The sequence below is a fragment of the Malus domestica genome, chromosome 10, assembly GCF_042453785.1.
Source record: "Malus domestica chromosome 10, GDT2T_hap1".
NCBI lineage: Eukaryota > Viridiplantae > Streptophyta > Magnoliopsida > Rosales > Rosaceae > Malus > Malus domestica.
In genome coordinates this window covers 40,342,105-40,410,884 of record NC_091670.1, presented here as the reverse complement: position 1 = coordinate 40,410,884, position 68,780 = coordinate 40,342,105, and the positions used below count along the sequence as shown (strand labels likewise).

The window sequence follows — 68,780 nt, the reverse complement described above, 5'->3', positions numbered from 1 at the left end:
TCAGAGTAGCAGTTATCGTACTTCAAATAATCGACACCCTACATCAAAGGTAGAAAACAAGACAAACTACTTATCTTAACAAACTATATATATTAATGTAGAACAGTAGAATAGTATCGGACACAAACCCATTCAGCGAAGGTTCTTGCATCTTGCTCTTCATGCCCAAGTGAGCCTGGCATTGTCTTGCTGCAAGTATAATAACTAAAAATACAGAAAGATGAGAAGTAACGATGATATGCCGGGTGCTATTTCAGATAACAAAGAATTTGAACATATATTTACCCAGCATCAGAGTATACGCCAAGTTTTAAACCTCTTGCGTGAACATAATCAGCAAGGGCCTTGATTCCAGAAGGAAAATTTGATGATTTTGCTCTTAGATTACCCCTCTTGTCTCTGTTTCTTTCAGCCCAACAATCATCTCTTTTTTTTTTGGTCCACACAATAACAAGCAAAAAGCTCACTCAAAACCACCCTAATAAAGGAACTGAGGTGAGGATACTGACCTAGATTGACATATTTGTATCCAAGTGCTGCCAAGCCAGTCGAAACAAGAGCATCAAAATCACAATGATAATGCCGCAATATTCTTTGTAAGAGATAGCTAGCAAACAGTAGATCATGCATGTGCTTATATCAACGTAACATAATACAAAATGTTGCGTCATGAATTAGTAAGAAGCGTTGAAGGAAATATGGAAGTCTGGCATAAGTACATAAAAAATTTTAACCTCTTCAACTATTGTCAATTGGTTACGGGCTGGATGCTCGTATTAAAACGAGCATAATTATTGATATATATTACAAAAGCAAGTACTGCAACTGTACGATATATACTATTGTGATATTACAAAAGCAGAACAAAGAGTGAGCTCGTGCCTTACCAACCCATTGTGGCAGAAATTGAGAGTGTGATGAATATTTGTATGAGATCTGATCCAAGAGCTTTAAAGAGGCTAAGAAATTAGTGCGGGAAGAGTAAGACTGAGGAAGGATTTTTGAGTGTGACAGAAGTTTAAATGTGAAAATCGGCAAATACAAACAGATAACTCCATATTTATACAATTGCATACGGGGGTGGATGTATCGACACAACCTACTTAGAGTCTTAGATTCTTTTAGTAAGAAATAACATTATATAATAAGGACGCCCCACAAATATTCTTTAGGTCACAAATATTTTTTCTTACAGGAAACTACACAAAACTACATCAACTATGAGTTGAACTACAATTTCATAACTCATGTTTTAAACATTGCAATGTCATACTTCAAGTTATGAATCTATTGCAATATCAAATTTCTGTTAAAATTTTTATCAATTTGTCTGTTAAATGATGACGTGGCACCAGCAGGATCCACTCTTTTCCCAACTGAAATAAAAAATTAATTTTAATTAAATAATTAAAAACTCTCTTCCTTACCCCCACTCCCTGCTATCGCTTCTTCCTCCGTCCCCATTCTTCCTCCCCTCACTCCTTCCTCCGTCCCCCTTCTCCCTTTCTCTCCTTAAACACAGCCGAATTTCCTGCGCTGTTCCCCAGTGACATCTCCCTCGACCTCAACGCTCTCTTCGCCGCCCACGGGCTCCCACTCCGACCGCCTCGTCGAGTTCCTCCATACCGGTTGATACACCGCCGTTGATGGTGAGGAGGGAACCTTAGAAAACTCCAGTTGGTGTTGCGAGAAATGCCTCAAATTCGGTCCGGGCCGGGTCGGGTCATTTGATGTGCCCTTGCAGCTCTGCACCGGACACCCGCATAGACCCGGATTTTGGGCGAAAGCGGTTATGGCGAAAATCGAAAAGGACTTGGGTATTTCGCCAGTTAAACGGTTCCCAGAAACCACCCACCTCCATCGCCGCCTTGTGATTCCACGGGCTGGCACGCCATCTTTTCTCTCTTTTCCTCATCTATCAGTTCGTTAGAAATGGAGAGAGAGACGTGAGAGAAGGGGATAAACAATGAAAATGAAAGATAAATGGGAGAGAGGGAGACCTGAGAGAAAGGGAGGGATAGGTGGGTGGACGCTACTGGTATTAGGGAGGGGAGTCGGCAAGGGGAGGAGAAGGGTGGTGGAGGCAACTTGGAGAATTTTTAATTAATTTAATTACTAAATAAAAATTAATAATTTATCTTAATTAATTTTTTTTTTAATTTTAATTGGGAAAAGGATGGACCCCGCTCCTGTCATGTCATCATTTAAACAAAAATTTTAAAGGAAGTTTGACATTGCAACGAATCCATAAGTTAAGGTATGACATTGCAATGCTTAAAACATAAGATATGAGATTATGGTTCGACCTATAGTTGAGGTAGTTTTGTGTAATTTACTATTTTTCTTAAGGAAACGTTAGCTTTATTTGAATAAAACTCAATTACACAAGAGAGTGTTGGATGATGACGTTGTGTATATAATATTGGGAGGATCTCAAACTAGATCATTTACCTACTCATATAATTTTGTTTTGAGTAAGACTTGTTAATCAAGACAGTGTGCCAATCACTTTAAATCGATATCGTATAATTTTTTTTATAATTTAAACATATTGATCATAGCATGACCAAAGGTCCAAAGAGTTGCAGAACTATTAAACCTATTGATCATAGCATGACCAAAGTTTTAAAAAACGTTAGGCATTAGTAAGGCAGCAGGCTGGAGCTTAGTGCCTAGGTGACTAGGCATGGCCTAGGTTGATTTAAGTATATTGACAATATATCGTAGAAATAAGTATACATTTGGGTTAATAAACTACAAAGCAGAATGATATATAGATTATAAAGTATTAGAACAAAATGAAAACATGAGGAACAAGCATATAATGTGTATTCATCTATGTATTCAACAAATCTCTTACAATTTATTAAAAAAGTAAAATGCAAAACAAAAATTATTTATTTTCTGTTTAATCAAGAGTCACGACTTAGGTGGGCTAAGCAGGCACCTAAGTAAGTCTAAGCGCCCTTTCGTATTTTTCGAATGCTTAAGAATTAATCGGAACGATGACCAACCGCCTAGCGGCTAGACCCATCTACACGAATCTGAGCGAGAATTTTAGAACGGTGAGCATGACATAAGTGAGAAAAAGTGATAAAACCCAAGTGACCATAGCATCACACACATCCTCATCAATTCATATAGCGCGTGTAAAATAACTAGACACGTATTGAGGCTTGGAGCTACGCAAAGTAAGGCATGCAGTCAAACAAGTAGCGTGATGAGAATCTATAAGGGCTTAAAGAAATAATGGCTTGAATAAAATACAAATTCAAAAATCAAATGGTCGAAAAAGAATTTGGCTTCACATGAGGTTAAAGGATGTGCATAGCAGGACTGAATCATGAAATTCTTTTAATTTTTCGATTACTTTGTTTCTTCCTTTAATTGTTTGGAGTTGTTTTAACAAGTTTTCAAATAAAACAACAACTCAGCCTTAAGTGAGATCAGGTATAGAATCTCCTCCTCTACTTTTTTTGTCATAAATTTCCGTCTTATAGTCGCATATTCGAAATATCTGTAGGTTACTAATTAGAATAGAATGTTATTATTTGAACTCTATTTAGAAAAAGTAATCAGGTATGGGATTAGTAAATTGAGCCCAACAATATTATTCAGTTCCTAGAAAAAGCATAAATGTGAAAAGAGAGCAGATCTCGTCCTTGTGCATACTTTTTTTCCCTTGTTTAGGCTGGAGACCCTTAGCACCTTACGTACTTTAGATATTAATTACTCTTACTTTAAAACAAAAAGAAATTTCCACTTAAATAGAATACTACATGTGCTTAAAAAAAGAATTTGTAGATGTCCTATACATTTAAAAACCATAATTTGGCCAGACAAAGAATTGTTGAGAAGCTTCTTTTGGTTGGAAATGGATGGTGACCGAATGGTGGTTAGAGTTGAAGAGGGTGAAATTCTCAGTGCTGTCAATTCAATTCAAGGTCAATTTTCCCACACAATTGTACATTTATCTTAATTTCTCTAGGGTGCGTTTGTTGCACCGAATTATTTCGGATTGGACTAGCTTCAGGGACTAAGTTGGACTGGCTTAGATTAGATTAAACTGGACTAACTTATTGAAACGTTTGATGCAATGTCGGACTACGAAGTAGGATTGCAATATTAAAATATTTTATATTAATTTAATATATATTAATTAATATTTTATTATTACTTTATCTTTTTTCTTTTTTTTTTCTTCTAGAATCATCTCTCTAATCCCTATCTGATCCCTGTAACCTTCATCCTTTCCTTTTTCTCATTTTTGTCCCTCCCATCCACTGGCCCTTTCTCTCCCTTCCACCGTCTCTCTCTAACCCAAACAAGCGATGCAACCAAAGTGATAGCAGAGAGTCTCTCAATTTGCCTCACCAACAATGCAACTAAAATCCCCAATCTTCCTCACCTCCTCTTCCCACAAACCCATCTCATCCCCCACCCAAAAAATTCACTCAAAATCCCCAACCTCTCTATCTCCACTTAGGTCATAGTTGAACCTATATACGACTTGGTTCTCGAATTAAGCGTGACGAGGTGTTGGGAGTGGGTAGAGAACTGTGGATTCAGTTATTTTCTTCCTTCTTGATTTCTCTGCTGATTGCGCAAGAAGTGAATTTTTTCCCCTTTTTTCCGTTCTTGGTTTTTGCTCTGTTTTTAGAGATATAAAGGTCAGTCTTCAATGGAATATCTTCTGTGACTTCTGATTTCTGTTTTAGAGAGATGAAGGTGAGTTTTCTAGCAAACACGGTGATGAAAAGGTGCGGGGGAGGGTTCGCACAACGCTGCTTGCAGAAGAGAGAGACGGGACTAGCAATCCCGTAGTTTTGGGGGGGGGGGCTCAGTAAGACCTCTTAGTGAAGCCTTTAGTGTAGGCGAGTCTGGGCTAGTCTCATTAAGACTAGTCCCGCATGATAACAAACACCGGACTGGACTAATAGTTAGTCCAGTCTAGTCCAGTGACAGTTAGTGAGGGCAAACAAACGCCCCCTAGTAGTACTATCTATATAAACAGGTGGATGGCCATGCTGGGTTTCTTTTGCGGAGTTGGATTATCTTCCCTCATATTCTCATCCCTTTCACTCCCCTCCTCTTACACATTGTTTTTTGTTTTATTGTCTTTATAAAAAAATCAATATAAGATGTTGACGTGATTTAACCATGACCGTTCAAATAAAAGGAGATGGGAGGGGAGAGAGATTAGGAGAGGAGAGAATCCTCCTCCTTCTTTTGCATTGCTGGGTGTACTGCTCCGTTGGCCACTTATAGCTGCTTCTTGGTAATCACAATGGAAATTCTATGTGTATCTTAGTTTGGAGAGGTTTTTCAATGAGCCGCAAACATAGCCTGATATCAAATATCATAATACAAACGGTTGGATATTTGAAGAAAAAAAAATTCAATGACTTATATTATGATAGTTGATATACCGGACCATATTCACAACACTGAAAGATTTCTCCTTAATTTGGATGTAATGCTACAATGTTATTGCTATACCACTAAAATATATACATTGTGACTTTGTCCAATAAGTTTAACTTGGTGATGACTAAAAGCAATCCTAATATATACATTTATGTATATAATTATTTGATTAGTGCCGCTTCCGTTAATAGTCCTTAATGTTAGTGAGAAACATTTTAACAAACGGCAGTCCTTAATGTTAGTAAGAAGCATTTTAATAATCAAACTATACAAAAAAATTAAAACTGGACTTGGAAATTTGAGTCATTTGACTTTCCTAGTGTTTTCTTGCCGTTTTCATAGAATTTTCTGACCTTTTTCGTTGGGTATTACTGAAATAAATTGTTATTGAAAAAGACTAAAGATGGAGATGGTCGAATATTTATTGTATATGAAATTAAATGGGAGGCGCATGATGGCTAATTTTTAAATAACAGTCCCGTAACCAAACTATCATGTAAAATAAGTCATTTTCACGAGAATGCATCTCATTCTCTGATGCAGCACTTCTAACGTTTCAAAGTTTGCATTCACAACATGCAGTCTGATCTTGGTCCTTTTTATGTCAGCTCCCATCAAGATTTCTTCTGAATGAAGCCGTTTGCTATGCTGAACATAACCAATTTTACTATATATTTGAGACCAATTTGTTTGAGCACATTGTCTAGGAAACTCCCGTTTCTATTAATCGATTTACGACGTTATTACTAAATTTTGTTTATTTATCTCATTTGGGTAATGCTCATTTTGGTCTCCCTTGCATTATTCATCTTATTTTCCTCTCTTAAACACACACAAAAGAGAGGATTGAATCAATGTAGCAAGAAAAAGAAATTAACAATGAGGAGAGAACTAATTCCTACTAGTATCATTGTTCTTTAGTACAGGATGAAGAAGAACCAAGATATAAGATACAATGAATTGAACTTCACGTTATTTATTAAGGAAGCATGAATTTGTTACAATTACAATACATCTTTGATTACAATATTTGGAAAAAGAAGATGTTTACAATTTATTGTATCATAATCAAACGAAGGACAAATCTACAGTATTAGAAACTTAGAAGATATTCTTTATTAATTTATCTCCTAAACAAAAGAATCAATTAATTTGTAATAAAAAACAAATAAATAAATGTGTGTATTTTAGAAATTGTAAAGTAATTGTTTTTATTTTTCTTGTGAAATTGTGAAGCAATCAAGTGATTGTGTGAGTCATATTAACATGGATGCTGCACATGGTATCTACGTTCAGTATGCTCCTTCTTCTACCTCAACCAAGTTCTGCAGCACTGCATGAGAAGCCTCTTTTAGGAACTCCGACCAGTTCCTAAAATACCCAAAACATCACGAAATTAGCAAAAATCAATAGTAGTGTTCGATCAAATAAACCTAGTGCATATTCCGATAACAATTATATGTGCGAATAGATTCTATTTTAGAAGTTTGGTCTTATGCCTCCTCTTTTTTTATAATGTTTTTTTGGGCTTCAAGAAGGCTTAGGTTTATGTCCTTCACTTCTTTTATATATTTTTTTCTTGCATTCTGAGGGTAATATTGATGTTCCCTAACTAAGTGTAACTATTTTTCATATCAATATAACTTTCTCTACTTCCAAGTTTTCTTACAAAAGAAAAGGTATAGATCTATAGACAAAGAAAAACACATATGAAACCCATGCATTCACTTACTTAGGATTGATATATTTTACAACTTTATTATAAGAAATTAATAAAGAATGACAATCTAATAATTCCTTATGATATAACGATATATACTTACCCTTTACAGGAGTCGAAAGGGAGTCCAACCGTGTACTTAGCTTCTTCAAGTGCCCAACTGAACCTTTTTAGCTCATCTGGGGAGCAAGTTCCATTGTCCCTGACCTTAAGTTGAGACGGCTTTACATTACAGAAAACTGGTATCACCCTCTTCTTAGACTCCATGAGCAGAGCCAACTCATGGAGGCAAAAGTAAGATTCGCAATAATGAGGCGAAAACACGGCAACCCCCACCTTACATTTGTGGATCGCCGCATCAATTTTGTCGAACAACTTGTCCCCAGGTTTCATGTTCTTGCTGTCCAAGAAAGGATGCAAGTTGAGCCTTGAGAAATGGTAAAAGAGCAATCCGGCCACGGTTCTCTTGGTGTCGATCCCCCGGTGGTTAATGAACACGTCGCATGGCGGGTGTGATTTAACGGTTAGGATTTGGTTGCTTCCCTGGCGGAGGAAATTGCGAACCAAAGCTGGTGAACGCTGCATGGCTCCTTGAAGAAGCTAACAAAAAAATGATGAGATATGAGATATGGTTTTTATGTACTTTCCGTTTCGGTTGAGGGTTTGTGTTTTTCGTTTGTACTTCCTAAGGGTTACGATTTTGGTTGTGGGTGAGAGAGCTATAAATAGGTTCGGAGAGGGTTTGATTTTTATTTTTGGGGTCCAAATTCAAGGCAAATATTCCAAGTTTTAAGATTGGACTTGAGAAAATGCCTGGTAGTTATTTTGATAAGACATAGAAAATAGGAGTATAAGCACCAGCGCGAGCCTTGAAAATTTTGACTGTATAGTCTTAATAGAACTTAGAACAGTATACACCTTCAAACACGTCATTAAATATTTCATTTACGGCTTACTTGGTCACTCCACGATATATTTGCATGGTTTCAAGGCTTGTAAAAAATTTAAAATTTGCCAATACATATAAAACCGCATTGAAGATTTTGTTTTTTGTTTTTAGGGTTACAATTTTGCCCAGCGTGTGTTTTATTTTTTAATTTTCTAAGATAATCTCTTTCTACTCTCACACACCGACCCCTTACAAACTTTTTTTTTTGTAACTCTTAAGAATTTCGGAAACTCAATATTTAATGGAAATAATATTAGAGATAAATTAACAACACCTTGTTACCTATTAGTACATATTAGTTGAAAATATGAATCTCACGTTAAGGAAAAGATGGACACTATATGTGTTCACACGTTAAGGATAAAATTGACACTACATGTGTTTATAAAGTGTTAAACTACTCTTCATATATTATCAAATGATTTTATGGTGAAACTTCAATTTTTTCCATGATAGAATTGTTAGAAGAGCGGTTAGAATTTAAAATATGTTTGTAAAAAGAGTTAATTAGTTAAGAGCCTTGTGAGCTGTCGATTTCTGCCTGGGGAGGGAACTTGGATGCGCTGAAGCCGTTTTTGCGCTGGGGGAAGGGGGACTGGATTTCACAGCCAATCCCCAAAGGGATTGGATCACGGTGGAAGTGCTCTTGGGGATTAGAGAGCTGTCTCTATTATGGAAAAATATTATTAAATTTGATATGCAACATAAATATAATATAACAAAGGGGATGGGAAACGTGCTCTTTGACTTGACTATTTGAAATTCAAAGCATGTGGTGTGTGTCTTGTACTCATTGTGAAAACAATAGGAACACAACGGTCTTAATTCATGCATAGCTAGCACCACATTACTGTTTCCTTTTGGACGACAAATTTGAGCTGAGCACTTCGTTCTTGTCGAGCAGCTTGTTGGCAGTTCATGAAAATTAAAAGTTCACAAATCGAACTTGCATACCCAGCCGCATCCAATGTGAATACATAACTTGCTTCTCCATTGCAACGAAATTTTGAGATGTTTATGTGTAATTAAAATCAACTCTAATGGTTTGAGTTTCCATGTATGCAATAAAAATCACAAATTAAAATTAATTTGAAGCAAATGAAGTTCCACATAAATTGTCGTATCGGAAAATGCATACAAGTACGAAGAAAAATATTTATGTATATGTCGGTTGGAATGAGATGAACATTTATTCGAGCGTATTTTTGTTCGCTACCCTTAAGTAGTGACAGTGATGTTCAACCACTCTATTTATCAAGAAAATCTTATGTGAGGCTAGACTTACCACTAGACAATGATGAGTGGCACTACACTACCATTTACTCAAAACATGCCTAGTAAGCATTATGTACAATATGTGTAATAATTTATATTTAAAATTTTCATAATACGATTTTCTACTAAATAATTACACCATTAAAATTATCTAATGTCCCATTTTTTTTCCTCAGTTCCTCCTCTCCTTTGCCTTGTCAGATTTTCTTCCCAGCCGCATATTTTCTTCTCTTCCCCCTCCTCTTGTTTTGTTGCTTTTCGTTGAAAACAAAAACAAAAAAAAACAAAAACAAAAATTGAGACCCCCACCTTCTCTAACTTTTCATATTCTAGAAACTAGAAAGTAACTGATTTTGTCCTTTTTATTTCAATTCAGTAGCTGATTTTATCATATGAACTTTGACTTGATTAACCTACGAATCTCTAATATTCAACAAAAATGATACAAATTGAATCTACCATTTTCAAACGAAAATTTTCTCATAATTTACCGTACAGAAATTCAAACCCCATAAGAAGATAACAAAATGTACAAATAAAGATACTTCTATGATTCTATTGGCTCAACATGTATGTAGGCGAGGATTTTATAGGTACGTGGTTGATTTTCAACACGATTGATAGTTTCTTTGGTTCTGAAGTGAATTCTTTTTTTCTCTCTATTGCTGCATATATTTTTGAAGAAATGCAAGAAAAGGAATGAGACAAGCTGAGAAGAAAAGGAGACAGAGAAAGAAAGGACAATTATAAAATATTAGATGAATTAGAATATTAATTAGGAATAATATTTATTACAAACACTTTAACTATGAAATTATGGTAAAATTATATTTAAAGGTTGCCACATGACAAGTTTCGAGTGGATGCTAGTGCCACTCAGCATCGTTCAGTGGCAAGTTAAGCCTCACACAAGTTTTTCGCCTATTTATCATTGTTGGATGAGTTTAAATTTTAAAATTTCTGTCTATTCACTACATACATTTCAAAATTTAAACTTATCTAACGGTAATAAATAAGGTGACACTAGGAGACCCAATTTTGTAAACCAAATGATGTAGATGTTGATGATTGGATTATTACTAAGTGTTGATTAATGTGCTTATTTTTTTATAAATTCCATTTAAAGGTTTGGTTCTTTTTATTAAGGAGAATTCTATTGTAAAAGATAAAACTTAGTTCACATTGTTTGGCTTTGTATTTTTCAGTTTATTATTCTGTTTGATTTGGTAGTTATAGGACTGCAGGTTGTTAGGATAATTTGGCATTATCTTGTGTGTAAAGCCACTGTATAAATACCGGTTGTAATCTTATGATTGATCATCAATGAAAGTAAACCTTCCTATTACTTTTTAGGCTTAAATGTCAATATGGTCCCTATGTTTTACTCTATCGGTTAAATTAGTTCCTGTGTTTTCAATTTGGCCAAATTGGTTCCTGTGTTTATATCTGTTAGTCAATTCAAGACAATTCGTTAAAAGATTGTTAAAATTGACATGTGCTAGGCACGTGAGAGAACAAAAACGTAATTTTATTGCAGCAACCTAACCATGGCTTCTCCACCGTCTTCCCCGCTGCTTCTCCGGCGTCGTCACAAAATAGAGCTTCTACCCTTTCTCTTTCTCCCGTAGCCGCTCCTCTCTTATACCCATTCTCTCCTGTAGCCTCCACCGCCTCCCTTCCCTCTCCTTAATATCCAGATCCTCTGCCTCATCGACTTCCTCTTCACGGCTCAGGACACTTCGACGTCATCGCTGTTGTGGGCGGTGACTCTGCTCGACTCACACCCGGAGGTCCTAGGGAAGGTCCGGTGGTGCGCCAGGTGATGAGGTACAGCCTCATCGACTCTCTCTCTCTCTCTCTCATATTCTAGCTGATACAATTGTCTCTGATTTTTGTGATATATTTTGCGAATTGATGGACTACCCAAATCTTAATTTCATAAAAGACGACGACTTTTAGCTGAACCACTCACAGTGAGCTCCAGATTAATCCGACCTAGAGAGGTTTCCACATATATATTTATATATTTTGGTGTTTTTTGTTTTTTCTGTGAATTTGTATAAGTTTATTAGAGTTGATGGGTTATGCTGGTTGGTGTTTTAGGCTGCCCTTGCTCGGCTTGAAGCTTTGGAAAATGATAATGCTGGTTTGGAGACGGTAGAAGTTAACGACGATGATGAAGCTTCTCTTGACGATGATGATTTATGGAACTTCTCTTCTGCTCGGGTCGTTGCCAGAATATACACAATGATACTCGATGTTTGAAGTTTGTTGCCTGATTGGTGAGTGGTTTTAACTGACACATGCAGCTTTAGTGAACTGGATGCTGATTCATGTTGATAATCCATATTATATGTATGGGAAAGAAATAGATTCAAAGGTCTTCCATGTTTATTTTTTATTTTTTATTTTTATTTTTTGTATTTAGTGGGTTTACAATAAAATTACATTTTTGTCCTCTCACGTGCCTAGCACATGTCAATTTTAACAGTTCTTTAACGGATTGTCTTGAATTAGCTAACGAATATAAACACAGGGACAAATTTGACCGAATTAAAAACACAATGACTAAATTGGCCGATAGAGTAAAACACAAAGACCATGTTAACATTTAAGCCTACTTTTTATTATCATTATTTTTCCAAACAGCTTAATCTGATCTTTGAATGCAGCACCAGCCTTGAGAAATCAAAGATGCATTTTATAATGTTGGGTTGGACTATCCCAGCAGGTAAATTCTAAATTTTACACAATTCAACCAACCAACAGGGATGAGAATTTAAACTTGAGTATAAACGGAGAAATGCTCTAGTCAATTTGGCTAAACACAAATATATATTATGCACATCCTAAATGCTTTACTTTCCGTTCTTTTATTTACTTTTTCATTCAAAGCCAGTTTAAGAGAGGTTGAGACCAAACTCAGAGCTTTTTGGTATTCTGTCATGTGCTTAAAAACTGCAAATACGGCAATTGGTTGAGTGGTCTAATTCCTTCATTACCAGTAACTTTCCTTCTTAAATAATATTTGATTGAGCCATTAGTCTTGTTCAGTACCTGTGGACGAAAAAGAATGGGGGGAAGGAAAATAAATACTTTTCTAATTAAGTAATTTCTTAATTTCCTTTCACATATATATTAATTCTCTTGAATCTCTTCCACTGTCTACACGATCAATTCCTGGAAACCCAACAAAGACATTTAACCTTAGCAATGCATGATGCCTGGCTTATAGCATTTTCTTTAATAGTCACTGAAAAAATAGTGTGAAACCTCAAGAATGGTATGTCAGCCAATAATTCACGATTTTTAACCGGTTTTACTAAGTTCTATAAAACATTATAAAACTTGCTTAAGCTTCCAATAGGACATTTCGAAGATGTTATGACAAACATAGATAACCCCATTCTGACTACGTTGACGGCCATGTTAGTATTTTTATAGGTTCTTCATTGTTCTGCTTAAATCATTTTCCTTAGTGGGAGGACCTCTTCCATATGGGTCCCGGAGTGATGGTTAGGCCAAGGCCAAGTCCAAGAGAACCCTTCTGACTCATATCATTTTCCTTACTTTGGCACAGAATAGAGATAGCGAAAGCTCAAAAATTGAACATTTTACAAAATTTGTAAGTAACTCTTGTTCTTCTTCCGTGTCACGCTCCAATCCCGAAGTACGTTCAGGATCGACACTTGACGTAACCAAGTACCCGTATATCTAACATACCCCGCCTCCGGGATATGGACAAAGCACAACACAAGATTCAGATTATGTAGTAATTTTTCGTATACTTTATGGCTGCATTTAACCTCTTTGTTAGACTACCTACGTACCCTCCGACAGGATCAAGCCATTCGTAGTTCACCATTTGTGAAACTTTGAACTGTTCGTAAAACACTTCCTAGTAGACAACATAGAGTACCACACTACACATCAACCATAAGCCAAACAAGAGTTGTCATCATGCCATTCACACACACACATGTGTTTTCCAACACCATTCTACAATCACATCAATCAATAACACATACAATACACCAAAATGCAGGGCTAGAGTAACACAGTTCGGCCGAAGCCTACATCTCTGAAGCTTTCCCAATTTAGACCGAATCCAACGAATTAGCAAAGTCAAGGATGTGAATTCGGAGCACTCAACGAAATCCAACAACATCGGGTTCCGAACCACTCAACGGAACCAAAGTACCAAACGAGATTTTGGACCACTCCACGGAATCCAAACCAAGATACTATTCCGAACCACTCAACGAAATCGTGAAGTAGAAGGGATTCCAGACCTCTCAATGGAATCCGAGTGGATACAATTCCGGACGACTCAACGGAATCGCGGAGTACAATGGATATTGGACCACTCAATAAAATCCAAAGCATGATACGATTTCGGACCACTCAACAGAATCGCAGAGCACGAGGGATTCCGGACCACTCAATGGAATCCAGATGAAGTAGGGAACCTAACCACTCAATATAACCCAATTTCGGACCATTTAACGGAATCGAGTGGAAGTCCAAGAAACATAACAACGGCTCGTAGAAACAAGACATGAATCAAGTTACTCAATTCACAAAAGCTCAACGAAATGAAACAAGCACAAGTACTTAATTTAGAACGGATTAACATAGCAATAAATGAAATGATAACGAAGCAACAAATCCCCATGACAATGGGTTAACGATCCATTGCTAGCCCTCACATTTAACAAACAATCCAACATGCATTTCAAATTACATTTCACAAATATCTTCAATACACAAGTCAAATCACATTTAATAAACATAGATCAATGGGTAAATATATATAAAATAAAATTAAAAAAATCACATTAATCACATTTATAAAATCAAGTGATATCCATAAAGGATACAAAATACGAAATCAGGATAATAACCATATCACATACACTAAAGTCACTCATTAACCAATGTAGACCCACCAGACTTCACTTAGTCTCTAATAGTACTAATTTTCATTTTACTATCGTTCAATGCCGTGCTTCTTTGACTTTTTAAATCAAAAGATCATGTTATCTACTAATTTTTATCAGGAGTGCTTGTACACCAACTCACCAAGTAAGGTCATTAAATCTATTTGTGTGGGGCTTAAGCCCCGATCTTTATGCCATTTAGAGCAAGTCCACCCTTGTGGATTGCTCGGGGGACAGGCACCAGGAAAGGGAAAGGGCCCGAGACCTGGTGGACAACCCTCCAGCCTTGGAGAGCCCGAGTGAGGGTGGGAGCCCGAGCACAAGGGGGTGGGGAATTGACAGGCTTGCAGCCCGAGGGCCATGCATTTTTTTATTTTTTTTGTGTCAAGGGCCTGTAGCCCCATTTCCATGTTTTATTTTATTTTATATTATTTAAACAAACAAAAAAACTAATATTTTATTACCTATTGCCAGGGGGAGGGCTCCAAGGGTGGAGATGCAAAAGGTAATTAATGTTCATTAATGACAGTTATTATTCATTAAAGACAGTTATTGTTCAATATAGTGGATTCAATAGTGGATTGCTAGAGGGGAGGGCTCCAAGGATGGAGTTGCTCTTAGGGACAACGACGAAGCAACAACCAATAGCCAATAATCACTTAACGGCCAATAACGGATAGGGATGAACAACTATTTCCTTATGTTCTTACTACACACGCAAAAAATCTTGTAAAAGTCAACAGTCATATTTTCTTGCGAAAACGTGACTCTCATTTTTAATCCTTTAACCAAAGATTTTTCTCCTTTTGATATTGAAAGTGGTCATAGGTTCTAGAGTTTTTTTTTTTTTTTTCCTACTCCATTGAAACAGGTTGTCAATATTAGAATAACTTATATGGAATGAATTTATTGTCGTAATAACGTCTTATTCAATAATGCATTATATGCGTAAGCTTCTTCATATGACAATGTATTACGCGATGTTTAGTCATGTTTTTGGATTCTAATGGATTTTGATATCAAGCTGTACCACGTGACAAAAATCTAAAAATAGTTTTTATGATTCTATAATCCGGCCCGCCTTTATGATTGGCATGTGCCAAGCTTCATCACTTTCTAGCTGTCTCTGAACTGTTTGCTCTTTCTCCGTCTCTTCCACTTCAACTTGGAACTACTGTGGGAATGTGACGTGCACGTTCCAGGAATATGACGTTCCACAGTTTGCAATATACACACTGAAACTATGCACTCGCAGTTGTAGTCTCTCTTTTCTTCCATTTTCCACCATGGAAGCTCCCCTCGACCATGCTTTGTTTCAGCTCACTCCAACTCGAACCAGGTAACTATATTTGCACTAGGCAAATGATTTCCGCACAACCCTTTTATCCTACAGTATGCTCTTGTTTATTTACGTAGTCCAATTCTCTATTTATTCAATCCAATAACCAGATTGTGCATGGAGAGGAAAATTGTGTACAGAAATCACTTCCATTTGCACTCTTTCCACTTTCTCGCCCACTATGCCTAATTTGTATTTCACTCTGCTTAGTGTTAATATTGAATTTCTTTCTAATTTTGTGTCTAAATTAAATGAGTGCAGATGTGACTTGGTGATCTTCTATGGAGCCAAATCTGAGAAACTGGCATCTGGGTTGTTCCAACCCTTTGTTTCTCACCTCAAATCTGTAAAAGATGAGATTTCCAGAGGTGGGTATTCCATTACTCTTCGCCCGCCTACCCAAATGGCACCCTGGTTCACCAAATCCACATTTCAAAGGTACGGTAGTTCCCAAATTTGTGTCATTTCTCACTGATACAAATGATAATTTCTAATTTGGATAAAAAAATTTATTTTGGTTCTCTTTAATTATGTACTGTGGGGCAGATTTGTGAGGTTTGTTAGCACCCCAGCTGTTCTGGAGAGGTTTGTCAGTATTGAAAAGGAGATTTTGCAGATTGAGAGTTCAGTCCAACCGGAGGAAGGTATCTCATCAAAATCTTTGAATTTTTCATTTTTAATTTATGGGTTTTATGATTTAAGATCAAGCTTTCTGGTGCTGTATTGGGTAAGTTCTGTTCTTTGTGTTGAATGTATTGTTTCTGTTCTAGTGATCTTAGGGCAAATCCAACTCTGGGCATTAATCATATTGCTCGTTTTCCGGCATTAAAAACCGTTGTTTTTCTCTTTTTGATAATTGGCTTTGGAGGCTAGGTTAAGGCATTTGATTTATCAGATAATGTTCTTACATTATGGAAAGAATGTTCTTCGATTTGGATTGAATGAGGACTTGAACTTTGCAATTTGATCCCTAATTAATCTTGGTTTATCAGGAATTGTATCTGCTAATCAGAGTACAAGGAAATCAGCTGGTTCTTTGGAGGTATTTTATTTATAGATTACATAACAAGTGAGGTATTCTCAAAGAATGATCTCATTACTTAAGCTACTATATTTTTCTTTTCAGAAAAGAGGTGAACTTGAAGAAGCAGGGGATGTTGTAAAAAACGAAAACTCCAAGTAACTATTTCTTTTGGATGGCTACAATTATGAATGAATTAGTCTCACTTGCAGTGTCATTCAGTATTTTTGTCATTGATTCATTCAGTTTTAATGTAATATGGCAGGGTTTGCCTTCGACGCCTTCTTGAAACTCGAGTGGCATTGCTTCGGAAACAGCAAGCCATGGCTTATGCCCGTGGCCTTGTTGCTGGTTTTGAAATCTACAATATGGATGATCTCATTTCTTTTTCGGATGCATTTGGTGCTTCACGCTTAAGGTATGAACTTGTAACCAGTAAAGTTGATTGTTTGAATTATGTTTTGTTTCATTAGTCTGTTTTTTTTTTTTTTTTTTTAATCTACACTAGGGTGATATATATCAGTCACCAGATGGACCTCGGATTCTTTGTTTTGCAAATTAATATCCGTTGTTTATTCTAATCGCATTTTCATGGTCTACTTTTCACGTCATTTTGGAGAAATTAGATATAGTTCATTTTATTTTGCTGTAATGTTGAGCCTGCTGGAGTTTCTTAAGATCAGGTGTTGGTTATTTGTAGGGAAGCATGCATTAACTTCAAGGAATTATACAAGCAAAAGCAGACAGATGGTTTATGGATAAAAGAAGTAGCAGCAGTAGTGGCCTGTTCTTCATCAGATCTGCAATTCACGGGAGCGTCTGAAATTACACTTACAAATGAAGCAGAGGTCACTAATCAAAATGTTATGTTAAATCTTCCCTCTAGCGGTATCCTAAGTAGTGAAAAAGTTCAAGCGCCAATGCCATTTCCGCATCAGAATTCTCAGTACTTTTATGGTTCACTAGGCCATACAAACCAGTTGCCTCCATATCATGGATATCCTTTCCCTACTATGCAGTATTTCCCTCCTCATTATCCAAGGAACATGCAATGGCCTCCCAACATGGATGAAGCAAGCTATGGTCGGGAACCGAATTATCATAGGACTCAGAAGCCATCTTCAAGAAGAAAGAAGAAGAATAAAACACGACCTGAATACTCAGGGGAAGGCAACCAGACTGAGTCCAGGGACTCCACTTCTGAGACTAATTCAGATTCAGAGACACATCAAGAGAGAAAGCATTCTGATATGGAGAATTCATCCAGAAAGAAGTTTAAGAAGAAATCCTCGCGGAAAGTGGTCATTCAAAACATCAACTACATCACACCCAAGAGGAGGGATGGTAATAAAGGAGGAGTTTCTGATGAATCTTTTTCAGATGAGGTGACTGAGAAAGCAGAAGTATTGGAGGTATCCCATGAGTCACACTCGCAAGAAAGAGATGTGGAGAAGAGTCACTCTATGTTTAATGGATCAAGTAATGAGGATTTGACAGTTCGTGCTGTAGTCCCCATTGATGTTCAAGATGCACATTTTATAGTGAAGTCTGAAGATGGTAATTCATTAGCAGAGAGGCCTACTTTGGGGCTCAATCTCGAGAGAACTCCAAAGAAACTAACAGTTTCAGCGGCAGCTGATCCTTTGGTTGCGATGGAGAGGAATGGAACAAATGACTATGAGGTTAAGTTGGAAGATTTTCAGAATGAAGAAAATTTCAGTTCAGCTATGGAGAGAAAAGATTGTGCAGATGAGGACATATTACTTTTGCCGAGATCAGCAAAATCAGAAACTGAAATTAGGTCTGCGTTTTCTGCTTCCGCTGCTGAGTCTACTGTAACCAGGACTGTAAGGGGAGAAGATTGGTTTGTCTTGAATCATTCAAGAAGTACAGAAGACCAGAAGGTACCAATGAAGCAAACAGTTTTTGATGGTGATTGCATCATCACGTCGGAGACAAAAAGCAATATATTGGTAGATGATTCTTTCTTTATACAGTCTCGGTCAGCAGTTGATGATATGTATGAATCACCATGGAAAACAGAAATAAGCATGGATAATAATCTGAGTTTAGCTGCCCAGAAGGAAAATGGAGTTATAGATACTCCACAGACTCGAACATCTGAGCCAGATGACCTTTGCATGATTCTTGAAAGGGATTCCAACTTTGAGTCTGCGGAAATTTCTTGGACTATAGACTATGGAGCAGATATTTCATTTACCGAGGCAAATAGAAAACGTTCTGGTGTTGAGACAACTGATGGTGTGGATAACAAGCCTGCTTCGAACGGTATGGCAACCAATGTGAAGAGCAATAAAGTTCCTGGACCAAAAGAACGCTGTAAAGAAGCAAAGTCTAACATCGTACGGAGATCCCTAGTTAACAACACACCTGATATCAAAAGCAAAAAAATATTTCCTACAAGAGGGCCTATAATACAAAAGAGCAAATTCGAGAAGGTAAATAATGAGCGTGCAGTTGCTTATTATGTAGTATTTATTTAGATACCTCTCATTGTCTATTTTATTCGTACTTTTGATTTTCTTTTTATGGAATCTGATGAGAATGTGCTTGTATACAGGAAGAAGAAATTCGGCAAAAGATGGAGGAACTGCGGATAGAACGCCAAAAGCGAATTGCTGAGAAAACTGCAGCGGGTGGCTTTTCTCCGGTAGCACCCAGAAGAGCTTCATTAGAAGGCAAAACAGCAAAGGGCTCTCCCAAGAGTAAACTACAACCTACCAAGAGAACTCTAAATCTGTAAATGGATACAAAGCAGTTGAGTCCATGAGTTCTTCAAACTGCAATATATATTTGTTCATACTTATGATTTGTTTGTATAATATCCCCAGCTATATATTTTTATAGACATATAACTTTGGCATGATGCCTCTACTTTTTGCTTCTTTATTTATTCATGGGATGCTGAGTTTGGCAGTTTGGAATAATAAAAAAGTGATTCTTCTCCATTTACTTAAATTCAAGTATATCTCATTTATCACGTGACTCAAAGAAGATATATTCCTGATTAGACATTAGAACCTCCCTTGTCCATGCCGGCCACAGTCGCGCTTGGAATTTTCACCAAATGGCTTGAAGTGTTTATATCTACATGGTATACAAACTACACGAACAATTGTCCCTCTTATGGTGAAATTACAATATCATGCATCTTCCTTTGCAAAGGCTACCACGGACTCAGGACTCTCAGTTTGACCAAGGAAAACGACCTAATATATGAAGGCTTCACTGCCCAATTTGGTGAAAAGAAGAGGATAGAAATGTTCCGGGTTCCAACTTTCTAATCGCCATATGGGGTGCTTGCTGTCAAGTCAAATAAAAAATGGAAAACAAATGAGATGTGGACATTGACTAATAACACCACGTTTTTTGGGGTAATCAAGACCTTAGCTACTATTTATTTGACGTGTAGGTATTTTTATTTTGACCTAGTCGATGTAGGATATTTCGTATAAAATTTTATTAAAAACTTTGTTGAAAAAGTTTAACTAAAATTTATATTTTGTAGAAATAAATAGACACGTGTATATGTTAGAACATAAGCACCTAGTTATCACTCCGATAAATTTCTCAAATTGATAACAAAACTTTTGATAAGAATGCATTTTGTTAATTATAGTATCAATTTTGTTTAAATGGATAATTGATACAGAAAATAAAATTTGGAAATTTCAATTTTTTCTGGTACAACGATAATACAACCACCACCTCATCTTACACAGTGAGAAGCTGTATCGTTCTGTAATAGCTGCCAGCCATCAAAATCTAGCACCAGTTCCTGCAATCAAGGAAAGCACGATTTAGATAACTAAACAGGTAATTAATTAATTAATTAGTTAAAAAACCTAATTAAAAATAAAATAGAAAAAAACAAAAGAGAGGAAAGTTTAGGTCTGAGACGGCTACAGCCTACTAGATGATCTTCCTTAATAAAAGGGACTTTGTCCTTCTGTCTTTCCTTGGCTTCTCTTTTCAGAGAAAGTTCCAAGGCTGAAAGAAAGAAATGGTTTTTCCAGTTTCTTGTACATACTAATTAACCCAAGGATTAAGTGCCTCGCACGTAATTGTGTTTTTATCTCATTTTCTTTTTCAAAGAAATTGTGTTTCCATCTTGTTGAACGCATTACAATTTTATATTTTGGAGTTGTTTTTTTTCCTCGTTAAGCTTTAAAGGTGTGCTGACCAGTAATCGTTGAAAACCCAGTTGTATGATCATTTAACAATATTATCATCATCATCATCATCATCATCTTTGTCGTCGTTGTTTTCTTCGTCATTCAATCATCATCATCACCATCACCCTTGCCCGGTGTAAGTCTTTATTACAAGTCTCAGCGTAGGTTCGAGCCATGGCTATCGGAAGCTGTTTCGGTCCATTGTTTCGTCGCAAGCCTTCTGGAATTAAGGTACTTTTTGTGCTTCCATGTTTAATTTCCTTAAGCATGTGTTATATATATGTGACACATCGTGTTTAAATCTAGTTTCTAACAAAAACTGACCATCTACATCTAGGCATGCTAGTATTCTTTAGGGAAACATGGCGGCCTTGTTTCTTGCCCAGATTAAGTTTGTTGCATGTAGCCATAAATCTTTGATTAAGGTTCATAAAAGAAAATAATCTTTTATTAGGTATGGATTAGCAATAAGGTCTAGACTAGAAAATAGTTAACATGAAAAGAGTTGCTCTTGCAGGCAATGAAAGACTCTAGGGAGCCCAAGGGTCTTCCCGTGAAGCAGAAGAATGCTTCTAGGAGAGGCATGCCAAAAGATAGGTCTTCCGAAGATTCAGGCAACCGGGTTCGGATGACTGAGCTCCGGAAGAAGATCATCTTCTTCAGGGACATCATTGACCTACCAGCTGGTGATGCTTCTGCTGCCACAAATGAGGTATGTATCCCTTTTTTTTCCTTTTTTCCAAAGAGCTCTTATAGTAACTCTAAAAATGTCATCGTACACTTCCCTAAAAGAAGATGTTTTTCCGTTGAAATCTTGTTTAATTTTCTGGATTAAAAGACAATTTGTTTAATGTTCCTATTATTTTCTGCATGCAGATGGTAATGAGGTTGATGAGAGATCTACAGAAACTTTACCCTGAAATTGTGCTGCATAAACAGTTGTCAGAAATAAAGGGAGCATCTATAGAAAAGGTAATTAAGAATTTAAGATCCATAAGAAATGGCTTAAAACGCATATGTAATTATATTCGAGACCATTAAGCTTATGTACAAATTAAACATCTGCATTCAGGTCCTGGCCTCCTTCTGCAAGGCATTGAAATCTATTGGAGAGTCTTGGATGACAAGTTATGACAGGTTGGACAAACCGAGATATGAATTCCCATCACTCAAGGAGAATGTCAATTCTGAGCAACTCGGTAGGTTCAAATTTTTCTCTAGGACTAGATGAGGCCTCTCCATTTGGCAAAGGAAGCAACAATCTAACAGTTTCTTCCTTTTGTGAAATTTCAAGTTAAGGCTGATTGCAACTCTACGATTTTGTAGTTGAGACGGTGTTGGGAACACTTGATTGCTTGATGAAGATGGCATGGGACAAGTTCGATATGATGGATCAGGATGACCAGAAAGGAGAAGATTACAGCCCTCGGAATAGCTCATTCGGGAAGTTCTTGAGCGATTCAGAAAGCTGCACCTCAGGCTCCACCTGCCCTTCTCCGGTCACTCCATCTTCTGTCCTTCCCGAGATTGATGGTTCTTCTAGAGCACGAAAGAAGGCCAACATTGGCTCCAAATCACCATTGCTTTGGACTTTGAGAGTGCAAGCAGTTGGGAAGCTGAATCTAATTGATGTTAAGAACTTGTCTCTTCACTTGTCGAAACAAGGAGCTCATGGCACTAGCAATGGTATGGAAAAGATTGAAAATTTGGTTGAGGAACCATCAATTGGGACAGAATTAGAGAGCAACCCTCAAAAGAAAATTGCAGCAACAGATGAGGAAGTAGTAGCCCCAAATCTAAGTTTGAATGAGAACTCTAGTGGAAAGGGAATAGACAACACAAGTGATGATGTTGAAACTCCAACCACAACCCCTGAAACATTGGAAGCAGACACCACAGAAGTGTCATTGCCTCCCTTCCCAACACCACCACAACAAAAATCAGCGCCTCCGCCTCCGCCTCCACCTCCACCAGCGCAACAACTTTCACTGCCTAATACACAAGCAGCAACAAGAATACCAACACCCCCTCCACCACCGTCATTACCCACATTGAAGCCAAATTTTGCAACACCGCCGCCACCACCATCAATACCCACCTTGCAGCCACAAGTTGCAGCACCTCCTCCGCCACCACCAACATTAACACCACAAAATGTAGCAGCAGTTGGGGGGCCACCACCCTCACCACCTCCACCAATGGCACCAGGATCAGTGTCAGTAACTCCACCAACCCCACCACCAACACCAATGATACCAGGGTCAACAATAGTGGCTCCACCCCCACCTCCACCAGGATCGTCAAATGGAGCTCCACCACCACCTCCTCCACCAGGATCGTCAATTGGCGGCCCTCCACCCCCACCACCTCCACCAGGATCATCAAATGGAGGTCCTCCACCCCCACCACCCATGTTAAATGGCCCATCAAATGGAGCTGCTCCACCCCCACCTCCTGCACTCGGCGCAGGAAGATCCTTGCACCCCAAGAAAGACACCAAACTGAAGAGATCATCCCAAATGGGGAGTCTCTATCGCCTTCTCAAGGGAAAGGTGGAAGGATCTAGCTTGGATGGAAAAGCATCCAACGGGAGAAAGGGCGGAGTTGGAAGCAGCTCTGGCGGAAAACAAGGAATGGCTGATGCTCTAGCAGAGATGACAAAGAGGTATTTCTTGTATGGATAAGTAATCTAAGTACTCAAAGCCAAATAAAGCGAAAATCATATAAGTTTCTAATTTTTGTGTCTCAGATCAGCATACTTTCAACAAATTGAAGAGGATGTTAAGAAGTATACAAAGCCTATCACGGAAATGAGAACTACCCTTAGTTCTTTCAAAACAAAAGACATGAATGAGCTGATGCAGTTTCACAAGAAAGTCGAATCTGTTCTTGAACACTTGACTGATGAGTCACAGGTCAATAACCATTCATTGTCCGCTTTAGTTTTGTTCATTTCCATAGTAGTTATATGATCACTTCATGATCGTGTTTCATGACATGCCGTTTTGCGAATTGTAGGTGCTATCAAGGATTGAAGGGTTCCCAACAAAGAAGTTGGAAACAATAAGGATGGCAGCAGCACTGCACAAAAAATTAAACACAATGCTCACTGAACTGCAGAATTGGAAACTAGTGGCTCCATTGGGTCAGCTCCTTGACAAGGCAGAACGCTACTTCAATAAGGTGCATAAATGTTCATTTTATACAATCTTAATTACTTAATCGTCTCTTTCCATTTTCCATAAACTAATAAAAAAATGTAATACACAGATCAAAGGAGAAATAGACGCGATGGAACGAACTAAAGACGACGAAGCCAAGAAGTTTCAGAGCCAGAATATCCATTTCGACTTCAATATCCTCATCCGGATCAAAGAAGCCATGGTGGATGTTTCCTCAAGCTGCATGGAGATGGCACTAAAGGTTAGCTACTGAGAGTTAATTACTTTAAACAATCATATAACAATGATTTGGAAAAGAGAGTTTGACTTTGAATTGTTATATGATGCAGGAAAGGAGAGAAGCAAAGGCTGCAGAGAAGAGTACTGGAACAAAAACTGATCAGAAGCAAACAAAGATTTGTGTTAAAATGCTGTGGAGGGCTTTTCAGTTTGCTTTTAGGGTTTATACGTTTGCTGGTGGACATGATGATCGGGCTGACATGCTCACAAAAGAATTGGCTAATGAAATTGAGTCCGAACCGCAGCACCACTGAAACCCTAATTCCCAGACGGTCTAAGGGTTTTGAAAGCAATAAATCATAGTATTACCCATAACTTAATCTCCGTATGATTAACAGCATTCTGTTTTTGTAAAACCCAAAAAAAAAAGTATAATTTTCTTTTGTTGTGACCCTTGTAAATAATCCGGTCCAAAAAAAAATCTTGTAAAAAATTAAGGCTTTGTATGTATGAGTATGATTTTGATTAGGAATTAATTAGTACCACTCCAAGGCTGACATGAGTACAGATCTTGTCTTTGTTGTGTCCTTGTAATTGTATCTTCTTATATATATATCATATATGCATATATATCTGAGTTGTTACATTAATTAGTTCCATGAGTTGAAGATTTCATATTTCACATACAATTTTATGCTTAATATCCTTGGCGATACTGCTGTGAGTTTTTATTTTATTTTATTTTTATCACCGGGATAACGAATATCCATCCTCTTTTAACATTGATTTAGCTCTAGACTATAGTAATTAGATTTCATAGTTCTTTTGTCATTGGGATAACGAATATTCGTACTTGGGACCTCTTCTAGCATTGAATTAGCTCTAGACTACAGTATCTAGATTTCATAGTTTTTTAACGAGTTAAGGTTTGTAGGTATGGAAGAATTGACAAAAAATGCCGAAGGCACAATATATATAGAAGAAAATTGGCCAAAAGAAAAACAGCAAAGACACATAAAAAGAGGCAATGTTTTAGATCAAGGTTTACTCCTTCGGCTTCTGAATTTTTCTTGTTTTTGCCCCGTCTCTTATTTGGGCCTATTCCTATTCCGTTATTTCCCTTTTTAAAAAAGGAAGGAAAAATAAAATAGTTTTGAACTGTCATTCAAGAAATTTAAACTTATGTTAATTTAATTTTACAGTTATAATTAGGGCTGGGTTCAAAAAATCGAAAACCGAAAAAAATCGAGAATCGAACCGGACCAAGATAAAAAAAAACTGAACCAAAAAAAAATCAAACCGAAACTGTCAAAACCGAACTGAACCGAATTTAGCCGATTCGGTTCAGTTTTTAAGGTTCGAATTCCGGATCGAATCGAATTAATTAAATTAATATATATTTTTAATTTTTTATTATGTAAATATCTGTTTTGGATATAATATATATATATATATATATGTGTGTTGGAATGTGTAATGGGGTCATTATTATATTATTAAAATAATTAAAGTGTGGCTGACAAAAGTTGAGGTGCTTGCTTTCTAAAAACAGAAAGCTGTCTCTCTTTCTAATTCTCTGTTATCTCTCTTTCTCTACAACCAAGAAGGCACACTCTGATATCTCTCTTCCGCTACACACCAGAAACCATGTGCTGACAAAGGTTGTATCAAGCCCATGGGTGCTTGCTTTACAGAACTTTGTCTCTCTCCCTCTCTCTGTTATTCTCACTATTTCTCCCTCTCCGCTTCTTATTTCTTAAATCTTGATTCTATTATTTTGAAGTCCGATTCTTCGAACTTTTGATCCTATTATTTTCAAGTCCGATTCTTCGAGCTTTTAATTCTACAATCTCCATCTTCGAGTTCTTTTTCATTCTCAAACCCACCGTCGAATTCGAGTTTGTGATTCTATGATACAACTGTAGTTTTATTGGTGGCGGCGTATTGGATCAAATTATGTGTGGAGTTTAGGATGGACAATGGTTATGGCGAACGGGTAACCGTGGTTAATTTATCCATAACTATTTATGCTCATACCCGCATAACCGTTTACCTGTTGGGTAATTACCTAAACGGTTATACCCATACCCATAACCGTTTATAAACGGTTAACCATACCCATAACCGCATACCCATTTAACCGTAACCGTTTAATACCCGTTTACCCATTTATCATTTTTAACCCGTTTATCTTTTTTTTTTTACCATTACCCTTTTTTCACATGTCTACATGTTTTTTAACAACTTGAAAATTAAAAAAAAATTGTCATAATTTTTTTTTTTTTTGACAATTAAACAACGTTATAGGTACATTCATCATACATTTCCATATTTTAATTTTTTTAAGTCCTTATAACATTCCAGTAATTGAAATAATAGTGTTTGTACCATACTTGATCAATCCCAAAACTACTGAGCACCGGTCAACACTATACAATCAAGGACCTAGAAGAGTTTCCCTCCAATCAGGAGGCCAATCACAGCGCGACACGTGTCGACATCAGAAGCCAATCATAGCGCGACACGTGTTAACATCAGAAGCCAATCACAACACGATACGTGTCAATGTCAAAATGAAACTAGAAACTCTTTTGTATAAATAGAGATCATTCTCTCACAATATTTCCTAATGTCAATTTGTACTAAATTATTCACTAGTACTCACTAAAGGAGAACTTGAACCTATGTACTTGTGTAAACCCTTCACAATTAATGAGAACTCCTCTACTCCGTCGACGTAGCCAATCTGGATGAACCACGTACATCTTGTGTTTGCTTCCATGTCCCTATCCATTTACATATTTATCCACACTAGTGACCAGAGTAATCTAGCGAAGGTCACAAACTTAACACTTTCTGTTGTACCAAAGTCCTCACTGATTTTGTGCATCAACAAATAGTTTACGGATGATATTTTTAACTGTTACCAATGAAGTTAAATATAATATTTGCTAAGTATTATTGGGTTACAAAAATTGTTTAGAAGACATTTATGTCAAAGCATTTCTTTCAATTTCACGGTTATCCGCAAGGAATTTAAATTAATTTGGTCAATTCCTTGATGATGAGAATCATCATTCCTGTAGTAGTGTTATTGAGAGAATGACCGATGAATTCCTTGCTAATTTATTGGGTACTAAGTATTATTGGATCGAGAACATGATTTGTGTTAGTTTTACATATATAAAATAAATGGATAAACGGTTACCCGTTTATAACCGCGGTTAATACCCATAACCGCTCATTTAAATTTCGCGGGTAAACGGTTATACCCGTAACCGTTTATTTATCTAAACGGTTACCCATAATCGTAACCGTTTAATGAGCGAGTAACCGCAGTTACCCATAATCAATGAGTGTTTGCCCATCCCTAGTGGAGTTCGATGGAGGATGTCGACATCTGCTTCTCTTTTTGTTGTTGGAGCGTGGTTGGTCTTCACCTTTGATGTTTGTTAGGTTGCTGATTCATAGTCGCCAGAGTTTACTTTGACGGCGGCAAGATTTACAAGAACCATAAATATTAGCATGAATAGGGAGTTGTGACTAAATGGTCGCCGAAGCTTACTTTGACGGCGGCAAGATTTACAAGAACCATAAATATTAGCATGAATAGGGAGTTGTGACTAAGGATATACAAAGAATATTAGGTATTGAATGGAAGTGCTTTACCTAATAATCAAATCTTTTAATTATTTTTATTCTTTGAGCAACAACATCTTCATTTAGTGTGTGTATACCAAAATAGTACTTTTTCACATATTTCTATTATCTCTCTAATAGAGATGAGATCTATATTCATTAGCGTCCTATCTCAATTAGAAAAATGATAAACAGATGATAAATGTAGTGTTAGGGATAAGGATTGTCTGCCCTCCACTTCTGGTGCCCTCTTGTGCCCTCCTGTTTTTGTCGTCACGGTTAAGCCACGTCAACATTTTATATTACTATTCATTTTTATCTTATTATATTTATAAAAAAACAATATAAAATGTTAACGTGACTTAACGGTAACTACACAAAACAAGAAGGCACGGAGAAGGCATCGGAAGTGGAGGGCAGACAATCCTTGTCCATTACTCACATATATACAGCAAGTAATTGAATGATGGAAGCACTGTGGCCATGGATATGGTACCTTTTTACTTTTGGTTTATCTATCAAATTCATTCAATAGAGTTGTTAATTTCTAGATGCAGCGAACAAAAACTTCATTTGTTGTATGAGATGGAATTTGAATTTGATCAAATACCTCATCAACATTTCACAACCGTAAGAGTCGTAACACTTTAAACATGCTCTCAGAGTCACTGTTAACCTTTATAAAATAAAATTTAGCTAAAATGATTTTTGAGATTGGCACAACTCTTTATTTTAATTTCTGACAATGAAAATCGATAAGTGATTCATGAGTTTGTCCATCGTACATCGTTTTAGTAATTCCGTTAAAAATCTATCAATATCCTTGTTAAATTGTCACATGAAAGACCACATAACCACCTTTTTAAAGGTATTTTTGGCAAACAAACCCTCTACTTAACTAGGATATTAACAGAATTTTTGAGGAATGATCAAAATTATTTATGATGGACAAACTCAAAGACCACTTCTATCGATTTTCATTGTCGATGACCAAAATAAAGAGTTATGTTAATCTCAATAACTATGTTGGCTAAAAGGCCATAAAAACACTATATAGCTAGAACGTCAAATGTTAAAGGATGAAAACGAAGTTCTATAACAAATAAATCTGCAAAAATAAAAATTTGAAGCCAAATTGCAACAGCCCGTCCCTAATTCTAAGCTTTATAAATTTTAAATTAGTGATTTTACGAAAATGCCTTTGAGGCAAAGATTTTGACTTTCGTTGACCATCGGTTAAAGAAACATAGGACTTATTCTTTTAGCGTATCCTCATAGTACTCATCACTACGAACGCATAGGCGAAAGCTATTTGCGAGTTCGGATTATAACGATATAGTTACGGATGCTTGAAATTAGTTATTTAAAGTTCAGTTAAATAAATTGAACTCCCACCTTGTAGGAAGACTGACCAATCAGATGATAGAGAAGCAGCCAATCGGGAAAGAAATAGAGGGGTCTCCTTCCCATCGACCTATGCACACCCACGACTAACCCGTTTGTGACCCGGTTTGATTCCAGGCAAATCATGCTATTTTTCTTGTTGAATCACCACCCTCAATCACCTACAAATCACACAGTGGCCTCCCATCCACCGTCTCAGCCCAAAAACAGAGAGTTTTAGTTCCAATTTCGTGAAGGCTGACGCATAGCTTGGTGGGTACTAGGCGGCGATCCACCCATTTATGAAACACTTACCTTCAATCACCACCACCAAAACACTTCTCTAGAGGTTAGAAACAAAGCCCAAACAGTTTTATGGGCGGTGGTATTGCGGATTGATCAAATTGAAGAACACCCAAATCTAGGGTTCTCGCGGGTTCTTGGTGATTTGAAGCTTTTTTCCGGCCAAATTGGACTTAGCCACATGTATGAAACTTTCTCTACTCATTGATATCTTCATTCCTGTAAAATTTGATTTTTTTTAGAAATAGTTGATTTTTCGGGCAAGTCGGGGCGGGCGATCGCCGTGTGCGGCATCACATGGGCCAAGGATCCCCCTGACCTTCCTAAGCTAAGTGTGATACCCCAATTCCATAGGTTAAGTCCGATTGATGAAATCTCATCGTTTGAACATAGTTTTGATAGAGACCGCTACTTGATCCTTATATTAATTGACGATCCGACCGTTAGATCGTCACCAAACTTTAATATAATATAGTATGTAATATTTGAGGATATTAGAAACATATGGATTGGGAATCCGACATACGGATCTTTTCGAATTGGATTTGTTAGTTCATAAAATAAAACGTTAACCGCCACTTGAATTTGCAATTAGCGGATATCCAACCGTTGGATCGTAATGAAACTTTAGTACGATGTTTTAGAAGAATAATGTGTATCTTTGGAATTTACGGATCAGAAATCTGTGATGTGGATCTTCCAGATCGAGTTACGTAGGGTTTGGACCCTACCGTCGATCTTTGATCGACGGTTGACTTTTGGTCAATGAGTCTCAAATCATTTTAGAACGTCTTTAGGGATGTGTTTTATGTAAGTTACGTGTTCTATCGATAAGAATTCTGAGACGTGACTGAATATTTGTTTTAGGTAACGATTGTTCGTGACGCTTCGATATTCGTGCTAAGAAGTTGTAGCGTAGACCTCAGGTGAATGGGTCTTTTTCCTTTTTATAGTGTGTGTGTGTGTGTGTGTGTGTGTGTGTGTGTGTGTGTAGTTTCCACAAATGCTTTTAATTGTGTGTGTGTGTGTGTGTAGTTTCCACAAATGCTTTTAATTGAGTTATGCATGTCATGCCATGATTAAATAATGTTATATTTAAAATGTTGCATTGTTAAGAAATCATGAAATGCCAAACGATCCTACGGTATGCGTAGGTAAGTTTAGGTGAGTTTACTTTGTGATTGGAATTGTTGCATCATATTAGCTTGCACATATTCATTTAGAACTTATCATGACTGCATCCCAGTATTAGTGATCCCGCTCGGGACTAGGGCCAGCCTTCACGTGACTGTTCACCTCCAGCACCGCATGCTCACCTTGGATCCAAGTCTGGTGCTAGCCTGTCGTACAGACCACAATAAGTGGTTCCGACTCGTAGGTGACCTGCAAATTATCGCACAGCCTTCACGTGATCGTAGCACTTGAGCGTAAATATTTATACCCAGCATGTCGTACAAGTCACACTAGGTAACTACGACTCGTGTGCTAGCCTAGATTGATGAGCTACAAGTCCAGTTGTACAGGTCACGTTTGGTGACTCCGACTGGCATACTATTTTATATTGGTTTCACACCTGGCTTACATTTATTATTGCTGAGATATTATGACATGACATACTTCAGTTTTCGCTGCTCTTGTGCATTGGTTTTTATACTTTCGTAGTATTATTATTTTCTAGAAACTATATAGGTTTTATAGCGATGGGTTATAACATTTTCAAAAGGTTTTTATTAAAACTTTATTTTCAGGCTCACTCACCCTTGTTTTTCGCTCCTCAAGGTTCTAGTAGCAGAGTTTTTGTACTGACGAGGATTATTGACAAATCTTGGTGTGGACGATTACCATCGATGATATAATTCTCACCCTATTTTACTGTATTGTACTTATACTTTGTCATCACGTGTGAATAAGGTCCATTTCCGCTCACAGCGCACTTTTATATTTAGGCACTTTTAGGTATAAATTTATTCACATTTTACACATCATTACACTTTATGGTTTCGTCACCTTCTAGGTGTCGGCCAACACAGCTTGATTCGGAGTTCTAGTGGACATTTCGGGTCGAGATGTGTCAAAGTCGTCTTTAAAAGAGATTTTAAAAAGCAACTAAATTTCCACAATTTTTATTTGTCATTTTGATGATAAGCTGTACTGCGTTGTACTGCATGTTTAAAGTGTCCAAACTGTACTTTAAAGGGGTAATATTGATATTGCACAAACTCTAGAGACTCAATTCTCAATCTGTGTATATATAACAGTGCTGCACCACCAATCTGGCTGCAACTCTCTAAATAACTATTTCTGACGTATTTCTTTATTTGTTGGCCTATTACGACACTAATATGTCTTTCACTTTGTAATTTTTACTGCAAATCGTGATATGTAGGTCAATTACACATAAGCCGACCATTTTGCGAAAAGAAGGGAGTCGTTGAAAACTCGATCGAGAGACGAACCGCTCACGCCTATCCAAAAGCATGTAAGTGCTTTATTTGCGTTGAAAACACTATTTAACATTACAGGAAATGTTGTTTTTCTTTTCTTTTTTTTTCCTTTGAGAATTAAAGCTTACATCAACGAACAGATACGATATTATATAAGAGATGTTCGGGTAATTTATCCTTCAGTTCGGACAATTGGTTGAGAAGATTGGGGACCAATTTGCCACAAATTGTTGTTTGAAGGGCACTTTAGTTTCCATCATTTCACTTCGGAAGTCGTTCCTCTAGTTAGGTGAAGCACGCAAGCGCCTTAATTCGTTCTGGTTAAATCCCCTTTATAGTATTTGGTGTATAGGATGATATTTTTCTTCAATAAGCATAAGGTGATTGGGTGAGCTTTAGTAATCAAACATAAACTTTTAGGTGTGAAATTCAAAATCATCCTATAAGTTAGGAATATATTATAATAGTGAAAAGAAAATATAACGTGACAAAAAGTAAATGTTTCTAGCTGACTATTAATGGTTAATGCATAGGAAAAAAAAAATTTAACGAAAAATCTACGGTATTATCCATTTTAACGAAAAATTATATTTTTACATTAAAAAGTCAATCATAGTACTATTCATTTTACCTTTTATTTTGTCCTTATCATTAAAACTTAAAGTTTTCAAACTTTTTTTCATTAGTTTTCTTAAAAAAAAAATTAAACAAAGTTAAATTAACGAACAAAATGTGATTTCTAATTCATATTTCATGGTGATGAAAATACCACATCATCATCATGTTTATTTTGTACACGAACATTGACTATTCAAAAGGAACAAAACCACCAAATTGAAGAATTACAACACATGATCGATCCAAGCATGATGATGATCATACGATTCTTGATGCCTGGGTTGACATAACTAACTAAGAAGCAAATTCAATCTTGATACCACCAATCTTGACAGCGCCGAACTTGGGCACCAAAGTCACCACCACGCTGTCATCGTCCTCCGCCTCAATTTCCTCCAACAAATCTGTCAACCCTAACCTCAAAATAGTGTTCATCTTCTTCTTGTGCTTGTGGCTGTGCGGCACACTTACAAAGCTTCCGGCAAACTCCGTCTTGTCAGGCCCACTCGGCAAGTCATCGACGTCATTCACATACACATCAAACTTCACAGCCACGTCCCTGTCAAACTCGATTCCCTCAATCACCAATATCTCCTCCTCATCCTCCTTGGCCTTCTTGCTCCTCTTCTTCTGCTTCGGTCTCTTCACCACCGTGCTTATCTTCGACCCCAGACTTATCGGGAACTCAGTGCCTGCCACCACCTTGCTGGACGACGCAACAGCTGCGTGTGCAACTCCCAGCTTCTTCGCTACTTTGCTCAATGCAACTTTCGCCCTTCGCGGTGTTGGCTTGGAGCTGAGCCAAGGAATGTCCACATCTTGGTATACATACCCAAGATTTTTGGTCTCCAAGCAGTCCCTGACCTTGACTCGGACTAACTCTGCGTTCTCGTTGTAAAACAAGAATCCGGAGTCCAACCAGTCCGAGTCAGTAAGATCAGTTCTCTTACCTCCAAGAGTTTTCCAAATACTCCACATTCGATCGACATTCGAATGGTGTGCAAAAAATATGGGGTCCCGACCAGCGGAGTAAAAATTCCCCATGTCCTCAAAGTTGGGCTGGGTGTTGTCACCGGTCCATAAATGAACCGGCGCGTGTGGTGTCCCCTCGATGGAGCCGCCACCAGGGTCAGGCTCGTCCCCTGCCCTGTACGGGTTCCCAAAGAACAACTTAGCATTCTTGGAATTGGACACCATTTGCCTGTACATGATTTTGAGATTGGCGTTGATTGTGGTTTCCTTTGACACATTGTCCTCGGTCCCGTTGTAATCGAGATCGACCAGAGTCGGGGGCTGATGATTGGCAGATCGGAGCTTGTCGTAGAGAGGGGACTTTGGATCAGCGTAAATCGCGGGCAGTGGCATGCCGGCTGGCGAGTCCCAGTTCCAGAACGGCAAAGCGAATGTCGGGTCGTTAATGAGTTTGCCTAGGATCTTCTCGAAAAAGTACAAGTAGTAACGGTGGAACGGGAAGAAGAGCCATGAGTTGTGGATTTGGAGCTCGAGTTCTGGGAACCCGACTTGGTCATAGGCGCCGTCGCAATAAGCGCAATGCACGGCTGCCTGTTGCTTGAAGCTACGTGGGTCGTCGTCGGGTAGGGCCTTCATGAGCTCCATCGCTTTGTAGTATTTGTCCCTGTAGGCTTGGTCAACGGCGTGAGCCGGTGGCCTGATGCGGAGTTTGGCGGGGGCAGGCAGCTTAAAGTCAATGATTTTTGTGGAAGGCGGCGGGCAGCAGTTGGTGGGCACTGCACCCTGTGGCAAGTCTGCAGGACCACATTTAGATACGTCTGGTGGGGCTATAGGCTTGGCAAAAGCGAACGGGTCTGTGCCCATACCCGCCACGCCGTATAGACCTCCAAGACCAAGAAGCACATTTCTCCTGTCTAGTTTGGACTGTGCTTGATCATTTTGGTCATTGTTTGTGGCTTTGCATGAGACCTTACGTGCAAAGGAACGCTTGGGCTTTGTGAGTAGGGAAACTTGGGAGTTGTTTTGAGAGAAGGGGGAGAGAGGTTTTGTGGCGGGGTTGGGAACGGTGGGGGTGGTGACTACCGGAGGTGAGAGAGACGTCATGGCTTAGCTCTCTGGTTTTGTTGGGTACATTGATAAAGATCAGGGAGGTTGCTTTTATAAAGGATTTAGGTTTTACTTTTATGACCAATAACCATGTAGATACCCCGCAGGTGTCGAAATTTAAAAAGAAAAAAAGGACCCCCCAATATCTTGCACCACGTGCGGGGTTAAGAGAAAGGGAACTCAAAGAGAACCTTCCCTCCCTGGTAAATATTTCATGTTAATCTTCTTTTCTAGGTGTTCACTTTCAGAACGAAGGAGAAAATCTTTGCTTAACACACAATTGTAATACAATAGCCTAATAGGATAGATTTTTCATACAATATCTAATGGTACTTTCTCAATGTAGATATCAACGAATACACTATAAAATGGTACTATCTTGAATACAATATATTTTAGGTTACATCGAGTAGGTAGCCGTAGCACTATTCAAATTCACTAGCTAATTATTATTTATAAAACTTCATTTTAATCCTTGACAAATATAATTTTTTGATTAAAACCATGAGTAAGATCAAAATCTAATTTTAGTCCCTTGATACATTAATAACCTCATTTATTAATTATATTTTGATTTTTTAATTATTTATCTTTTTTTTTCTAATTTTTAATGTATTAATTTTATTTCATTATAATTTTTATTTTTATTTCATTCATCGTAATATATTTTGTTGTGAACATTTAGATAAACTAATTTTTGTTATACAATATATTTTGATGTACTTTATCTTCTTCATTTAGGTATATTAAATTCATTATAATACACTTCGATGCATACATTTAGGTACACACATTTCGGTACATACATTTCGATACAAACATTTAGGTGCATTAATTCAATATAATACATTTTCGGTACTAATATTTCAGTACATACATTTTGGTACATACATTTAGGTACATTAATACATTTCGGTGCATATATTTAGGTTCATACATTTTGGTACTAACATTTAAATATATTAGTTCAATATAATATATTCCGGTACTAACATTTAGGTACATTAATTGAGTCTTTCTAGTTTGAAGAATGTTAAATAAAATTAATAAATTAAAAAACTCTTTTTTGGTCAAAAAATAAATTAAAATTTGTGTATTAATAAATTTAAATATTTAATGGGAGACATTAAATAAAATTCACATTAATTATTTTGAATTAAGGGCACATTAGGGACTAAAATTAATATTTAATCTAACATCAAGTTTTTTTTTAATTTTAATCTTTTTGAGGGATTAAAGTTCAAAAACCTCATTATTTAGGGATGTGATATCCACATACCCCTTTTTACTTATTCCACACCTTTTTGGTTTTCGACCGTCAGATCGGATGAATTGAAGAAGATCAACGGACAGAAATTAACAAGTGGTGTGTGGATAGCACATCCCATTATTTATAGATAGTGTTTTACTACAGTAGTAGAAAACAATTATGTCTATGTACTCACCGATCATTCTTTTCCTTAACAACTAACAACTTAACTCACTAACGATATCATTAATGAAGTTACTATTTGAGTCCTCCAGTATATATCATCTTGTTATTGCTTCGCAAAGGATTAAGACAAGTCTACAACGGGGAGCTTTGATTATCTTGCAAAGTGGATTGCATAATCCCTTTATTCTTCATGGTATCTTTGTCAACCCAACGTTTTCTCAACGTTTTCTTAGTTTAGTGTTGGGTTGCTAGCCTCTTTACGCAAAAGCTAGATATGCGAAGCGATCTAGCTAGTAACGTGAGTAGAATTTTTCTTTGGGCCAACAGAAACGCGTTTAATTTGTACACGGTATTTATCCCAAGTCAAATTTGGTTTTTGCGATATGAAGGTGACATTTTGGATATGTGACAGATCTCGGTCACGGTTTGCTGTTATTAATATTTTTTTTTAAATTGTACGTTACCGATTTCTGGAAATTTTTAAATGTGTTAGTGGTGGAGAGGTTAAATCTACCAAATCCACAAGGCAATTGGCCAGATAAGAAATAACTAACATGCCTGCCAGAAGGAAAATGATTGTTTGATTGATTTCATGAATTGTTATAATAGCAATAGTTCTAGTTGATTTACGTATGTAGCGCACATGGCCACCTCACTACCTTTGGGGTGTGTTTGGTACGTGGGACGGAACGGGACGAGGCGTTCCGTCCCGCGTTTGGTGCGTCAAAAATGGGTGGAACGGGCTGTTCCACGGGATAGATTTTGGGTGTTTTTGCGTTCCACCTCCCCCCCGTGGAACGGGTTTGTTCTACGTCTGTGGAACACAATGTTTTACCATTTTAAGACAAATATACTCCATGTCTTTTTTAAAAATTACACCTTCGTTCCGTCCCGTCCCGTTCCGTCTGCGTACCAAACGCTCCCTTGACTTCGTTGAAGAAAATGGTTTGCCTAAAATCTCATCGATGATCAGCTATTTTATATGTACATTTTGACAATAATTTAATATATAAGTTGCATAAAAACAAGGCGGATAAAATGTCTAACTACTAATATTATGTCAATCGTCGTTGTTTAATTTTCTTTTGTGGTGCTTAAATACTTTACGTAACTATTTTGATAGTGAGCTACAAGTCTCGTCAAAAAAAGAAAATTGATGTAGGAGTTGGTAGATAGGAGACTAGTCTATGATGATGATGATGAAGACAAAAGATAATGAAGTGTCAACTGTCAAGGTACTTAATTAAATAAAGGCCATCAAATTGAGATTATTTATGGGTTACATTAATTTAATCAATTCCAACATATGGGCAAAAGATTTGAATGAGAAGGGAAAGCATCATTTTCATCAAATCCATCGTGACGTACAATCAGGATCTTTGATATTTGATCTAACGATTATAAGTAAGGATCTATTTTAAAAATTATAATAATTTTAATCGTTAAATCAAATTTTAAAAGTCCGAATTGTATGCTTTTGATGGACTCGGTAAAATTGATTCAAAGATAATCCTTTTCAAAATCCGAAGAGGATAACCTTGTTTAAGAGAAATTGTATCACATGTGGGACGACATTGAGCATGCTCTTTGAGGACTTTATGCTTTTGGGTTCTCTCCCCCACCTTCTCCTCTTGTTGGTTCCCCAAATGTTTTGGAATATTAACATGGGCCAAATTATTCAAGTATTATTCATCTAACTCGTTTGCATAAAAAAAAAATTATCCTCGAGAAATTAAAAAATTCAAATATAAATGTAATAGATCTGAAAGTAGATTATTTTATGCATATAGAGCTTTATAGATCATGCACCCACTTGTCACAACGACTTCTTTATAAGCAGCAGGATGAAGAAACTCGTGGCCCTTTATTAAATAACGAGGTGTACAAGTAGTGGATTGGTCCTGAATCCTGATGCATGAAATTTATTAGATTAATTTGTTGAGAGTATTAATTTTACATAAAATAAATAAATTTGTATATGCTTATAAGTAAATAAATTGTTATTGGTATTTTAAAATTTTCATTTTACAGTTCAAATTTTTTATATTTAAAAAGAAAAATACACTTGTAAGACATGTAAAATGAGAATTTGAGAGTGTTAATAACAAGTCACCAACCCCATGCGGTGGGGCAGCTCCGCAACAAGAATAACAGCATGAAGCTCTGCATAGAAGTATGATGTCCAAACTCTGAGAAAAACCGCTAAGAAAATAACCCGTAAAATCACGTAAGACCCCATCATAAACTGCAGGACCCGAATTACACTTAGCAAGAGCACCTATATTCCCTTTAACACAATTATACAAAGGAGGATGCTGAAGAATGAGACCAATAGGAGGAGCATTACATAACTTAGTCAGAATCTCAAGAGAGACTAATGACATGTTTACGTAAGGGTAATCGGAATAAAGAAAGGGAATTGAATTCCGATTACGGAGTATTTCGGTGTTTACTAAATATTAAGGAATCAAAACAGTGGTGGAGCCCACACGAAACAAGGAATCCAATTCCTGAAATTGGAGGAACCGGATTCCCTAGTTTTGTGAGGTATTTGAATTCCCTAAGGGCAAGGGAATCAGGAATGCATATTTTATTCCAATTATGCCCTCACTTGTTTCTTATTATCCCAACATTGCCCTTCATTTGACACTCATTATGTCATTTTTAATAAATAAATAAAACCTATTTATATTTTTTTATATAGATAATTTTATTATATAAATTTAATTAAGAATTTAATTTAATTAATTAGTATGAAAATAATTTATTTATGTAAGGGCAATTTAGTCATCAACTTAGTTTTCATTCCGATTGAAGTGAATTAGTAAACAACTTATATAGACTCAATATCATTTTTGCCATCTTTTAATAAATAAATAAAACCTATTTATACATGCTTATATAGATGAATTTTATTATATAAATTTAATTAAGAATTTAATTAAATTATTAGTATGAAAATAATTTATTTATGTAAGGGCAATATAGTAATCAACCTAGTTTTCATTCCGATTGAAATGAATTAGTAAACAACTTATATGGACTCAACATCATTCCTACTCCGATTCCTGACAGTTTTAGTAAACAACTTCAACAGGAATCTGATTTTGATTCCACCTCATTTCAATTCCTCCTCAATCCAATTCTCCCTCAATCCAATTCCTCTCAATTTGATTACGGATTAGTAAACGCGCCATAAAATCTTCGCGAATATGGAAAGCTCCAGACCGCCTGATCCATTTACTATAGGTTAGAGTTGTAATATTACTTGTAATATATATATATATCTCTCTCTCTCTCTCTAATAGATAAATATTCGTAGTTTCACACAAGATCTGGTCAAAAGAAAAGAGCAAGGTCAAGGTGGCTGGATTTACACGCATAATCGGCTGTGGTTCTCGTAGAAACCAGTTTTTCAGCTTTTTGAATAATAAAAAGCAGATGAATTGTCTGCCCACCTTCTTCATACCCCTTTTCATATTCTCCTGTATGCTTACGGTTAAATTACGTCAATATTTATTTTTTATCTTATTATTTTTATAAAAAAATTAAAATAAAACATTATCGTGGTTTAATCATGACCGCATAAAATAGGAGGATACAAGGAGGGTATGGAAAGGGGAGGGCACACAATCCATCTCCTAATAAAAATTGGATTTAGCCACGAATTGTCCTGGTGGGATGAATCCGACGTGATCTCTGTAGTTGCTTTCCCCAGTCAAACTTCAACGTGCTTATTAATTGGTATTGGTCCAAAATCCCAAAAGCTAATTAATTAGGAAACCGGCCAGAAAGTTGAATTTGAATCCTCTTCTGAGCATAAGGTGAGGATGACCAAGAAATGTGGACCGTTGGTTGAAAATTCAACGATTATAATTATTATAATTTTAAAGAGATTCCTCTATTTGTAATCGTTAAATTTTTATCTAATGATTTACACTTCTTGATCGAGAGAATCCTCATCTTGAGCTTAGGAGAGGATCCAAATCCCAGAAAGTTAGGCTCGTAGTGTTGGAATTTCGCTTCTCAATGTTTGAAGTTAAACTTTTATTTATTTGTTTATTGGTTATTATTTATTTGGTTGGGAAAGTCCAAATAACACAGAGAAAATTTGGATATCGTCTTTATCGTCTGTTCTTCCATGAAAGTGTGTTACATCGCATGTTCATACGAGGAATAATGATTTTTTTTTATCACAAAGATAATTTCTATTACATTAAAAATTAGTACAAGGCTCAAAAGAACTAGATAAAATGACCAAGCAAAATGATAACGGCAACCTAAAAAACAATGAGAGGTCCTCATCAGTTTAGGTCCAAAGGTTACAAAAAACCAACAATAAAAATTCTACTCTCGAGAAGAATTAATTTGAGGATAATTATTGCGTTTCCTACGTGAGGGAATATACAAAGTGACTGTGTGAGTAACTAACATATTTATGTTGAAATTGTTTATTTTTTTTTATATATTTTGATGACTAAAGGATTTCCAATTCGAATAACTTTTTTATAGGAAGATATCCACATGAAGTTTTAAAAATTAAACAACTTTAAATATAAATTTATATGATAAAGATACATTATTAGATAATGGTAAAATATGTGCATTCCATCGTAAAGGGAACACAAGTATTATTATTAATTATATATATCACCCTCATTAGTCTTTGTCTCGTAAAAGAATACTATTTGTTGAGGAGAAAACATTGCCTGTTGATGTGAAGCGGAACCGACGTTGCAAAGATGAGTTGAGCTGAAGCCTAATTTCTTAATTAAAATGTTGTAAACTCCCTATGCGGTCATGATTCGAAACTTTTTTTTTTTAAATTGTTGTAATAATTTCGAATTTCCTCACTATTTTTAATAATAATAATTTTATTTAAAGAAAAAATTGCTGTAAAAGAGCTCAATTTGCTAGAACTGATAAGCAAATGAAATTGATTAAAAATATAAAAGAAAAAAAAACAAAGACTACTATTGAAATCTATTGGGTTGCTTGACAATACTAAAAAAAAAAACACAACTTGTTGGAAATAAAATATAGAGAAAAGAGAATAAGAGATTGGGATGAAAAAATTAGTCTTCCATTATCATTAGCCATCTTTACATAGGGCAACAAATACATGAGTTATCATCCAAAGGTACCCCAATAGCGTTTCTAAATTATGTATAAGGATATCTACATTTTGTTCCACGACACTCCCCCTTGGATGTTCGTGTCTCAATGATAAGTTATGTTTGTAGTTAATGATAGTTGCCTTGATAAAATCTTGCTTGAAAAATCCAATGGGACAAAACCAAAGCGAAGGAGAAAAACCGAGCACAGTTAAGAAAACATTGATAAGGTGTTTATTTTAAATGCATTTAAATATTAAATACATGATTGACCTATTCATAATTAACATAAATATTGTTGATATATTGTCAATATTGTAACTTTTTATCGATTTTATACAAAATCACCATTTTTCTTTTAAGTTTCCAACCAATTATATCATTACAGTTAGAAATATAGGACTATGTTTCCTAAGCATTGATTAGAGCTTCTGTCTATGGTAGTTGTTATTGATGTTAGCTTTTAATTTGGTTCTACATGATTGACTTATTCATAATTAACATAAAAATTATTGATATATTGTCAATATTATAACTTTTTATTGATTTTATACGACATCACCATTTTTCTTTTAAGTTTCCAACCAATTATATCATTACACCTGAAGATACATTAATGTTTCCAAAGCATTGATAAGAGCTTCTGTCTCTGGTAGTTGTTATTGATGTTAGCTTTTAATTTGGTTCTACCAATCAATCCAGGATACAGTGCTAAAGGTACTTGATACTTTGTACCGTGATCGAGACTAAGCAAGGTTCTCCGTACTGGAACTTAATAGCAGCCCACAAGCCACAAGGCCTTCGTTTCGGATTTTAGTTGCATTCTTGCAAACCCTAAATTTTACCGACACTTTTTGAGTGAAACCCAAAGAAAAAGAGTAAGCAATTTGTAGTTTTTATTCGATTTTTGTGATTTTGTTAGTTATTTGCATTTCAGTTAAATGAATGTAATTATTACTGTGATTTGTGGAGAAAGATAGTTGTTTGATTAAGTATGTGCTTGTGTTGTTCTTGGTGTTTCCAGATTTAAAATAAAATAAAATTCAAGTATAAATAAAAAAACAAAACCGAACCGAACCTAAAGAGAATCGAAAAAAATCGAATCACAAAAAATTAAGAGAAAAATTGAACTGAACTGGACATTAACTTGTGACCAATTAACCAACTAACAAAATCACTTGTTACAAATAACATCTTGTTGTTGCATCAAAATACATAAATGTTAACTAATCTAACTAACATTGATTGAACTAGGTAAAATGAAATGGTTGATCAATTGAAAAATGAAATTATTTAGGAATAACTATTGAATGCTAAGATTACGTATTGAATTCCTAGTAGTAGACTCATAATGAAAAAGTGTGTGTGATTGTTTCAGAAGAAATGAAACAAAAAATGTGGTAAAACTATGACAGTTATTGTCTAATGCTAGATGCAAAGGCACATAATAGATCAATATGAATATCAAGAGTTGCCCCATAATGAAATCGGTTGTTGCTAATACTTTCTTCTCGATTCCTTCTTTTACTTCTTCCATAACCCGAGCTCGGAGAAGGAACAGATAAGAGGGCCCTATGGAGAATGTGTTCAAAAATTCAAAAAGAGTCTAACCATAACGAACAAATTGATTATCTTCATGCATAAGGATACTAAATTACATAGTATAAAATTTTCATCACAAACCTCCATTTTTTTTCTTTTCTATTGTGATTTATAAATAATTATATGTTGATTTTTTAATTTTTCATATTATTGTTTGATTTTCAGTTTTCTCAGTTTTGACAAAAAATTAAAATACTTGAAACTGAACCCGCTTATCACAAATACTTGATGAAAAAAATGAGGCAAAGAGTCAAGTAATCTAGAACCTCTCTTGTGTTTATGAAGAAGAAAAACGTGGGAGTAGGATTCTCACTCCTTCTAATCTATCTCTCATTCCATCTCCTCTTATTTAAACTGTTGCGATTACGACACGTCTACATCTTGTTTTGAATTTTTTATATAGAGAATAAGACAAATAAAAAATAAGAAAGTATGAGAGGAGGGGATGGAAGAGAATGGTTATAGGAGGGGAGAGAATCCAACTCCAAAAATGTGGTATATAAATAGATATAGACAGACTGATTGACGGTATGTTTCACATTGAATGGTCTCTTCAATCAGGTGATGATCGTGCTGATAATTTAAAAGTTGTAGTCCTTTTTTATGTTTAGGACTAGGATTCTCTCCCCTCTTCTTTTGATCCCCTTCCATTCTCTTTTTATTCAATAGTTATCCCTGAATATATTAAGGAATAAGGAGTAGGATTCTCTTCCCTCTCTTTTTCCCTCCCTTCAAACATAAAACTTAGTAAAATGAAATGTTTGAAGGAGATGAAAGTTTGATGTCCCGGGACTTTCCAGGAGTTTTGAGTATTTATTTCAGTATTTATTTCACAGTGTGATGTCCCAATATGGGTGCCGCAAATCAATGTCATCATTGTTGTCCAACTTCTTCCGGTTTTCCCTCGCGACCTCGACAAGGTGCCCTTCCTGTTCTTGGAGCAGTGCCTTCATTTTGCTTTCAAGAGCACATATTTCGTTTCGTTTGTCAAATTTTATATTAGTGTGTGATATGGAACTTGAGTAGATCCCAACAATCTAATTATATGTAGCTGCGTGGATTAATATTAAAAAACAAAAACAAAAGATCATCATCTTCATCTCCCCAAAACAATGCGAGGGACTTTTACTCGTAACTCTTCTCTTTTCCGATTCACCAAATCCAAGGAGTAGAAAGTACTACCGTCACCAAAACAATGCCTCGGATCGCTACAATATTGATGTGTATCTACAAAAGCTCAATGTAATGGTTTAGAAACAACATTAATTATTTTTTAATTGAGTGATCGTTGAATAAAATGTGACTATTTCAGATATTATTTATGATAAAAATACTAAAAATAATGAGAAGGTTAGTCTGAATATGTAAATTAACCAATAGTTTTGATACAAATTGACGGACAACAAAAGTTTGGATACAATTAGAGTGATTACTTCAATATTACTGCAAAAGCTAAAAAGAGAGAAAAAAAACAAAGTCGACAAAGAGCACCTCCAGCGGAAGCCGAATTGCCCTTGCAATTGGAACCCCTGCCTTTGGACCGAATTTTGGTGCTCCAGTGGTGGAAAAAATGGCGAATGGGTGAAAAGCAGGATCTCTATGTGCTGCCTTGCCAATTGTTGCACGGGCCTGCGCCCTTTGACTCAACAAGAGGGAGAGGGAGGGCCCCATCCACGTGACAGCCCAGCCTCCTTCAGCACAGCCCAACGTCTTTCAAGCTGTTGGATTTCCATAGGTTTTTCATCTAAACCGTTATATTTTCAATGTTAACAAAAATTGAGAATACCAACAAATTATCAAAAAAATTCTAAAAAAATACAAATGTATTGCAGTCCTATTAGAATAGGAATATGATTGTGTAAATCCTAACATATCTAGGATATCCTATAGGATTCTACCATATCTCTTAGACTATATATTTTCCTATTAGAGTTGTAATCCTAAAAGGGTAATGAATTAACTTTCCCTACTAATATAAATAAAGGTACAATGGGGTAGAATAGAATACACCTCACAATTACACATCTCTCTCTTCTCTCTCTATGCCGCATATTCCCTCTCTCTGCCTCCTTAATTGTTCAGTAAATTATGCCTACAACAAAATATTTATTAACAACACACTTAAATTAGACACAATTAAGAAACTTAACAAGTTCAACCATCCTCTTCATTTGAGACACACCCCGACCCCGGGACGTCCACTTGGACTCCAAATCGAGTTGTGCTGGCCGACACCTGGAGGGTGACGAAACCATAAAGTATGATGATGTGGAAAAATGTGAATAAATTTAAACCTAAGAGTGCTTAAATACCACAATGAGCTGGTAAGCGGAAATAAATCCACTTCACACGTGACGTTACAGCATAAGCAAGTACAGTAGAGTGAATTAAGAATCGTACTCTCGAAATAATCTCCAATACTAAGAATCGCCACGAATCTTCGACGATAAGAAAGCTCAGCTAATAAAACCTGGAGGGTGCAAACAAAACAAGAGTGAGTGGCCCTAGAAATAAAATTTTAACAGAAACCATATAAAACATTATAATCCCTCGCTATAACACCTGCATAGTTTCCAGAAAGATCATAAATATACCACAACACAGCATCTCATCAGTAATATCAATAATCATGTGATTAATAACCCATACTAGCATGCAAGTCGAAGTCACCTATCGTAACATGTACAACTTACCCATATATCATCACATATGCTAGCTCATCACATATAAAATTTTAACAGAAACCATATAAAACATTATAACCTCTCGCTACAACACCTGCATAGTTTCCAGAAAAATCATAAATATACCACAACACAGCATCTCATCAGTAATATCAATAATCATGTGATTAATAACCCATACTAGCACGCAAGTCGGAGTCACCTATCGTAACATGTACAACTTACCCATATCTCATCACATATGCTAGCTCATCATATATGCTAACTCATCACATATCTTATCACATATGCTAGCTCATCACATGTTTCATCACTTATGCTAGCTCATCACATATCTCATCACATATGCTAGCTCATCACATATTTCATCACTTATGCTAGCTCATCACATATCTCATCACATATCTCATTACATATGCTAGTTCATCACATATCTCATCACATATACTAGTTCATCACTTATCTCATTACATATGCTGGATCATCACATATTTAATCACATATGCTAGCTCATAAGTCGGAGTCACATCTAATGACATGTACGACTTATTCATAGCTCAATAAGTATATATGCATACGAGTTGGAACCACCTAAAGTGGTCTACACAGGACTGGGTGTAAATAAATACGCTCAAGTGCTACGATCACGTGAAGATTATGCGAATAATTGCGGGTTATCTACGAGTCAGAACCACCTATAGTGGTCTCTACGACAGGACTGTGCACCTACCTTGGATCCAAGGTGAGCATAAGGTGCGGGATGTGAACATTACGTGAAGGACTGTGCCCTGGCCACCGACGGGAGTACTAACATCGGGGTGTAGGTTTATGAGCTCTAATTGTATCTGTTGTAACATATACAATTCATGGGCAACCTGTATGACAGTGTCGGAGTTGCCTATCATTGCTACCTAACCATACATGTAGTCATACCATAACCCCATCATTTCAACTAATACCATAAACTCACCTGAACTTACCTGGGCGTCCTGCGTTCACCTTTGCACTTCAAAGCGTTCATAATAATTGTGTGCAGGTAATATACATATAGATAAACCATGATGAAATCTGATACTCAAACACGTTATAGCATTTCCAATTATATATATATATATATATATATAATGTGGCATAAAAATGCAGAAGCTGTAACGCCCTACTCCTGAATTATTCATTTTCAGGGATAATTATAGGTGACAAGCCCAACTAGACACTAGTTTAATTAATTATCATTACTTACGTTTCCTTACTTCAAATTCTTGATTCTTTACACATTGATTTATGACCAACATTTAATCACCAATTCATAAGGTTAAATCTCACCTTTTTACCAAATTCCTTCACGTTGCCCAGTTCCCCAAACAAGGCTTTGTCTCAATTGTTGAATCTCAATTATTGTATGACTGCATCTAACGTCTTGTTAGACTGCCTACGTACCCTAAACAGGGATCAAGCCATTCATGGTTCGCATAAGTACTTCAAAGTATTCATAGTAGTTATATGCAATAATCAATTTATAAACGTTTGTGGAATTGTCAATCATATATATATATATATGATAAGAAGGAAAAGATTCACTTACCTGGAGTCTGTGCTACAACTGCATAGCACAACCATCGAAGCGTTCCTAACGATCGGCGCCTAGGACAATTATCAAACCACATCTCATAATTCTTATCAATATATCATGTAATTTACGTAAAACACATCCCTAAAAACGTTTTAGAGTGATTTAAGCCCCATTGACCAAAAGTCGATCGTCAGTCAAGGATCGATGGTAGGGTCCACAACCCTACTAATTCAATCCGGAAGATTCACTCCTCGGATTTCTGATCAGTAACTTCCAAAAATCCACATTATGCTTCTAAAACATCATCCTAAAATTTCATTATAATCCAACGGTTGGATATTCACTAATAGTCAAAACAAAGTGGCGGTTAACGTTTATTCTTCAAACTTCCAATTCCATTAAGGGAAGATCCGTATCTCGGATTTCCTATCCGTCAGTCCCTATGATTCTCAATTATATACTATAACATATTAAAGTTTGGTGACGATCACACGGTCGGATCGTCGTTTCATATTTTAACCAATTAACGCACCTTAATCAAACTAGGTTCACATAATCAAGTCATAACATATAGTCATCAAATCTAAAATCAAGATATCAATTTAACGTAAAATGACATTGGCGGCTCACTGGCCATGCGCTGCTGCCGGTGGCAGTCCACCGCCTGACTCGCCGGAAAATCCAATTATTTAAAAAAATTCTCAAAATTCAAATAAATAAAGATCTCAACAAGTAGAGCAACTTTCATACTTGTGACTAAGGCCAATTTGGTAGAGAAACGCCTCAAATCACCATGAACCATACAGAACCCTTGAATTTGGGTGTGCTCAATTCGACCTTAAATGAACTTCGACGCCCCAAAACTTGTTTGGGCTTTATTCCAGACCTCAAGAGGATGCTGTAGGTGGTGGTAATTGGTGAAAATCGTTTCAATAATGGGAGAATCAACGACAAGGGTTTCCCGCACCCACTGGTGCGGTTTTCATACTTTCATGGCTAAATTTCTACAATTTTGGGTTGTAATGGTAGAAGGAAGGTCGTGGAACATTTTCCAGGGGGTTAGATAACATGGTTCGCCGGAAAACTGACGAAAAACCATCAGAAAAGATGAAAAGGATTGGGTCGGGTCGGAAAGTGGAACCGGGTCGAAGGGATCCCCCGCTCCCCTCTTCTTTCCTTTTTCCTCCTTTCGTTTGTTTCTGATTGGGCCATCCTAACTCTCTCCTCTCCCTATTAGTCACACACTTCCTCGCATTTTTCTTTTATCTTCTTTCCTTTACACCTCCACCATCCATTCCTCATTTTGTGGCACTCCAGATTTTCCCCTCAACAAAATCTGAAATTAATTAATTTACTAAAATGTCATTAACTTTAAATGTTAATAACTCTTTCGTATAACTCCAAATCACTTGCCGTTTGCGCCCACGCATCTGTAGTGACGAGTAAAACGAGAATACGCCAAGAAGATGAGTCTCACATGACACGACGTGGTAGTCAACACTAGTCAACACTTTGCCTCGAAAGGCATCTTCATAAACTCACGTGTTAAGATTATAAAATCGTCATTTTTAGGGACGTGTTGTTACAATTTGACTTTATTTTAATTAATTATGCTTGTAATACTAAGCTATCCTCTTCATTTGCCTTTATTTTAATTAATTATGCTTGTAATACTAAGCTATGTTATATGCTAAAACGCTGGGTATCCCAACTTCGTAGAACTTGACAAATTAGCCATCACTGTATATAACAGGGGTTCAATGGTAAAAACAATATCATTTTGAAAATTTTCAAACAAAGCACCCAATACTTGATCACTTTTTTACAATTTCAATAACTAAATATTAAATCAGTTTTTTTTTTTTAATTTGATAAAACTAAATCTAAGTTTTTTATTTATTTTTAATTTTGATAAAACTAAAACTAATGTATTATACAAAAAAAATATTAATATGTATAAAATGATAAATAAAAAAGGCCAAGTAAGGGGCTAGTAAATTAAAATAAGAGCATCGATTAAAAAACCATGATTTTTTTTGGGCAAATAAGAACTTTGCTTCTTGAGCAGTAGCATGTGCTCTTGGGACCAGTCCATTTATACAAATTACAACTGGTAAGGGTAGGTACCAGTCCATTTATACAAATTACAGTCTATTTTTACAAATTACAACCGGTAATGTTAGGTACCAGTCCATTTATACAAATTACAGCTGGTAATGTTAGGTACCAGTCCATTTATACAAATTACAATTGGTAATGTTAGGTGAATCAAATTTACAAATCAAATAATGTGTCATACATAGAAAATAAACACATTAATTAATATTTAAATAATAATTCAATTATCAGCAATCATATTATTTGATGTAAAAATTCAATTTACCTAGCATTAACCAATTGCAATATATGGTCAATAGTGATTTGTTTGAATAAAGATAACTTGCACCCAATCCTAATCCAATGGAATAATGACCACACGCATGCAATCCTAATCCAATGGAAGTAGCTATTGATTTGTTGGAATAATGACCACATGATTGCGACAACTATTGATTTGACGGGAAAATGACCACATGCATGGAATCCTATGTAGTAGTTTGGCCGTAGTAGCCATCTTCATACCATCATTGTCTCATGCCAGCTGTTGCAATATTATCTCATTGGAAACTTTAACGAAAAGTTCCTGATAAAAGTTCTCGATAATATTCACTTTAACGAAAAACTATATTTTTACATTAAAAAGTCAATTTTGGTACTATTCACTTTACCCTTTATTTTATCTTTATCATTAAAACTCAAAGTTTTCAAGTCATTTTTATTAGTTTTCCTTTTAATATTTTTATCTTGACACTATTTATTTGGCTGATCCCATCTTGAAGTCTTTCTTCTCCTATTCTAGTTACAAAATTGATACTCTTATTATATATTTGTTTAATTATTTATGCATTGATGGTCCTTATCTTTATTAAAAAGATAATACAATAGATGTTAAATGTAATATTACTCTACAGATTATACCATCAAAATAGCGGTAGTCAACCACACAACTTCCCTACACCCTTGGACTTTTCTTGCTCTTTCGTTATGCAAAAGATAATTCCACAATATTATCATGGTAATTCGACCAAGATAAACATTTAAATTTTCCTTATTTGATCCACATCATTATATTTGATCCCACGGTCTAGAATTTTTCTCATGCAATGGCATCGATTGCATGGACCAGTTATCTAATCTTGGGTTCAAACACTAGCGCAGATGAAAGGGGTGTGGATTGGAGAATTGTAGCCGTACCAGATTAATACCCAAATCTAACCTTGTCACAATTTCTTGCCCCTATGGTTTTACCATCTTCCTTGGGAACCATATAGAGAAGTTGGAGACGGGGAGTTCGAGCAATAGACAACGGCGAGAGAGAGAGGGACCACGATATAGAGCGAGAGAAAATAGAGAGCGCAGCATTGGGAGAAATTAGGGTTGAAGTCCGGTTTTCCCTTTTCTGTTTCCCCAAGGCTTATCGAAGAAGAAAGCTACGATTGTTCGTGCTGCTATTCTCTTAGGAATTTCATTTTTTTGGTTGGATTGGGAATTTCCTTAAAAAGGAAGGAAAAAACAAACAAACCAGAATTAGTGTATCACTGACTTTATAATTAAGAACAAACCTGAAGTTATTTTATTCAGATTGTTGTGCTATGTTTGTACTATTTGCACATAATAAAGAATTTAATAGTAAAGAAGAAAGCCAAGACGGTTCCGTCAAATTCAGCTTTGACGGAATTCCACAAAATTAATTGGTAATATATGGAGTAGTACAACTTACTTATAAACTGTGGAATTTATTCTCAACATGCTCCCTCACGTGTGATGAATTTTCAAGCCTAACACGTGAACAACAAAACGGGGTGACGTGCAGTACGTGTGGATGTTTGACTTCACACGTGGGACAACCTGCTCTGATAGCATGAAGAAAGTTAAGATTTCACCATAAAACCAATTGGCAATAAGGTAATTTTATTTAGACCCAACAATACTATTTCTACACCCAGCTATAAAAAACTTTTTATGAAATTCCTAAATTATCCCTTATACAAAACAAAATAAGAAACTGAAAATTAAATATTTGTCTACACCCATTCAACCGAGATAGAACCCACATACATCGCCACCACTCAACCACCACTTCAGACCTCCCTCCCTCTTTCTTCTCATGCATATATAAGTAGTTAGGCGGGATTGCTAAATCAGCCATCGCCTTCAACAACCCGACCCAATACAAAATCCATTTAACTCCATTTTGGACTTCTGCAACAAGTCGCTTACGGAGTCGACGATGCCGCTTAGTTTTGCCTATTAACAACAAGGCCCTATCACGCGCAATAGAAGAAAATGGAAAGATTCACTGGACGTTTGGTGGAGTAGCCACCGCAAAGAATTGGTGGGTGTGGGAGAGGTGGGGGAACACACCGATAATATCAGGGAAAAAAAACAGTCGGGAGGGATACAGACCCAACAAATACAAAGAAGAGACACCAGAACAGTCGGGAAATGGGTTTGATGAGTTTTTCTTTTTCCAGATTATTTATGTTTATAATTTATGAGGGTAAACTAGAGAGTTTAGGTAACAAAATATTAAAGTTGGGTTTAGAGAGAAGAAAATTGGGTCCAAATAAAATTTCTCTTGGCAATATGGAGAGTAACCCAACTTACTTATAAGCTCATGCAAGGTCCCTCATCTCATCCATGCAAGATCCCTCCTCCCATAATATGAGATTCATTCTCAACAGGGGACGACGCACTTGATTAAAATAGGAAAAACAATGAGCTCGTTTGAATGTGCTTTTAAAATGACTGAAAACACTTTTTGTGAAAATGTTTTTGGAACCAATCTTTAGTAAAAAAGCAAGTAAATGCTGGAAAAACACTTAAAGTGCTTCCAGGAAGAAGCACATAACTGGTGCTTCTTGCATAAAACATTTTAAATGCTTTTGGAATCAAAAAAATATTTTCTTTAAAAACGCTTTCAGTCATTTTAAAACATATCCAAACGATCCCAATATCATTTTGAAAATTTTCAAACAAAGCACATACATGGGTATTGGATAGTTACTTGATCACTTTTCTTTATATTTTTTAATAACTAAATATTGAATGAGTTTTTTTTTTTTTTTTTTAATTTCAATAAGAGTAATGCTATTCTTACCACAATTTTATACCACATTTATTATTTATTTACCATCTTAAGTGGCAGATGAGTTGGACAAGCTAAATCGTTTAATTTCAATTTTCTTATTAATTAAAACACTTAAATAAGGAAAATTGCAGACTTCAAAATCTCTCTGGCGTTAGTAACTTAATTGGGTATGAACCCTAATCCGATAGACAAATTTGATTTTGACTCCTAATTCGCATGAAAGCTAATAGGCGTTACTTGATGAAATAATAAAAAAAAAAAATCACGAGATGAACAACCATGGAGTACCAAAGAAGATTGGAGACAGAAATACTTGAAGGGGAATGAGGATTAGGGCTACGGGGCATGAGTCTAGAGATAGAAATCAATGGTGGTTGTGGTATACGAGTAAATTCTATAAAGATTGACCATAATCATGGAAATCAATAGAAATCAATACAAAAACTGGCATGAAAAAAAAAACAGAAAGTGGTAGGAAGAAAAAGGAGAATGGAAAGGGGAAGGAAGAAGGAGACTTCTTGTATACCATAATCATCATTTAATTAACAATCATTTTATTAATTATTGATTAACATTTTGAAATTAAATGCTTATTAATTTAAATGATGTGGCTATCTACATCATATGTCATCTAAGGTGGTATATAATTGTGATACAAAAACATGGTAAGAATAACATTATTGTTTTGATAACACTAAAACTAATATTTTGATAAAAATATTTTAGCGTACGCGTTGTATAACATTAGAATTAGAGCATCAATCTAGAAACTATGACCAGTCTCCCACCGTGCTTGAAAAATCAAAGGGAAACTAGGGCCACTTCTTTTTCCCAACAAAGCGAACAGTTTAATTTATACGGTTGTGAAAGTCCAAGCAAACTTTGCTACAATTTGCTACAAAAAGCACAATTTCCAAACCTATTCCAATTTCCAAACCATTCACGCTGTCCATTTTTTATACATATTTTGAGACTTATTTTGTGAAGTTCATTTTGTAATGCATATCAACGATTTTTGAATTGTCTATATTTCAATTCAATATTCATAAATAATCAACGTAAAAAATTAGACAAATTCTAAAATCATTCATTCACTCATTTGTAATGAAGAAAATGAATGAATACATTTTGCAAATAAATACTAAAATGACTATCATTTGATCTAATGGTCATATGGTTTGAATTTTTGTGATTTTTTATAGACATGATATTTAAAAGAAAACCTAAAAGATAAGCACTTAAATCGTTAAAATACATAACAAAATAAGCTCTACAAAATGCGTGTATCCTTCAATCCTAATTATATATATATATATATATATATATGTATGTATTTATATATCAAACATTATTGCTACACAACAAGCCCAAAACTGCTTCACCTTCTGAAACTACAATCCCTCGTGAACCTTACCCAATTCTCTCTTGATCTCTAACATGCCACGTGCTATAGTGCATGGTCGTCCTGTACTAAATGACTACGTACTATTCCTCGTGAAATCTTAGGTATCGTTTGGTATGCAGACAAGATGGAAAGGGACAGGATGGGATGAAACGGAGAATGAACAAAGATGCTCTCGGATGGAAACAAGGAGGAAGAAGAAAAAGACGGAGAGATTATAATTTTGTATTCCACAAATGTGGAACAAGTCTTTCAGAAGAACAGAATGTTTTATCCCATTCCATCATGTCCCGTCACGTACCACTTGGTACCTTAAGGACCGCCAACCTTACCCAATGCTTTCTCGATCTCTAAATACATGCCACGTGCTATAGTGCATGGTCGTCCTGTACTAAATGACTATGTACTATTCCTCGTCAAACCCTTAAGGGCCGCCAACCTTACCCAATTCTCTGTCGATCTCTAAATACATGCCACGTGCTATAGTGCACGGTTGTTCTGTACTAAATGACGAGAGATTTTTCAATGTGACCGATACACGGAGTAGTATATCATGTGTTACTGTACAAATGATGTGATATGTATACTAAAAAATTAATAACTTAAAACATAAAATTTCTTACTACATCTATTAAAACACGTGGTATACCACTTGTATTTCCAATCACAATTAGAATTTTCTCTTAAATAACTACGTACTATTCCTCAAAGTAAAACCTAGAACATATTATAAAAGCAAGGCCAATACAACGTATTATTCAGAGTCAAGTAACCATGGCTTCTATGTCAGCTCCACTCGTCACCTCCGTCACAATTAGATTTTTCTCCTAAATGACTACGTACTATTCCTCGACAACGTGTGCACGGCCTGCCACCTGTGCAAAGAAAAGTAAACCTAGAACATATTATAAAAGCAAAAGCCCATACAACGTATTATTCAGAGTCAAGTAACCATGGCTTCTATGTCAGCTCCACTCGTCACCCCCACCACAAGTATCATCCCCACAACTTCTCTCTCTCCTTTCTCCCAAAAGTATCACCGAATATCCTCATTTGGAAACCCTAGGCATTCCAATTTACAAGCTGTCTCATGCAAAGCCACAAATAATAGTAGTGACCAAAACAAAAACCCTTCCACTAGCTCCAACGATCACGACCATGAAAACCCTTCTCCAGTAAACCTAGACAGAAGACATGTACTTATAGGTCTCGGAAGCCTGTACGGTGGAGTGGCTGGTCTTGGCAGCGACCCCTTCGCTGTTGCAAAGCCAGTGTCGCCGCCTGACCTAGCCAAATGCGGAGCTGCGGACTTTCCAAGTGGAGCAGTCCCGACCAACTGTTGCCCGCCAACGTCCCAAAAAATCGTAGACTTCAAATTCCCCTCCCCTACCAAACTCCGCGTCAGGCCGGCAGCTCACGCCGTGGATAAAGCCTACATCGAAAAATACTCAAAAGCCATCGAGCTCATGAAAGCCCTCCCGGACGACGATCCGCGTAGCTTCACCCAGCAAGCCGATGTCCACTGTGCCTATTGTAACGGTGCGTACGACCAAGTCGGCTTCCCCAACCTCGAGCTCCAAATCCATCAATCCTGGCTTTTCTTCCCCTTCCATCGTTACTACCTATATTTCCACGAAAGAATCTTGGCCAAACTCATAGACGATCCGACCTTCGCGTTGCCGTTTTGGAACTGGGACGCGCCAGCTGGCATGCAACTCCCTGCCTTGTACGCTAACCCTGACTCTCCGCTTTACGACGAGCTCCGCGCTGCCAGCCATCAGCCGCCAACTCTCATCGATCTTGACTTCAACGGCACGGATGAAACAATGTCCAAGGATGCTCAAATCGAAGCCAACCTCAAAATCATGTATAGGCAGATGGTTTCCAACTCCAAGAAACCGCTGTTGTTCTTTGGTTCGCCCTACAGGGCTGGCACTGAACCAGATCCAGGGGCCGGTGCAATCGAACAGACCCCACATGGTCCGGTTCATACATGGACCGGAGATAACACGCAACCTAATTATGAAGACATGGGGAATTTTTACTCCACTGCAAGGGATCCGATATTTTTTGCGCACCATTTGAATCTGGATCGAATGTGGAATATTTGGAAAAGTATAGGGACTAAAAATAAAGATATTAACGATAAGGATTGGTTGGATACGGGGTTTTTGTTTTATGACGAGAATGCTGAGCTTGTTAGGGTCACGGTGAGGGACACTCTTGATAATAAAAAGCTAGGGTATACGTATGAAGATGTTGAGATTCCATGGCTCAACTCTAGACCGACGCCACGTCGGACAAAGCTTGCGAGAAAGGCAAAGGCGGCTGGAGTGGCGAAGGCCGCTGAGACGACGTCATCGGGGAAGGTGGTGGCGGGTAAAGATTTTCCAATAAATTTGGAGACGAAGATAACTACGGTGGTGTCAAGGCCGAAGCCGAAGAAGAGGAGCAAGAAGGAGAAAGAGGATGAGGAGGAGATATTGGTGATTCGGGGGATTGAGCTTGACAAAGATGTGGCTGTGAAGTTTGATGTGTATGTGAATGACGTGGATGATGAGGATGCGGCACCGAGTGGACCCGACAAGAGCGAGTTTGCTGGGAGTTTTGTGAGTGTGCCACATAAGCAGAAGGAAAAGAGCAAGAGTTGTTTAAGGTTGGGGTTAACGGACCTGTTGGAGGATTTGGGTGCTGAAGATGATGAGAGTGTGGTGGTGACTTTAGTGCCCAGGTACGGCGCTCAGGCTGTTAAGATCGGTAGCATCAAAATTGAGTTTCTTGCTTGAACATATTGCGCCGAAACCTTTTCAGTTTCTAGTTAATGTGATCCTTTTTTTCCTCAATCTATATTTTAAAATTATACCAAATTAAATTTGTAATGTTGCTAGCCACATAATCTTTCAACTACAATGTGAGCACATTCTCTCAGAAGCGACTTTACGTGCGACTTGCTAACATTTGAAGTTTTGATCACAAGAAAAATAGAATTATATCAGTGGACAAGACAATGTCAAAAGAGTAATGTTAGATAGACTAAATTTGTAAACTAAATAATGTGTCACCATAAGAAATAAGTCTATTAATCAATACTTAAGTAATATAGCAATGCTTGGGAGACTAAATTTGTATATTAAATTTTGGAAACTAAGGGATATGAAAGTTGTTAAGTGAGAATTCGGCTAGCATAAAATATAACATGAGGAAGTTTGTTAACTCGCTGCCCTAACACAACACCTATTGCATACTCAGAGGCGTCACACATGATTTCAAAAGGAAGAGACCACTCTGGAGCTTTTATGATTGGGGCTTGTGTTAATTCTTTCTTGAGGGTCTCAAAAGCTTGTAAGCACTCACCATTTAAATTAAACACAGAATCTTTAGCAAGCAGATCACAAAGTGGCTTGGTGATTTTCGAGAAATCTTTAATAAATCGGCGATAAAAACTTGGATGCTCGAGAAAGGATCGAACTTCTTTTACAGAAGTGGGAGGAGGAAGCTTCGAAATCAGCTCCACCTTAGCTTTATCAACTTCAATTCCGTCAGCTAAAATTACATGACCAAGAACAATACCACTTTTCACCATAAACTGACATTTTTCCCAATTTAAAATCAAGTTGGTTTCTTGACACCGTTAGAGCACCAATGAAAGATGATGAAGACATTGATCAAACGATGACCCAAACACGGAAAAATCATCCACGAACACTTCGATACACCTTTCCACCAAGTTTGAGAAAATGCTCATCATGCATCTTTGGAATGTTGCGGGAGCATTACATAACCCAAAAGGCATTCGTCGATAGGCAAAAGTTCCAAATGGACATGTGAAAGTAGTCTTTTCTTGATCTTCCGGAGCTATGGGAATTTGATTATATCTGGAATAGCCATCAAGAAAACAATAATAACTATGGCCTGCAAGTCTCTCAAGCATGAGATCAAGGAAAGGGAGTGGAAAATGATATTTTCGAGTTGAATTATTGATCTTTCTGTAATCTGTACACATTCTCCAACCCGTGACAGTCCTCTGGGGTATAAGCTCATTATTTTCATTCTTGACAACTGTAATTCCAGATCTCTGTGGTACAACCTGCAGTGGACTTACCCATTTGCTGTTAGATATAGGATAAATAATGCCGACATTCAGTAATTTAAGAACTTCTGCCCGAACCACTTCTTGCATATGTGGATTTAGACGTCGCTGTGCCTCTCTAGAAGGCTTTGACTTGTCCTCAAGATATATCCGATGCATGCAAATTGAGGGACTAATTCCTTTTATGTCTGCAATACTCCATCCCAATGCTGTTTTATGCTCCCTCAACATTTGCATCAACTTTTCCTCTTCTGTTTGGTTAAGATCAGCAGCTATAATCACAGGAAGAGTCTCTGAATCACCAAATATGCATACTTTAAAGTCTCTGGAAGAGGCTTCAATTCAAGCTTTGGAGGTTGTATAATGGATGGTACAATTTTGGCTTGTGAGTGGCAACGCTTCAAATTTGGGCTGGCATCTAAGAGAGTAGGACGTTACGGCATTGAGATCTCGTTCTGCTTCAATGATGGTAGCCTTTTCAAAACTCATCCCATGTTGAGAGATACAAACTTCCAGAGGATCTGAGATGCTTGATTCAATGAATGTTTTTTTTTATAATTGGATCCACTACCTCAACACGAAAGCAGTCATAAAGATCCATGGGCTTCTTCAATGCTTCGAAGACCTGAAATTCTACAGTAATACCTTGCACAGTCATAGTTAATAATCCCGATTTAACATCAATCTTCGTACCTGCAGTAGCCATGAAAGGTCTGCCAAGAATGAGAGGCAAGTCACGACCAGGAATTTCGGCTTCTTCCATGTCCAAAATGATGAAGTCAGCAGGAAGAATAAATTGATCAACACACACAAGTACATTTTCAACAATCCCTCTTGGATATTTCACAGAACGATCAGTGCATTGTAGAGAAATGGATATGTGCTTTAGTTCGCCTAATTTGAGGTGTTTATAAGCAGAATAGGGCATCAAATTCACACTGGCTCCCAAGTCAAGCAAAGCTTTTTCGAATTTTCTTTCTCCAATGACACATGGGACTGTAAAGCTACCAGGATCTTGAAGTTTTGGTGGCAATTTTCTTTGAAGAACCGCACTAACCGTGTCTGATAACTTCACCTCCTCATGTTCTTCATACCGTCTCTTGTTAGTACAAAGTTCCTTCAAAAACTTCGCATATGATTGAATTTGTTTGATGGCATCGAGAAAAGGAATATTAATCTGCACCTTTCTAAATTGCTCTAAAATATCTCCCATATACTTCTCTTTTTTAGCTTGTCTTGTCAAGCTGCTGCCCGATATGTGCGCTGACCCCTTCATCTTCTTCCTTATTAATTTTTGAACTTTCCACATTATTACCAATCGTCTTTCCACTCCTCAAAGTGGTGACAGCTTGAACATGCTTTTGATTCCTAGGATTTGTTTCAGTTTGGCTTGGAAATTGCCCTTGTGCTCACTCCAGCTTGTTCAAAGTAGTAGCTATCTGTCCCAACTGAGTCTCAAAATTAGATCGAGCCTTTTCCAACACCGTCTGACTTTGTCTAAGCGACACAACTTCATGTTCATACCGATCAGTTTTCTTTAAGAGTTGAGATAACATATCCTTGATAGACGAGTCTTTTTGTTGAATTGGAGGAGCTTGATAAGGTTGCTGATATTGCTTTGTTGAAGTGAATGATCCCATGCTATTTTGTGAATCTCTCTAAGAAAAATTTGGATGTTCTCTCCATCCCGGGTTATAATTATTAGAATATGGATCATTCCGGGGCCTCCCACTAAATGCATTGACCTCTTGGATGCCTTCTAGATTAGCATTTGTTGGACAATTTTCCATGTCATGGGCGATGCTCGCACATAAAGTACATGGCTGCGTGGCTATCTTGCTTACAAGTGGTGTGAGAAGCTTGGTGAGGGCTGCCACTTGTGCCTCTAAGCCCGTCCTTGTATTAACTTCATAAATGCCTCCTTTTTTTGTTGACGATGCAGTTGGAACTCTCAAATCTTTTGTAGGAAAATCCCAATGCTCAGAATTTTCACATATAGTTTCAAAGGCATGTATGGCATCTTCTGGAGTTTTGTCTATCAAGGTTCCACCAACCGTTGAATCAACCAAACTCCTACATTGAGAGTTCAAACCTTTGTAAAAATAATGAACCTTTTGCCAAGTGTTGAAACCATGATGAGGACATTGAAGAAACAAGTCCTTATAGCGCTCCCAACTTTCATGAAACTGTTCACCTTCTTGTTGTCGAAAGCTCATGATTTCATTGATCAGAGCATTGGTTCTTCGAGCGGGGAAGAACTTGGACAAAAACTTCTTCGATAATTTTGTCCATGTGTCGATAGATGCTTCGGGAAGAGAATCCAACCAACTGCTTGCTTTATCCCTCAAAGAGAATGGGAATAACCGAAGTCGAATTTGCTCTTCAGTAACATTGGTGAATGTGAATGTGGAACATAGCTTGAAAAACGCCTTGATATGATGGTATGGATTTTCTTCCTCCTTCCCAAGAAATATAGGCAGCAACTGAAAGATTTGTGGACGAATCTCAAATCGCTGCGCAATTGGAGCCAAAACAATGCATGACGGTGCGTTGTACTCCGTTGGCTTTGTATAATCACGCATGAGCCTTGGTTGTGGTGGTAGCAATGGTGGAGGATTATTTCCACCATTATTAACTACTTCCTCCATGGCTGGTTCTTGACACACTCGCTGCCTCCACTGTTCTCTTAAAGTACGCACAAGTTCTTGGTCTATATGAATCAACTCAAATTGCAACGAACGTCTACCTTGCATATACGACCAGACTGTGCTCCTTGTTTGACCACTGCTCAGTATTTTGTACATTTCTTGCAGCTCAAAAATCCAATCATTGATCTGTTTTTTGGGTTGAAAACTAGACTTCTGGGGCTTTCCAACGATACACAATATTCCTGGTAAAAAATCGAATAGTTTAGTCCAAAACTGTGTCGAAACAGTGATACAAAACTGAAATAAAACAGTGACGAAAATTACTTTTACTTATCTTAATAGTTATGACTCTTACTCGAAACTAGAGAACAAAACAAAATCAAATTGAATAATCTACAATAAACTACTTATTAGATATGGAATATGATATCAAATTGGGGGACTCAATTAGAGTCCCCGGCAACGGCGCCAAAAACTTGGTGTAAACTTACAAGTGCACAAGATAGTCGTAATATAACGTTTTGCAAGTCCAAGTATCGTTCCCACGAGGATTCTAATTCAATCTCCAATTTGATAAACTAAACCAAATCTAATTATATTAAAGACACACAAACCCAAACAACGAACTAGACTCGATCTTAATTAATAAGTCAATCAAAGATGTAAAAAATTTGTTGTGATGATTTTATAAATGAACAAAAACAGAACCTTAAGTAAAAACTGAAATTAAAGAAAAGAAACGGTTGTGTTTTAAGGCAAGTGATGAAAATCTAGGGATTCGGAATCAACCACAAGCAATCTAGTTTAGGTTTCAATGCATTCAATGGATCTTTCAATTCTTTAGATGATAATTCCCGTATCTAAGTCCTTGTCAGGCATATTAGACCATAGTTTTCCTTATGTGAATGATTCTCTCCTAGTTTAGGCAGAGGTCGTATATCCTAACAAGCAGTCTATCCTAGTTAAGGCATAAATTTAACAAGTAGGACTCTTTACCCTCTAGAAAACAAGGGACCCAAACAAACCATTATTCTTTTTCAAGCAATAATGTAATTTACCACACTTAACCACAAGAAGCTAATTGAATTATATTGTTAGTTCAGTCTCAAATTCATCTTCCAATCTTACTAGATGCAAAGTCCTAAGGTGATCAATCAAAGAACTCAAACAAACAGTAACAATTCAAACAGTGATTAAGCATTCATCTAAAAGAAACTGGAAATCCAATGAATAACATTACAAACCATAAACATCCATGCTAGGGCATCATCCTAACCTTAGAAAAAGAGTTTAGTTACTCATAAAATCTGAAAACATAATTAAAAATCTGAAAAACATAAAATACTTCCACACGATGGTGATGGATTGCCCAGATGATCGGCGACTCTGTTTCACTCCTTGCTGCGACCTCTTCTCTGCACCTTCGAAAACCCAAAAACTCTCTCTGTCCGCTCCTAAAGTCCGACGGTCTGCCCTCCTTTATTCCTGAATAAAACTGCTGGAATACTTACTTGAATGGGACTCTTGAATTTCTCTTCTGACTTAGATTAGTTTATTGATGATGTGGCACACTAAACTATTAAATATATTAACTATGCACCGTTTAGAATAGTCCTGAACTTTTCTAAAAGCTTCCTCTTCTTTTTTCTCTGCTTGTTTCCTTTAATTAAACTTTGTAAATCTGGAATCTCTTTGCAAATCCCGCGTAAAACCTTGCTGGCAGACATCTGGTAGAAAAACCACTATAACGTCTTCTAGGAAACTCGGAATCACGAATCGTAAAATTCCTCTGAAAGCTAACTTTCATATCTTTCCAATGGTATAAGACTCAACAGCTGGTTCATTCTAAGGAAGTACAGTTTAATCCGTAAAGTTGGCTGATCCGCACAAATAGCCTCTGCTTCCAGCATGCCAAACTCATTTCAATCGCTAAAAATGCTCTTTTTTCTTCTTTCTTCATCTTCACACTTCAAATCTAAGAAAAACATAAAACTAAGTGAAACAAACTAAATTCACTCAAAAGGATAACAAAAATCTAAACTAAAAGGGCATGAAAATGTATGCAATTATGATTATATCACTCATCACATATCTCATAACGTATGCTAACTCATCACATATCTCATCACATATGCTAGCTCATCACTTATCTCATTACATATGCTAGCTCATCACATATTTCATCACATATGCTAGCTCATAAGTTGGAGTCACCTTTAGTGACCTGTACGACTTATCCATAGCTCAATAAGTATACCTGCATACGAGTCGGAACCACCTAAAGTGGTCTGTACGACAGGACTGGGTGTAAATAAATACGCTCAAGTGCTACAATCACGTGAAGACTGTGCGAATAATCACGGGTCATCTACTAGTCGGAACCACCTATAGTGGTCTTTATGACATGACTGTGCACCTACCTTGGATCCAAGGTGAGCGTAAGATGCGAGAGGTGAACATCTCGTGAAAGACTGTGCCCTAGCCACGGGTGGGAGCACTAACACCGGGGTGCAGGTTTATGACCTCTAACTCTATCTATTGTAACATATACAATTCATGGGCAACTTGTACGACAGTGTCGGAGTTGCCTATCATTGCAACCTAAACATACATGTAGTTACCATAACCCCATCATTTCAACTAATACCATAAACTCACCTGAACTTTCCTGGGTGTCTTGCGTTCACCTTTGCACTTCAAAGTGTTCATAATAATTGTGTGCAGGTAATATACATATAGATAAACCATGATGAAATCTGATACTCAACCACGTTATAGCATTTCCAATTATACACACACACACACACACACACACACACACATATATATATATATATAATGTGGCATAAAAATGCAGAAGCTATAACGCCCTACTCCCGAATTATTCATTTTTGGGGATAATTATAGGTGACAAGCCCAACTAGACACTAGTTTAATTAATTATCATTACTTACGTTTCCTTACTTCAAATTCTTGATTCTTTACACATTGATTTATGACCAACATTTAATCACCAATTCAGAAGGTTAAATCTCACATTTTTACCAAATTCGTTCACCTTGCCCAGTTCCCCATACAAGGCTTTGTCTCAATTGTTTAATCTCAATTATTGTATGACTGCATTTAATGTCTTGTTAGACTGCATACGTACCCTAAATAGGGATCAAGCCATTCGTAGTTCGCATAAGTACTTCAAAGTATTTACAGTAGTTATATGCAATAATCAATTTATAAACGTTTGTGGAATTGTCAATCATATATATATATATATATATATAAGAAGGAAAAGATTCACTCACCTGGAGTCTATGCTACAATTTCCTAGCACAACCATCGAAGCGTTCCTAACGATCGGCGCCCAGGACAATTATCAAACCACATCTCAGAATTCTTATCCATAGATAATGTAATTTACGTAAAACACATCCCTAAAAACATTTTAGAGTGATTTAAGCCCCATTGACCAAAAGTCGATCGTCAGTCAACGATCGACGGTAGGGTCCACAACCTTACGTAATTCAATCCGGAAGATTCGCTCCTCGGATTTCCAATCAATAACTTCCAAAGATCCACATTATGCTTCTAAAACATCATCCTAAAATTTCATTATGATCCAACGGTTGGATCTTCACCAATAGTCAAAACAAAGTGGCGGTTAACGTTTATTCTTCGAACTTACAATTCCATTTCAGGAAGATCCGTATATCGGATTTCCTATCCGTCAGTCCCTATGATTCTCAAATATAATGTACTATAACATAATAAAGATTGGTGACGATCCCACGGTCGGATCGTCGTTTCATATTTTTACCAATTAACGCACCTTAATTAAACTAGGTTCACATATCAAGTCATAACATATAGACATCAAACCTAAAATCAAGATACCAATTTAACGTAAAATGACATTGGGGGCCCACTAGCCATGCGCTGTCGCCGGTGGTGGTCCGCCGCCCCGATTCGCTGGAAAATCCAATTATTTCTAAAAATTCTCAAATTTGACATAAATGAAGATCTCAACGAGTGGAGCAACTTTCATATCTGTGACTAAGGACAATTTGGCTGAGAAATACCTCAAATTACCATGAACCGTACGGAACCCTTGAATTTGGGTGTGCTCAATTCGACCTTAAACGAACTCCGACGCCCCAACATTACTACAAAAGTACCCATTAGTGTCGGTTTAAAAACCGACAAGAAATGTATAATACTGTTGGAAATTAAGCAAAATCCGACATGAAATGAGTGCAGTGGCGGATATAATAAGCGACATAATTGATGCGTCAGGAAATGAAATTTTCGATAGAAAATACTCTAAAATCGACAGAAATTGTGTCAGATATAACCGACAGAGAAATTATTAATAAGAATAAATAAAAGAATTATTGTCTGATAAAACCGACAGAAAATTTATTAATAATAAAAAATATATATAAACCACTTTTTGCATCACAAGAACCCCTCGAAGAACATTAGAGAGGGAGAAAAGATAGATTTGGAACATCCCCTCTTCCAAAAGCCATGGATTTCTTCTACAGTCTAGACAACCCTGTTTCAAAAGCCCTGTATCAGTAAGTGAAACTCCACACTCGAACTTTTTTTTTTTGCCATTTGTGTAATAATTTTGAGCTACATTTTCCATATCAACACAGACTTTTGTATTCAATTCATAGTTAGAGAGAGAAAGACAGAGCTGATAGTTCATGGCCAGAGCTCTGTCGTCAATCCTAATCTTCCTCCGCCACAACCACCGTGCCCTGCAAAACACATATACCCAAATCAGATACCTCACAACCGAAACCAAAGATTCTGACTTTACAAAAATTGCTCAACAAATTTGTAAGATTATTAGAACAAAACACAGATGATTCATCTCAACAATTTGGAAGAAACATAAAAAAATTGCTCTTGATCACTGCTACAATTATGCTCTTGATTCATCTCGATGAGGAATTGAGAAGGTCTCACCTTTGTTAAGATAAGTGTGTAACCTATTTATGGACTGAACAAGATTAACAATGCCTATGGTGAATCCATGAAAATCTAAAGTTTTCGTGATGATAGTTAAACTCGAGGAAAAGCTAACCTTGTTCTGCAGCCTTAGTCTACCAAGTCGAGGACCATCCCTGATTCCATAAATGTCAACGTTGATTTCATAAGGCTCCTCATTAACTAGTTTCATTACTTATGTGCAAGCATTAATTCCTACACAAACAGACGGATAACGAATTATCAGCAATGTGAACATGTATATCAATATCTCATTTCGGCTTCTGTACTCATTACAATTGTAAAGTCCAAGCACTTGAGGAAGAACAATTAAAACGAAAACAGTAAAACTCACTCCACACTCAGAATCCACTTCCCCTCCAAGATACCCATCAAAATTTTAAGGGTTCTTCTGCATGCTTCATTTTCATCTGTCGATGCAATAATATGTGTAACACTAGAATCCCAATTCTTCAAAACTGTAAGTCCAGATAATCTTTCAAATCCAGAGACAGACTCCTGCAGTTCAAACTAGCAAGGATTAGTGAAATAATTTAGAACATTTCGATTTTGAAAAGGGAAAAAATACAACAACAACAACAACAACAAAGCCTTTTCCCACTAAGTGGGGTCGGCTATATGAATCCTAGAACGCCATTGCGCTCGGTTTTGTGTCATGTCCTCCGTTAGATCCAAGTACTCTAAGTCTTTTCTTAGAGTCTCTTCCAAAGTTTTCCTAGGTCTTCCTCTACCCCTTCGGCCCTGAACCTCTGTCCCGTAGTCACATCTTCGAATCGGAGCGTCAGTCGGCCTTCTTTGCACATGTCCAAATCACCGGAGCCGATTTTCTCTCATCTTTCCTACAATTTCGGCTACTCCTACTTTACCTCGGATATCCTCATTCCCAATCTTATCCTTTCTCGTGTGCCCACACATCCCACGAAGCATCCTCATCTCCGCTACACCCATTTTGTGTACGTGTTGATGCTTCACCGCCCAACATTCTGTGCCATACAACATCGCTGGCCTTATTGCCGTCCTATAAAATTTTCCTTTGAGCTTCAGTGGCCTACGATAGTCACACAACACGCCGGATGCACTCTTACACTTCATCCATCCAGCTCGTATTCTATGGTTGAGATCTCCATCTAATTCTCCGTTCTCTTGCAAGATAGATCCTAGGTAGCGAAAACGGTCGCTTTTTGTGATCTTCGCTAGATTGCTCCGGTCATTAGTGTGGATAAGTATATAAATGGATAGAGATAGGAAAGCAAACACAAGATGTACGTGGTTCACCCAGATTGGCTACGTCCACGGAATAGAAGAGTTCTCATTAATTGTGAAGGGTTTACACAAGTACATAGGTTCAAGCTCTCCTTTAGTGAGTACAAGTGAATGATTTAGTACAAATGACATTAGGAAATATTGTGGGAGAATGATCTCATAATCACGAAACTTCTAAGTATCGGAGTGTGGTGTCGTCTTGACTTGCCTTATCTGTCTCATAGGTAGATGTGGCATCTTCTCTGGAAGTACTCTTCCTCCATCCAGGGGTGGTATCTTTAACTGGTGGAGATGCACAAGGTAATGTATCAATTTCACTTGAAGCTTACTTGTAGTTTCAGGCTTGGTCAAGCGCGATACAAACCATTTAGTAGGAGTCCCCCAAGTCGCCGAGCTAGGGGGTCTGCTGAAAGAGGTGACAGACAAGGTAAGCAATCAGAGCTCCGACTGATTGTTCACCTTCTCCCCATCTTGCAGCAGCATGAAGGATAAAGAGAAGAAAAATGAGAAGAGATGATATGAGATACTTTTGCTTTTGAAGAAGTAACTTTCCACAGGCTTATTCTTGAACTGAGCTGGAGGGTTTTCTGGTTTCCTCCAGAATATAAGGCCGACTGAAGAATTTGAGGGTCAAAACAAGTCCATCAAATCTAGAGTACGTTCCACCCTGCTGATATGGGATACTTTTGCTTTTGACAGAGTAATGGATGTATCGGCACGTGTGCTGTTACGCTTGTCTCCGCATGCTTCCTTGTATCCTTCGCACTTGCCCTATCTGTTCCTCAAGCAGATGCAGAATCTTCCCTGGAAACATAAGATGTTGAAGATGAGTACTCGAGAGCAATGCCAAGTAAGGGGTTCCAGGCAGTCATTTCCTGGTTGGAAGCTTGATTCCAAGTGCTGACTGATTGCTCTCTTTCTCCTTGTCTTGCAGGTAAAAACAAGGCCAAAGGAAAAGACAGGGAAAAAGCATGATATGGGATACTCTTGCTTTTAACCCTGATGATATGAGATATTCTTGCTCTAGTATAGCTTGTTTGCAGAGGTATTATCGGGGGGAAAGAAAGCTGAATATTTCGAAAGGCTTCGTTGGGAGTGCCCACTCAGATATGATGAAGGGTTGAGCATTTTTGCAGGTCTGCCTGTCCGTTGGGGATGGAGGTCGACATATATAGGAGTCTCCCTAACAACAAGTAGTAATGCTATTCCTTTACCCTGCTTGGTCATAGCACGGTAGTGGGAGCTGCCAGTTTCACATGTTTTAACTCTGTCAGAGCACTTTGAAAAAGTGGTCTGTGGTATCTGGCTCTCGAGATTCGGAGAACGATGCCTTTTCGATTTTTGAGAAAGCAATCATGCTGGGGGTCTGGCTCTCGAGATTCGGAGAGCAGTGTCTCTTCGATTTTTGAGGAAGTAATCATGTTGGGAGTTTGGCTCTCGAGATTCGGAGGGCGGTGCCTCTTGATTTTGGAGCAAGCAATCCTGTTGGGAGTGTTGTCTCGAATGTGAGTAAAGGTTGGGCATGTTTGCTAGTCTACCTTGCCATGAAGCACAAAGGTTGACACACAGGGACTTTCCAATTATCCAGCAATGGTACTGTTCCTTTACCCTCTCTTCGCTTTTGAGAAAGTAGTCATGTTGGGAGTCTGGCTCTCGAGATTCGGAGGACAGTGCCTCTTCGATTTTGGAGCAAGCAATCTTGTTGGGAGTGTTTTCTCGAATGTGAGTAAAGGTTGGGCATGTTTGCTAGTCTACCTTGCCACGAAGCACATAGGTTGACACACAGGGACTTTCCAATTATCCAGCAGTGGTACTGTTCCTTTACCCTTGTGGGTAATAATATGGTAGCTAGACCTTCAAAATTTATGTGTCTAAACTTTGTTAGTGCTGTTTCTTTGCTATTCTTTTACCTTTCTTGGTCAGAGCGATGTAGTGGGAGCTGCAAGCTTCACGTGCTCAACTTTGGCAGAGAACTTTGGCAAAGTTATCTGTGGTACCCATGAGCTATTGTTGCGTGTGGGAAGTGGGTGATTGAAC

At 37.0% G+C, this 68,780-nt stretch overlaps 5 protein-coding genes, 1 long non-coding RNA gene, 1 other non-coding gene and 1 pseudogene across 7 annotated transcripts; 5 read left to right on the top strand and 3 right to left on the bottom strand.

Moving 5' to 3' along the window:
• Positions 1-6,637: 6,637 nt before the first annotated feature.
• LOC103446554 (probable 2' cyclic ADP-D-ribose synthase BdTIR) lies at positions 6,638-7,732 on the bottom strand. Its single transcript, XM_008385687.2, has 2 exons — positions 7,251-7,732; positions 6,638-6,798 (listed from the first exon to the last, which is right to left on the bottom strand). The coding sequence occupies exons 1-2, from the start codon at positions 7,730-7,732 to the stop codon at positions 6,720-6,722; spliced, it is 561 nt and encodes a 186-aa protein (XP_008383909.1). The 3' UTR covers positions 6,638-6,719.
• A 7,658-nt stretch (positions 7,733-15,390) lies between these two features.
• LOC103446447 (COP1-interacting protein 7) lies at positions 15,391-19,650 on the top strand. The gene is made up of 8 exons (XM_008385564.4): positions 15,391-15,650; positions 15,912-16,088; positions 16,197-16,294; positions 16,643-16,692; positions 16,777-16,829; positions 16,937-17,089; positions 17,372-19,130; positions 19,253-19,650. The coding sequence occupies exons 1-8, from the start codon at positions 15,598-15,600 to the stop codon at positions 19,433-19,435; spliced, it is 2,526 nt and encodes an 841-aa protein (XP_008383786.1). The 5' UTR covers positions 15,391-15,597; the 3' UTR covers positions 19,436-19,650.
• A 1,025-nt stretch (positions 19,651-20,675) lies between these two features.
• Positions 20,676-24,898, top strand: LOC103446553 (uncharacterized protein At4g04980). The gene is made up of 9 exons (XM_029110393.2): positions 20,676-21,098; positions 21,385-21,579; positions 21,744-21,839; positions 21,940-22,066; positions 22,194-23,532; positions 23,617-23,782; positions 23,886-24,050; positions 24,138-24,290; positions 24,379-24,898. Exons 1-9 carry the CDS (start codon positions 21,042-21,044, stop codon positions 24,580-24,582), a joined length of 2,502 nt encoding a protein of 833 aa, XP_028966226.1. The 5' UTR covers positions 20,676-21,041; the 3' UTR covers positions 24,583-24,898.
• A 6,990-nt stretch (positions 24,899-31,888) lies between these two features.
• Positions 31,889-36,531, top strand: LOC139188871 (uncharacterized). Its single transcript, XR_011572235.1, has 2 exons — positions 31,889-32,072; positions 36,259-36,531. It is a non-coding gene; the product is annotated as an uncharacterized lncRNA (long non-coding RNA).
• PPO (polyphenol oxidase) lies at positions 32,758-34,749 on the bottom strand. Its single transcript, NM_001319261.1, is given in 1 exon segment — positions 32,758-34,749. A coding segment is annotated over 1 exon segment (1,782 nt). The 5' UTR covers positions 34,732-34,749; the 3' UTR covers positions 32,758-32,949.
• Positions 36,532-42,396: 5,865 nt separating the features above from the next.
• On the bottom strand, positions 42,397-42,972 carry LOC139188725 (putative protein TIC 214 N-terminal part; annotated as a pseudogene).
• An 11,278-nt stretch (positions 42,973-54,250) lies between these two features.
• On the top strand, positions 54,251-56,663 carry LOC103412438 (polyphenol oxidase, chloroplastic-like). Its single transcript, XM_008350998.4, has one exon. It carries the CDS (start codon positions 54,686-54,688, stop codon positions 56,516-56,518), a length of 1,833 nt encoding a protein of 610 aa, XP_008349220.2. The 5' UTR covers positions 54,251-54,685; the 3' UTR covers positions 56,519-56,663.
• Positions 56,664-59,949: 3,286 nt separating this feature from the next.
• LOC114819346 (small nucleolar RNA R71) lies at positions 59,950-60,056 on the top strand. The gene has a single exon (XR_003766403.1). It is a non-coding gene; the product is annotated as a small nucleolar RNA R71 (small nucleolar RNA).
• Positions 60,057-68,780: the final 8,724 nt, after the last annotated feature.

What these genes read in the sequence shown, in the direction of transcription:
- LOC103446447 (XM_008385564.4), top strand. Translation starts at nt 15,598, where the DNA reads ATGGAAGCTCCCCTCGACCATGCTTTGTTTCAGCTCACTCCAACTCGA. An exon ending in ACCAAATCCACATTTCAAAG is followed by an intron (nt 16,089 to 16,196) that starts GTACGGTAGTTC and finishes ACTGTGGGGCAG; the next exon opens with ATTTGTGAGGTTTGTTAGCA. An exon ending in TTCAGTCCAACCGGAGGAAG is followed by an intron (nt 16,295 to 16,642) that starts GTATCTCATCAA and finishes TTGGTTTATCAG; the next exon opens with GAATTGTATCTGCTAATCAG.
- LOC103446554 (XM_008385687.2), bottom strand. Translation starts at nt 7,732, where the DNA reads ATGCAGCGTTCACCAGCTTTGGTTCGCAATTTCCTCCGCCAGGGAAGC. An exon ending in CCTTTCGACTCCTGTAAAGG is followed by an intron (nt 6,799 to 7,250) that starts GTAAGTATATAT and finishes TGGGTATTTTAG; the next exon opens with GAACTGGTCGGAGTTCCTAA.
- LOC103412438 (XM_008350998.4), top strand. Translation starts at nt 54,686, where the DNA reads ATGGCTTCTATGTCAGCTCCACTCGTCACCCCCACCACAAGTATCATC.
- LOC103446553 (XM_029110393.2), top strand. Translation starts at nt 21,042, where the DNA reads ATGGCTATCGGAAGCTGTTTCGGTCCATTGTTTCGTCGCAAGCCTTCT. An exon ending in AGGGAGCATCTATAGAAAAG is followed by an intron (nt 21,840 to 21,939) that starts GTAATTAAGAAT and finishes ATCTGCATTCAG; the next exon opens with GTCCTGGCCTCCTTCTGCAA. An exon ending in CAGAACGCTACTTCAATAAG is followed by an intron (nt 24,051 to 24,137) that starts GTGCATAAATGT and finishes TGTAATACACAG; the next exon opens with ATCAAAGGAGAAATAGACGC.